The sequence below is a fragment of the Catharus ustulatus genome, chromosome 6 (genome assembly GCF_009819885.2).
Source record: "Catharus ustulatus isolate bCatUst1 chromosome 6, bCatUst1.pri.v2, whole genome shotgun sequence".
Taxonomy (NCBI): Eukaryota; Metazoa; Chordata; class Aves; order Passeriformes; family Turdidae; genus Catharus; species Catharus ustulatus.
Genome location: NC_046226.1, coordinates 533,139 through 605,227, shown reverse-complemented (window position 1 = coordinate 605,227; position 72,089 = coordinate 533,139). Strand labels below are relative to the sequence as shown.

At 51.1% G+C, this 72,089-nt stretch overlaps 1 long non-coding RNA gene across 1 annotated transcript; it reads right to left on the bottom strand.

Moving 5' to 3' along the window:
- Positions 1 to 49,549: 49,549 nt before the first annotated feature.
- LOC116997851 lies at positions 49,550 to 50,294 on the bottom strand. Its single transcript, XR_004418253.1, has 4 exons — positions 50,241 to 50,294; positions 49,798 to 49,960; positions 49,627 to 49,696; positions 49,550 to 49,564 (listed from the first exon to the last, which is right to left on the bottom strand). It is a non-coding gene; the product is annotated as an uncharacterized LOC116997851 (long non-coding RNA).
- Positions 50,295 to 72,089: the final 21,795 nt, after the last annotated feature.

The window sequence follows — 72,089 nt, the reverse complement described above, 5'->3', positions numbered from 1 at the left end:
CAATCTGCAATCTGCAGTCTGCAGTCTGCAATCTGCAACCTGCAGTCTGCAATCCGCAATCTGCAATCTGAAATCTGCAGTCTGCAATCTGCAGTCTGCAATCTGCAGTCTGCAATCTGCAGTCCGCAATCTGCAATCTGCAGTCTGCAATCTGCAGTCTGCAGTCTGCAATCTGCAATCTGCAGTCTGCAATCTGCAATCTGCAATCTGCAATCTGCAATCTGCAATCTGCAGTCTGCAATCTGCAGTGGTAATTTGGAGTTTCTCCTGGCCTTGAAGGGGATGAGGGGATGGAGCACTGGGGATGAAGGAGTTGAGCTCCAGGGGACACTGGGGCTTGGAGCAGCCTGGGACAGTGGCTGGGAGGTGTCCCTCGGTGTCCCTGGGTGACCCTGCCTGTCCCTGGCTGTCCCTGTGCTGTCCCTGGGGTGTCCCTGGCTGTCCCTGGCTGTCCCTGGCTGTCCCTGGGGTGTCCCTGGCTGTCCCTGTGCTGCCCCTGGGTGTCCCTGGGCTGTCCCTGGCTGTCCCTGGAGTGTCCCTGGCTGTCCCTGGGGTGTCCCTGTGTGTCCCTGGCTGTCCCTGTGCTATCCCTGCCTGTCCCTGGGGTGTCCCTGTGTGTCCCTGGCTGTCCCTGGCTGTCCCTGTGCTATCCCTGGCTGTCCCTGGGGTGTCCCTGTGTGTCCCTGGCTGTCCCTGGCTGTCCCTGTGCTGTCCCTGTGTGTCCCTGGCTGTCCCTGTGCTGTCCCTGGGTGTCCCTGTGCTGTCCCTGGGTGTCCCTGTGCTGTCCCTGTGCTGTCCCTGTGCTGTCCCTGGCTGTCCCTGGCTGTCCCTGGGTGTCCCTGGCTGTCCCTGTGCTGTCCCTGGCTGTCCCTGGGGTGTCCCTGGCTGTCCCTGGCTGTCCCTGGCTGTCCCTGGTGTCCCTGAGGTCCCCTCCAGCTGAAAGCATTCCCCGAGTTTGTGATGCTGTGGACCCAAACATGAACTCCTGTGGTTCCCGTGGTTTCCCCAGCTCAGCTGCAGCAGTCCAGGCTCTGGGCACTGCAGGATGTCAGCTCAGCTGTCTGGGAGCACCCAGGGACAGCATCAGTGCCATTTGTCCCGTGCCAGTCACAGCAGTGCACTCCTGGGAGGGCACGGGAGGCAACCCAGGGATTGAAACCCTGTGTCATCCTCTCAGCCTCTTTCCTGCAGCAGAATAAATAAATTAAAGGATAAAGAACAAGGCCACATGCCCTGTAAAAAGCAAAATCTGGTTTTGCTTTCTGGGTGAAGGATTCTCCATTTCCCACTCACTGCCTCTGAGTTAATGAGATGGTTTGTGAGATGTTTTCTCAGATGGTTTGTGAGATGGTTTGTGAGATGGTTTGTGAGATGGTTTGTGAGATGGTTTGTGAGATGGTTTGTGAGATGGTTTGTGAGATGGGTTGTGAGATGGGTTGTGAGATGTTTTCTCAGATGGTTTGTGAGATGGTTTGTGAGATGGTTTGTGAGATGGGTTGTGAGATGGGTTGTGAGATGTTTTGTGAGATGGTTGTGAGATGGTTTGTGAGATGGTTTGTGAGATGGGTTGTGAGATGTTGTGTGAGATGGTTTGTGAGATGGGTTGTGAGATGGGTTGTGAGATGTTTTGTGAGATGGTTGTGAGATGGTTTGTGAGATGGTTTGTGAGATGGTTTGTGAGATGGTTTGTGAGATGGGTTGTGAGATGGGTTGTGAGATGTTGTGTGAGATGTGTGAGATGGGTTGTGAGATGGGTTGTGAGATGGGTTGTGAGATGGGTTGTGAGATGGTTTGTGAGATGGTTTGTGAGATGGGTTGTGAGATGGGTTGTGAGATGGGTTGTGAGATGGGTTGTGAGATGGTTTGTGAGATGGTTTGTGAGATGGGTTGTGAGATGTTTTCTGAGATGTTTTCTGAGATGTTTTCTGAGATGTTTTGTGAGATGTTTTGTGAGGCTCAGCCCTGCCACCATCCCTGTGCTCAGGAGCTCTGGGCTCTCAGACTCCTGGAGCCCTGAACCCTAAACTGGGAGTTTTTGGCTTTCTGTGCAGCCAGGCACTGACCCCCAGGAGAACACTGCCTGTGATCTGACACCTTACAGAAGCTTCCAGAGCTGAGTGACAGAACTGGGATCTGTGTGGTTTGAATGGGAGTGTGCAATGTCACACGGTGCAGAATTTGGGATTTGGGGTTTGGAATACAGTGATAGGTGTGGGACAAGGTGGAGGTTTGGGGCAGAGGTTTTTCTTCCTTTTTGTCCCTCTTCTTTTTGTTCTTGGTGGTATTTTTGTGATTGGATAGAAAATGTCTCACTGTGGGTCACAGGTGCTTGGTCATTGGGTCAAAAGTAAAAATAATTGAGGTGTTAGCTTTTAATTGGAAATTAAACCTTAAAAGACCTTGTAAGGAGCGAGCTCCATCTCCATTTCACCATTTTTATCTGGTTAGCTACAAGTGCTGCAGCACCCACTGAACATGGATGAGAATTAATAAACACCTGAGTCTGAACAGAAAATTCTGTCTCTGGTGCTTTCAATCCTGAGCCTGGCAAGAAGAAAAACACCTAAAAGTAAGACCTGAAGTAATATCAGAGTGGGCTGCTGGATCAACACTTGGCATCCCCCCCTGATCATCCCTGCACTGAAAATCCCATTCCCTGCTTTCCCCAGGGGAGAAATGAGATAAATCCAGGATTGTTGGGGACTCTGGAAATTGGAATGTTGGGAAGGCCCTGTTTGGGAGCTGGGACCTAAAGGAATCCACTTGATTTAAGGGCTCAAGGCACAGCTTAACAAAGTTTGACCAAATGTCATCAAAGTCACTCTGTTTGCCTCACCACTGGCTCCACTCAGATTGTAAAATATTTGCAGGAAATATCTCTTCAGTTTATGTGTGCACTCATAAATTTCATGGTACCACAAGCCCAAATCTGGCCTGGCACTTTCAGCTGCTGCCATAACCCAGCCCATAAATCAGAATTATTTAAATCCCCCCTTGCTGCCTCTCCTGGGCTCCTCCTCTCCTGCAGCTGCACCTGTGGATGCAGAGAGCCCCAAAATAGATTTTTTCAATTATGACTCATGCTGTTGGCTTGATGGATCCGAAATAGGGTCCTGATAATAGATCAGAATACTAATAATTCCTTTTGCTTAATTGAAAAGGTTATTTTAATGAGAATGGAGCGCTCCCAAGGGCTGTCCCGTGGGGATATTCAGCCTGGAATTGTTTCCCTGCAAGGCAGGAGCCAGGGGCTCCTCCTCCTCCCTTTCACACCAGCTGGGGCTGGTTTTTGTGCATTTTAGAGGAGAATGAGTTCAGTGCTGGCTCCTGAGGGGGACCCAGCTAAAACCTGACTTTCCTCACCCTTCCCCTGGGCTGAAGCTCAGAACATCCCATCCAGGGGCTGGGGGTTTGATCCATGGGCAGGATTTAATAACAATAACTGGGATGTTCCACAGCCTAAAACCTGCCCAGACAAGGCACAGCTCAGCCCTGGGTCAGTACAAAACCCATCTTGTGAATATTGGCAGAAATTCTGTTTATTGGTGAGGATTCTTCAGCTCCTGGACCAGCGCTGAATGAAGCTGATTGCTGATTGAGGCAGCACAGATCGTTGGGAATGTAAATTAATGACAAACTATTAAAATTAAGAAGCAAAGATATGATAATGCCTGGTAAAAATACTGGGAGGTGGAATGGCATAGCAATATAAGGAAATTATCATCTTCAGGAGCGAAAAAGAAATACAATGGGATAAAAATCTTAGCAGATGGCGAAGTTTAGCATCACTTACTGGAGGTATTCAGAAAAGGAATGTTTTGTGAGCATGAAGAGAGTGAAGAAGAATTTTAGTTGATGCTTGATGAGGTTTTTATGAGAAGACATTATGTCCCTGACTTGGGAAGCAGCAGAAGTTTCAGTGAAAATGTAAATGTAAACAGAAGCTGATTCAATTTGTTGGGGGAAAAAGAAAAGACCAATTCAGGTTTCAGCCTAAATTAGACTAAAACCCTAAAATGTAAAAATAATTCCTGCGTGCCAGGCTTTTCTAGAGGGGCAAAGCTGCGTGAGAATGAGGAGCAGGAGCTGCAGGGGCTGTGCAGGCACTGCCTGGGCTGCTCTGCCCCTCTCAAAATCCAGATCTGCCCCTGCAGGAGAACAGGAATCCCAGCCTGGAAAGCTCTGCCAGGACCCACGGAGCACATCAGGCTGGAGCTGGGCTGCACTGAGGGATCCCCTGCAGCCACAGGAATTTAGGACAATAATTTGGATCCAGGCACTGCCAGATTTGGGGTTTTGGCTGCTCTCAGCTGCAGGCAGGGATTCCTGAGCTCGTTCTCTTGGGGTGGTCACTGCAGTGGGGACATCAGGAGCTTTGAAATCCTGAGTTGTGAGGCTTCAAGGCTCTAAGACTTGCCCAAAACAAGACATTGAGTCCCTGCAGTGGGCCAGAACAGTGAGAGGGGAGGGCAAAGACATGAACCACAGCAGCAAGAAAATCCAATTTTTTATGGGTTTTTTTTTGTATTTTTGTTTTTGGGTTTTTTTTGGGTTTTTTTTTTTTTTTTTTTTTTCTGAATTTGCACAGGCAGCAGTTGAGCCTCTGGCAGAAGTGAAGCATCTTCTACGTTCACCTCAGAAACAGAAGAGTGAAAATGTTCCTGCCCATGTGCTCCTGATCCTGAGGTCCAGGGGACTCTGAGGCAGGGACAGGGGGCAGGAAGGAAGGAATATTTCCATATTTCCATAGCAAGGACTGGGAATCAACAGCCAGCCAAGAGCTGAAAATGAAAGAAAATTTTGTTGCAGTAAAAATTTTCAGAGCAGGAAGCAAACACCAGGATCCATTTCCCCAATATCAAACCTAAACCTCCCCTGCTGCAATCTGAGACTGTTTCCTCCTGTCCTGGCCCTTTATTGTGCTGGAAGCTCAGTCAGGGCAGAAATTCTTCTGTGGCCAAGTTCTTAAGGCTCAAACAGCTGCAAGAGAAGAGCCCTGTGCACTGCAGATGTCAGATTGCAGCCCAGCAATGAAATGTTGTGTTTGCAGGCCAGAACTGGAGATGTTGTGTTTGCAGTCCAGAACTGGAGATTTTATATTTGCAGCCCAGAACTGGAGATGTTGTGTTTGCAGCCCAGAACTGGAGATGTAATATTTGCAGTACATCAATGAAACGTTGTGTTTGCAGCCCAGCCCTGTCCCACTTCAGTCAGGAGCACTGAATGTCACGGTGCTCCCAGCTCTGCAGCAGCTGGATCAGGGGCTGGCTCCAGGGTCAGGGGCTGGCTCCAGGGTCAGGGGCTGGCTCCAGGATCGGGGGCTGGCTCCAGGATCGGGGGCTGGCTCCAGGATCAGGGGCTGGCTCCAGGGTCAGGGGCTGGCTGGCATTTTTCTGCAAATTCTGGGCAGCTGCTGTTGTCCTGTCATCTTCTTCTGTCCGTCCTGTTCCGTCCATCCTGCCTTGTCCATCCCATCCTGTCCATCCTGTCCATCCTGTCCTGTCCATCTTCTCCTGTCCATGCTGTCCATCTTCACCTGTCCATCCCATCCTGTCCATCTTGTCCATGGTCTCCTGTCCATCCCATGCTGTCCATCCTGCCCTGTCCATCCCATCCTGTCCATCCTCTCCTGTCCATCCCATCCCATCCTGTCCATCCTGTCCTGTCCATCCCATCCTGTCCATCCCATCCTGTCCATCCCATCCCATCCTGTCCTGTCCGTCCCATCCTGTCCATCCCATCCTGTCCATCCCATCCCATCCTGTCCTGTCCGTCCCATCCTGTCCATCCCATCCTGCCCTGTCCTGTCCATCCCATCCTGTCCATCCCATCCTGTCCATCCCATCCCATCCTGTCCTGTCCATCCCATCCTGTCCATCCCATCCTGTCCATCCCATCCCATCCTGCCCTGTCCATCCCATCCTGTCCATCCCATCCTGCCCTGTCCTTCCCATCCTGTCCATCCCATCCTGTCCTGTCCATCCCATGCTGTCCATCCCACCCTGTCCATCCTGTCCTGTCCATCCCATCCCATCCTGTCCATCCCATCCTGTCCATCCCATCCTGCCCTGTCCATCCCATCCTGTCCATCCCATCCTGTCCATACTGTCCTGTCCATCCCATCCTGTCCTGTCCATCCTGTCCTGTCCATCCTCTCCTGTCCATCCCATCCTGTCCATCCTGCCCTGTCCATCCTGCCCTGTCCATCCTGCCCTGTCCATCCTCTCCTGTCCATGCTGTCCGTGCTGTCCATCCCATCCTGTCCATCCTCTCCTGTCCATCCTCTCCTGTCCATCCCATCCTGTCCATCCCATCCTGTCCTGTCCATCCTGTCCGTGCTGCCCTTGCTGTGGCAGAGCTCTCAGGGTCAGAGCCCCGCCTGTGCCAAGCCCAGGTGCTGCCTCTGTCACCAGGACAGATGGGATGCCCCCAGTGCCACCCCTCATTCCTGACTGGAATGTGGCTCTGGGAGAGCCCTGCTTCCCTCAGGCCATCCCTTCCATCCATCCCCAGGGTCTGAATGCTCCCTGGGAAAAGGAGATGAGTTTTTCCCAATTCTCCAGACACAGCTGGGCTGTGCTGAACAACTGGACGTGGTGCATCCAGCAGGGAAAGCAGGCTCTGTCTGGAGCGTTCATTTCCAAGGGAAAGGGAAAGGTTAATTTAAAAGAATCTAAAAAAAATAGGGCTCATTGTCAAGCTGAAAACAGAAAGGGAACAGGAAGAATTTTGGCATTTATGACTCTTGTTGTCATAGAAACTGAACCTGGTATTTCCATGGAGCAGTTCAGAGCAGTAACAAATGCTGGGTTTTATAGCAGGGATGAATTAAGATCAAGTTAAGATTTCCAATACGTTGTCAGGCAGATCAAATATTGGTTTGTTTTGTATTGCCAAGTTGTTATCAGAGCCCTTAAAAACACTGGTGATAAATGTAAACGGACCTGATGTGGCTCTGAGGGGATGTTATCAGGGTTTGGAGTGCCTGGGACAGAGATGTTACAATAACCCAGGGGACAGGAGGTGTCCGTGGGGCAATGCCCTGCCTGCCCCACACTGCCCAGAACCAGAACCAGAACCAGCCCTGGGCAGCTCTGGGTCTGGGGCAGCTCCTGGGGCTGAGTGGGAGGGGAAGGCAGCAGGAGAGGCAGGAGGGGTCTCTGCACAGCCCAGCTCAGAGCCCAGCACTGCCTGGGCTCCCCACATCCCACTGGGCAATGTTAAAGTGCTGCCCTGGCAGGATCTGCCATTTCCAGCTGGTTTAGCTCATCCCAGAGTGGCCACTGTGCATCTGGGACCACCAAGATGGATAAAGGGTCCTTTTGACCCTTTTGATCATGAGCCATTATCCTCCATCTAGGAAGATGTGGAGGGCCCCAGGTAGTTATGGCTGGAGGGCTTCTCTGAAGGAGGTTCTGCTTCAAAGTGAGCACTTCTTTAAAAAGAAATCACATTTTATTTAAAAAATTCCAGGAATGGGTTTCTTACCAGAGCTGTACATTGCTCCTCATTTTTTTCATACACAAGGAAGGAAACAACCTTTATCCTGCATCCCCCAAACCAGCTTTAATGTGAGTTTATTTAGCTTCCTTTCCAACCTGGATATTTTTTTGCCTTTCACGGAGTAGGTTGGAGGATCCTTTGTCAAAGTCACCTGGCTTCTGTTGTTGAAAGCTGGAAATTGTGTCAAGATAGACCTTTGCCTTTGGTGTGAAGCTGGGTGGCTCAGGATGGATTTTGGGAAAGGTTCTTTTCTGCCCCAGAGGTGCTGGCACTGCCCAGGCCCCCCAGGGAATGGTGACATTCCCAGAGCTCCAGGAGAGTTTGGGCACCAGGGATGCCAGGGTGGGATTGTTGGGGGTCTGGGATGATCCCTGGGGGTCCCAGCTCAGGGTATTCCATGACAATACTGAGGCAGTTTTTCATCTCAGCAGTATTTTTCTGTCTTTTTCTGTTGCTGCTCCTCTCATGACTCCCAGAACCTTCTGCCATCACGTATTTAAATGCTCATTTCAGCCCTGGGCAGCACAATTTCCATGGATTTACACAGAGCAGGGGGATGAGGGGTGCCTGAGGCCTGCAGTGTGTGTTTGAAATGATGGAGTTACTGCTGGCCAGCCCTGGGGCAGGGGGCTGCACAGTGCCCTGTCCATCATCCCATTCCTCACCCCTCAGGATGTGCCCTGAGCTGCTGCTGCCTTTCCTCCTGTTGGGAGCTGCCCCTGTCGTGGATCAGCGATCCCTGGCTGTAGGAGCAGAGCTGGGACCCAGCCCCTGTGCCCTGGGGCAGCAGCCCTGGCACAGCTGGATGTGGCTGTGGCACTGCTGGATGTGGCTGTGGCACAGCTGGATGTGGCTGTGACCCCATTGAGCAGCCAGGGGAAGGGACAGGAGCACAGCTGGATGTGGCTGTGACACCCTGAGCAGCCAGGGGACGGGACAGGAGCACAGCTGGATGTGGCTGTGACACAGCTGGATGTGGCTGTGACACCCTGAGCAGCCAGGGGAAGGGACAGGAGCACAGCTGGATGTGGCTGTGACACAGCTGGATGTGGCTGTAACCCCATTGAGCAGCCAGGGGAAGGGACAGGAGCACAGCTGGATGTGGCTGTGACACCCTGAGCAGCCAGGGGAAGGGACAGGAGCACAGCTGGATGTGGTTGTGGCAGAGCTGGATGTGGCTGTGACACCCTGAGCAGCCAGAGGAAGGGACAGGAGCACAGCTGGATGTGGCTGTGGCACCCCTGAGCAGCCAGGGGAAGGGACAGGAGCACAGCTGGATGTGGCTGTGGCACAGCTGGATGTGGCTGTGGCACAGTTGGATGTGGCTGTGACACAGCTGGATGTGGCTGTGACACCCTGACCAGCCAGAGGAAGGGACAGGAGCACAGCTGGATGTGGCTGTGGCACCCCTGAGCAGCCAGGGGAAGGGACAGGAGCACAGCTGGATGTGGCTGTGGCACAGCTGGATGTGGCTGTGACACCCTGAGCAGCCAGGGGAAGGGACAGGAGCACAGCTGGATGTGACTGTGACACCCCTGAGCAGCCAGGGGAAGGGACAGGAGCACAGCTGGATGTGGCTGTGACACAGCTGGATGTGGCTGTGGCACAGTTGGATGTGGCTGTGACACAGCTGGATGTGGCTGTGACACCCTGAGCAGCCAGGGGAAGGGACAGGAGCACAGCTGGATGTGGCTGTGACACAGCTGGATGTGGCTGTGACACCCTGACCAGCCAGGGGAAGGGACAGGGGCTGCCCCAGCTGCAGGGACAGCAGCCTGTGCCTGTCCTGCCTCACCCAGAGCAGCTGAGTTCCACACTGAGATGACTCCAGGCTTCCCTGACTCTCTTCTTGATATGGGATATAAAAGGCTGGAAAAAAAAAATATGTGGGACTGGTGGAAGGAAAAGGAGCCAAGCAGGGAATGTGAAACGGCTCGGGGGTGTTGTGTGGTATCACATCCTTCTCAGGAAGGACCATGCCCTGTTCCAGGCAAGGTCAGCCTTTGTTCCAAACTCACACTGTGCGTTCCCTTCCTCCTTCCAAGGAGGAATCACAGAACTCCAGAATGGTTTGGGCTGAAGGGACCTCAAATCCCACCCAAATCCCACCCCACAAACAATTCTGGCAAAGAATATCCTTTAAAATCCAGATTTCTTGGAGGAGGTCTGAGGCCCCAGCACTGCCCCAGGGTTTTGGGAAGGGGTTGGCAGTGTCCCCATGGCTGGGGACCCTGGGGGCACCCCATGGAATCCCAGAATGGTTCAGGATGGAAGAGACCCTAAATCCCACCCAGAGCCCCCCCAGCCATGGCAGGGACCCCTCCCACTGTCCCCACTGTCCAACCTGGCTTTGGGCACTGCCAGGGATCCAGGGGCAGCCACAACTGCTCTGGGAATCCATCCCAGCCAGGAATTCCCAATTCCCAACATCCCACCCATCCCTGCCCCTCCAATGGAAATCCATTCCCATGAATGTGAATGAACTGGCTGAGTCTGGGAAGTAAATCCTGAAAATTCTTCTCTTTGCCACTGTGAAATGATTCCAGCAGGGGCACACCTGTGGGAATGGGACACAGCTTTGGGAATGGGAACACACCTTTGGGAGAGGGAACACAGCTTTGGGAATGGGAACACACCTTTGGGAATGGGAATACACCTTTGGGAATGGGAACACACCTTTGGGAATGGGACACAGCTTTGGGAATGGGAACACACCTTTGGGAATGGGAACACACCTTTGGGAATGGGAACACAGCTTTGGGAATGGGACACAGCTTTGGGAATGGGAACACACCTGTGGGAATGGGAACACAGCTTTGGGAGAGGGAACACAGCTTTGGGAATGGGAACACACCTTTGGGAATGGGAACACAGCTTTGGGAGAGGGAACACAGCTTTGGGAATGGGGGCACACCTTTGGGAATGGGAACACAGCTTTGGGAATGGGAACACAGCTTTGGGAATGGGGACACAGCTTTGGGAATGGGGACACACCTTTGGGAATGGGAACACAGCTTTGGGAGGGGGAACACAGCTTTGGGGATGGGAACACAGCTTTGGGAATGGGAACACACCTTTGGGAGAGGGAACACACCTTTGGGAATGGGAACACACCTTTGGGAGAGGGAACACAGCTTTGGGAAAGGGAACACAGCTTTGGGAATGGGAACACAGCTTTGGAAATGGGAACACAGCTTTGGGAATGGGAACACGCCTTTGGGAGAGGGAACACACCTTTGGGAATGGGAACACACCTTTGGGAATGGGAACACACCTTTGGGAATGGGAACACAGCTTTGGGAATGGGGACACAGCTTTGGGAATGGGAACACAGCTTTGGAAATGCAAGGAACACACCTTTGGGAATGGGAACACACCTTTGGGAATGGGACACACCTTTGGGGGTGGGAACACACCTTTGGGAATGGGAACACAGCTTTGGGAGAGGGAACACACCTTTGGGAATGGGAACACAGCTTTGGGAATGGGAACACAGCTTTGGGAATGGGAACACACCTTTGGGAATGGGAACACAGCTTTGGGAATGGGAACACAGCTTTGGGAATGGGAACACACCTTTGCAAAGAGGGAACACACCTTTGGGAATGGGAACACAGCTTTGGGAGAGGGAACACAGCTTTGGGAATGGGAACACACCTTTGGAGATGGGAACACAGCTTTGGGAATGGGAACACACCTTTGGGAATGGGAACATAGCTTTGGGAATGGGAACACAGCTTTGGAAATGCAAGGAACACACTCCTTTGGAATTCCTGGTGCCTTTATTTTTCCCTCTCACTTGGTGGAGCTTTAGCAGTGCTTGCTCACAGCTCAGCACTGCACACAGCCCTCTGGCAGATGAGCTGAATTCTCAATATTCTCATTTATTTTTGCTAAAGCTTCAGAAGAGTGTGAGAAACTTGTCAAAGATTTTACCAGAAATTCCTGAAGTCAGACCAGGATCAGACCCTCCTTTCCTGGAAAGCCAGAGCTGCTCCCTGGAATTCTGTGCTCACGGCTCAGCCCCTCAAGAGGGAAAGCAGAGAAGAGACACTGCAGGGTGGTGTGGGCACGTCAGTGCCTGTGAGATATCCCCACAGCCTGCAGAGGCTGCAGTGGATGTTCCTGGAGAGCTGCAGGCAGTCAAACTCCGGCCCACGTCCAGAGGAGCTCTGATAGCTCTATCGATCCGGCTGCTGCTGAGCCCTGCCTGGGGCACACGGCTCCTGCAGCCCAGGAATTCACCCTGCTGCCACCCTCAGCAGCCCCAGGGGCACCTCAGCTCCCTCCTCATCCTCGCAGAGCCTCATCCTCACAGAGCCTCATCCTCACAGAGCCTCATCCTCCCGTGGAACCATCCCTGCGTTTGCACAGAGCGCGACCCGCGGAGCTGACGGGAAATCCGAGATGCTGGAGTGTTAATACATCCCCGTGTCTGGCGTTTAGGAGTGCATTTCCCCCAGAATACAGAAGCAATTGTTAATGTCATGTCTGATTTCCTTCCTGGAGACGGGAGATGGACAAAGATTTACTGGAAGTGTTCTTCTCCGTGGCGAGAGAACGGATGCGCATTAGGCAGCTGACAGCAGAGATGAATCCTCTGGTGCCACTGCTGCTGTCCAGTGCCCAATCTGCCTCTATAATTAATGAGCTGTCAGAGCTGCTCAGAGCCCAGGAACGCATGGCAGGGACGCCAGGCGGATCGGCCCTGAAATGAGGAGTCAACTCGGAGCCGCTCTCTTCCTGACCTTGCGACTCTCATTATTGATTCCGGGTAATTTCCACCTGCTTAGGAAAACCAAGAGTAAAGGCAGAGCAACAAAGGAGCTTTTCAAGCCTCTCTGTCAGGTTTTCCATCATTTCAAATATTTGGTCCCTGTGCCTCCAAGGAGCCTTCAATGCATGAGCTGCTCCAAAATATTTCCTGCTGATCCAGTTCTGAGCTTCAAAGGGGAAGTGGGGACCCAGAGCTCCTGTTTGTCACCACAATCATTCATAGAGTAAAATAGCATTTCAGTAGCTGAACTGCATTAATAAAACTCCTCATTGCATCCATTCCCAAGGGCTCATTAAAACCAAAGGTACCTATGGAAAAGAACCCCTCAGGTTTCAGTGCAGGGCTGCAGGAACTGCATCGTGCCCTTTATTACCAGACAAAATGCTTTGGTAATGCTGCATTTATTGAATCCATCCCTATGGGTCTCTGGGTCGCTGCCTTCGAGGGATTGTGAGGGTCCCACAGCCCCTGTGGCACTTTGAGCTGTGCTTTTTCCAGGAGAAACATTCCAGGGAAGGGAACTTCTGTGCCTGGGGCAGCTGGGGGGACACGGGGCACCTGTGCAGTCACCTGTGCTGGGCACTCCTCACTCTGCACCCCCTGACTGCCGGGCTGGCCACGGTGTCAGTGCAGAAACAGAGTCTCAGGGTGAGTGTGTGCAGGGCTGTCACTGCAGAGCTCTGGGAATCAGGGGCACAAACCCAAATCTGACTCCACATGGATCCCACAGGGACAGGTTTTTATTCCCTTTTCCTTATGGAACTATAGAATCATTATTAAACCCAGATTGTTCTGTTGTACACACTGATCTTATCCAAGCAGGGATTCCTGTGATTTCCATCAGCTCCCCAAACATCCTTTCTCATAGATCTTGTCACCATTGCATCGCTTCTCATGGCTCTTGTTACCATTAAACAATAATATATTCAATTACCAAACAATTATCACATTTAACAACCACATTATTGATCCCATGATGATTGCACAGGTGCAGTTTCACCTGATCCAATAAAGACAAAGCCCAACATTCGTTCCCAGGCCTGGTTCCCTTTCCCAGACCCAACCTTTCTTTGCACCCTGAATCCATTGTGCACAATTCCATGATTTCAGAAACATTTTTAACCTTATGCTATCAATGGCACCTCCTAGGGTGACAGAAAATCCAGAATTTCCTAGAGACAGCAGCTCCACTGATGGCAAACCAAGGGCCAGGTGCTCACAGAGCTCCCTGGCTGCAGCAGGGGTGGATCCTGACGGGAGCTGGGATGGCTCCAGCATTCCCTCGGCTGCAGAGCTCTGCTGGAACACCCCCTGGGAGAGGCTGTGCTTCACAGCACTGCTTCTGTGGGCTTGCAAAGCATCAGGAATAAACCTGGAGCTGGGCAAAGTGTCCAGAATGTTTTAAGTGTGTGATATACTGTTGGCTTTTGGGATAAATGCTATATGTATAATGTTAAAATAGCTTTCTGTATGAATATAGGCTTTTTTCTAATAGCAAAAGACATAAGTATTTAAAAGATAGTATGCTTAAACTACCCACTTAGTTAAAATAACAGCCCATAAATGTGTAATAAAAACCCTGCAGCTGACACAACAATTATCAACACTCACCAACTGCAAAGGGCTGGGACCACCACCCAAATTAAAAAATAATTTAAAAAAATTAAAACCACAAGCCAAGAAAGCTCTAAAAAACTCTAAAAAGGTGGACCCCAGGAGTAACCATGCTAAACAGTTCTCAGAAAAAGTTAAACTAGTCAGACTATGCATAAAGGACTATGAATATGCAACAGGTTGATGTATTGTAAAACGTAATTTAAAAAGCATTCCCAAAACAACCGTGTGCTCTTAGCAGCTCGCCAAGCACCCGACCGTTTTAACCCTTTGCTTCATGTGTGTCCCCTATTGTCTTTTTATTAAACCTTTTAAATCTCACCAGGACAGTAAAACGTGTTTTTCACAAGAATGCACCGTGGTTAACGAGGAGTAACAGAACTCTGTGCCTGCAGCTGCCGTCCCTGAGCGAGCCAGGCACTGCTGGCACTGTGTGAGCTGTCAGTGCCCCAGAGAGCCTCCAGCAGCCCCATTGCCACTGGAACTGGCCTCACTGGGAGCTCGGGTCCTGCTGCGGCAGCACAGCCCACAGAGATTTGTCTGATCTGCTGAGGGGCTGAACGTGCCCTGTGAAACACCCTGGCTGTGCAGATGTGTGCTGTCAAACACCCTGGCTGTGCAGATGTGCTGTGTAACACCCAGGCTGTGCAGATGTGTGCTGTAAATAACCCTGCAGATGTGTGCTGTGTAACACCCTGCAGATGTGCAGATGTGTGCTATGAAACACCCTGGCTGTGCAGATGTGCTGTGTAACACCCAGGCTGTGCAGATGTGTGCTGTAACACCCTGGCTGTGCAGATGTGCCCTGTGTAACACCCAGGCTGTGCAGATGTGTGCTGTAACACCCTGGCTGTGCAGATGTGCCCTGTGTAACACCCAGGCTGTGCAGATGTGTGCTGTAACACCCTGGCTGTGCAGATGTGTGCTGTGTAACACCCTGGCTGTGCAGATGTGTGCTGTGTAACACCCTGGCTGTGCAGATGTGCCCTGTGTAACACCCTGGCTGTGCAGATGTGCTGTGTAACACCCAGGCTGTGCAGATGTGCCCTCTGTAACACCCTGGCTGTGCAGATGTGCTGTGTAACACCCTGGCTGTGCAGATGTGTGCTGTGTAACACCCTGGCTGTGCAGATGTGCCCTGTGTAACACCCTGGCTGTGCAGATGTGCTCTGTAACACCCTGGCTGTGCAGATGTGTGCTGTGTAACACCCTGGCTGTGCAGAAGGGAATGAGATCACTGACCAAGGACGGAATGGGATAATTTTGTGACTGGGGAAAGGAATGGGATCATTTTATGACCAGGGAAAGGAATGGATTTTTTTGTGACCAGGGAAAGAATTTTGTGACCAGGGAAAGGATTTTGTGACCAGGGAGGGAACGGATCTTTTATGACCAAGGAAGGGAATGGGATCATTTTATGACCAGGGAAAGGAAAGGATACTTTTGTGACCAGGGAAAGGAAAGGATAATTTTGTGACTAGGGAAAGGAATGGATCATTTTGTGACCAGGGAAAGGAATGGATCATTTTGTGATCAGGGAAAGGAATTAATCATTTTGTGACCAGGGAAAGGATTTTGTGACCAGGGAGGGAATGGGATCAGTTTGTGACCAGGGAAAGGAATGGATCATTTTATGACCAGGGAAGGGAATGGATAATTTTGTGACCAGGGAGGGAATGAGATCATTTTATGACCAGGGAAAGGGATGGATCAATTTGTGATCAGGGAGGAAATGAGATCATTTTGTGACCAGCTCTCAGAGCTCAGTGCTTTACAGAGGTGCATCCTGATGTGATGGAAAGCAAGTGTGGCACTGCAGGGCAGGAGGAGATGGCATTCCATGAATAAATGAAATAGAAAAGTGATGCTGCCTTAAAAGAAGAGATAAAAGCAGGATCTGGATGTAAAGCTGGAGGCAGGAAGCTCTCAGGCTCGGGAGATGTGTCCTGGCGGAGCGAACAGATTGGGATTCTGCTCAGGATCATCTGCACAGCCATCCCTGCAGGTCAGAGAATTTATTCTCACGGGAGGAGGGGGAAAGAAAGGATCCTGAGTTAACAGAGTGGGAAATGCCCAGGGGGAACAAGCGCAGCTGCAGGGAGGGGCAGTGCACTTCTCTCCTTTATTCACCTCACAGGACACCCATATTGAAATCACAACAGTCTGTTACAACTCTTTTCCCTATTTAGAGTAGCTATAAATACATTCATTATTTCCCCTTTTGACTGTTTTCTATCTTGTCTCATATTTGACTGCTTTCCCAGCTGGATCCCACCTGTCCCTGATGGATTCTCATCTCCCTGGCCTTTTCCCACAGGAATGTCCCTCAGGAGCTGCCTCAGCCCGGGCACTGCTGGCTGCCTCTGCCACTGTCCCTGCCAGGCTCACACCTCCCACCCCTCCGTGTCCGGGATCTCTGCTTTGCCTCAGATCCAGGGAAGGCAGGAAAATACCACAGAGAAACCATTTCAGATGAGAGTGCTGGGGAATGTTTTCAAAGAATTGATCCCAGCCAAAGACAAACCCTCATCTGAAAGTTTGGGATGGGAGGGACCTCAGATCCCACCCCTGGATGGGCAGGGACCCCTCCCACTGTCCCCAATGTCCAACCTGGCCTTGGGCACTGCCAGGGATCCAGGACAGCCCCAGCTGCTCTGGGAACCCATCCCAGCCCCTCCCCACCCTCCCAGGCAGGAATTTTTTCCCAGTATCCCACTGAAAAGCTGTGGAGCAGTGGCAGGTGTAAATCTCCGAGTTTGAGTGGGTTTGAGCCCCGGGGAGCTCTCAGAGCTCTCCATGAGCTGGAGCTGACTGCCAGGACTGGCTCAGGCTGTGTTTGCTGTCAGCACATTTTGGGATCCCCCCATTTCCCATTTCCCATTTCCCAGCTCCAGGACAGGCTCAGGCTGTGTTTGCTGTCAGCACATTTTGGGATCCCCCCATTTCCCATTTCCCATTTCCCAGCTCCAGGACAGGCTCAGGCTGTGTTTGCTGTCAGCACATTTTGGGATCCCCCCATTTCCCATTTCCCATTTCCCAGCTCCAGGACAGGCTCAGGCTGTGTTTGCTGTCAGCACATTTTGGGATCCCCCCATTTCCCATTTCCCATTTCCCATTTCCCATTTCCCATTTCCCAGCTCCAGGACCGAGCTCAGGCTGTGTTTGCTGTCAGCACATTTTGGGATCCCCCCATTTCCCATTTCCCAGCTCCAGGACTGGCTCAGGCTCAGCTCCCAGTGCTCGGGAGGGCTCGGTGGAAATGGATCACTGAGAAAACCCAACATAAAACACTAATAACTTCTTGGTGCTTCCATTCAGGGCTTTTTATGGCCCCACAAATCTCAGCAGAGTCCGTGACACAGCAGCAGAGTCAGGGATGGGCAGAGGGCTGGGACGTGGAGTGGGAGGGAGGAGAGGACACAAAACCAGCTCTGCCCCTGGGGAAATATTTGTAAAACAGCTGCTGGAAAGGGTGACCTGTCTATTCCAATGACTAATTACAGACTTGCATATAAAATTGAATATATTATTGTCTAACTGAGGCACTCCCTCCTTGCAGGCTCACACTGAAGGATTTCTTTCAGAAAACAGAGAGTGAATTCTGCCTTCCCTGGGATGGAAATCCCTCTTTGCCTCCCCCTGCATCCCTGAGCTCAGGTGGAGCCCGAGCTCCCCGAGCTCTGCTTGAGGATATTAACTTTACATCTGCAATAAACTAGAGCAGCATTTGAGGTGTGTTGTTCTCTCGGGTTTTATGGCATTGCAATGACCATGGCCTGACTCTTCTCTGTGCCATGAGTGACACATTTACCACCTGCACTTTAATATTTTATTAAATACATCAGGGTCACCATTCCAGTAACTGCTGCTTGCATTTTTCCTCCTTTAAAGTAACATAAAAGAAAATAGGATTGAAATTAAAACAATACAGAAGTTATAAAAGCTCTATAAATATATTCTATGTTTCTATGGCTATTACCTCATTTTCCACTTCAGACTTATCTTTGGGTGACAGGAAGCCAAAATCCTGAAATGGTTTAATTAGGCTGAAAATCTTATTTAATAAAGTTCTGCTGGAGAAACACAAGCAAGTGCTATTAACTTCAGTCAGTCGAAGGCAGTGGTGACTTTTCCTCTGCAAATGACACCATAAATCAGAACAGAACTGAGCAAGCAGCAGGAACCGTGACTGGTTTGCCATCATTGCTGAGGCTGCTCTGAAGAGCCCCTCCTTCCCAAAAATTTACTTTTTGCAAGGAAATCCATTTATTCACCTCTTCCAGGCTAAGCATAACAAAGAGCAGCCTTTTCCTGGAGAACTTGTGCATGGAACAGGAACCCAGGCACCCTCTGGGACTGCCCTGCCTGGGGAGAGGGAAATCCGGGATCCACAGATCCAGGATTCACAGATCTGGGATCCAAAAATCTGAGATTCACAAATCTGGGATCCACAAATCTGGGATCCACAAATCCGGGATTCACAAATCTGGGATTCACAAATCTGGGATTCACAAATCTGGGATCCACAGATCTGGGATCCACAAATCTGAGATTCACAAATCTGGGATCCACAGATCTGGGATCCAAAAATCTGGGATTCACAAATCCGGGATCCACAGATCTGGGATCCACAAATCTGGGATCCACAGATCTGGGATCCACAGATCCGGGATCCAAAAATCTGGGATTCACAAATCTGGGATCCACAAATCTGGGATCCACAAATCCGGGATTCACAAATCCGGGATTTACAAATCCGAGATTCACAGATCCGGGATTCACAAATCTACCTGGAATAGCATGAAGGAAATCCAGGGAAAATGCCAGCCCTTGGGAAAGAACAACCCCAAGCCCCCAGACTTCAGTGGATTCAACAGCTTTTGAAGAGGCTGCCAGCAGCAGGGGCTGTGCACAGCGTGGAGCAGAATGGGATGAGCTTTAAAGGAATTCCTCACCCCAAAACTTCACAGAGCAGGATGGGATGGGCTTTAAAGGAATTCCTCATCCCAAAACTTCACAGAGCAGGATGGGATGGGCTTTAAAGGAATTCCTCATCCCAAAATTTCACAGGGGCTGTGCACAGTGTGGAGCAGGATGGGATGGGCTTTAAAGGAATTCCTCACCCCAGAAATCACAGAGCAGGATGGGATATGCTTGAAAGAAATTTCTCATCCCAAAATTTCACAGGGGCTGTGCACAGCATGGAGAAGGACTGGGTTGGGCTTTAAAGGAATTCCTCACCCCAAAAATTCACAGAGCAGGACTGGGTTGGGATTTAAAGGAATTCCTCACCCCAAAACTTCACAGAGAAAGACTGGGATGTGCTTTAAAGGAATTCACAGGGGCTGTGCACAGTGTGGAGCAGAATGGGATGGGCTTTAAAGGAATTCCTCACCCCAAAAATTCACAGAACAGGAGTGGGTTGGGATTTAAAGGAATTCCTCACCCCAGCAGTGCACAGAGCTGGAACAGGAGGGGGCAGCCTAAATCCAGTGGGATGTACAATCCTGGGATGGGCAATCCAGGAATGGTCATCCAGGGGCCAGAGAAGAGCCACAGGACAAGTGACCAGTGAAAAATTCCTGTCATTGTTTCCTTCATTCCTTTCATTCCTTTCCATTCTGGAAAGAGAATGTACTGAATGATTTTGTACATTTTACAAATGGAAATCTATATTTCAAATGCTTTTCTGGAGGTGTGCTCCCTCACAAGGATTTCTGCCAGAGCTCATTTCCAGCCTTTCCCCTCACACTGGGCTTGGCTTGGGGAGCTTGTTCTGCAGATCTTGGCCACTGGGGCCGCCCCCAAGTACCCCCAGAAAGTTCAGAATTGCTTGAAAAGTCAGTAAAAACTACATGAATTAGGCTCAAAGTACAATAAAATCCCAAAGTCATTAGAGTTGGAAAAGTTCCCCAGGATCATCCAGTCCCAGCTGGCTGCAGGGACACATCTGGGGGGTGCCTGCTCTGCACAGGCAAATCAGCTTCCCAAGAGAGCAAACTGGCCAGGAATTAACACAGGCTGGGAACTGGGAGAGGATTTCTGTCCTTAGAGCAGCGAGGATGTGGGATCACCTGAAATGGGCTCAGAGATTGCTCAGTTCTTGACCCCACAGCTGGGTGGGTGCTGCTGCACTCTGTGCCTGGAATTTGGGGAATATGTCCCTGGATCCTGACAGTGCCCAAGGCCAGCTTGGACACTGGGACAGGGGAGGTGTCCCTGCCATGGCAGGGGTGGCACTGGGTGGGCTCTGAGGTCCTTCCAGCCCAAACCATGCTGGGATTTTTATGGCAAAGTAAAAGCTCTCCTCTAAAGCAAATGATTTTAAAATAAGCTTGTTCTAGAGGAAAGTGTTCAGCTTAAAGGCATCTTGCTGGGTAACTCCTGGCTAAGCACATCCAGAAAATGTCAGTCCAGCAGGAAACTTGGAGGTTTAGACCGGGGACTACCAGGGGAGAGGAATTCTCAGGAATTTGTTACCCCTCAGGGAATCACAGCATTAACCATAAAAATCCGATCACTTCCACAGAAGATTCTGAGCACAAAGTCGCTCCCTGGCTCTTGTGGCTGATGCTCACAGATATTTTTTCTTCCCACTCTGTTATTGCTCCATCCCAGCACAAAACTCGGGATGAGTTTCAACTGCTGAAAACAGGGAATGTCTCACACAGAGCCAAACACCAAAGAGGAAATAAAAGAAGCTCCCAGGGCCAGGCAGGATGGCGAGGAAGAAGCAGAGCAGAGGGTTTATTCCCTTTGTTTTGGGCTGCATCAGGTGACTGGGGCTGGCATTTAATTGCAGCGCCGTGCAGGAGCTCAGGAAATGCTGAGGAGCAGTATCAATTCCACGGGAAACAGATGGAAATCGGCTGGGAAAAAACACTGAGCAGAGCAGACAAATGGCTCACAAAGTGTGAAAAACCCCTCAGAAACAGCACATTTGGAAGTTTCTCATATTGTTTGATTTATTTACTCCACAGTTTATAAAGTGCAATGCTGGAATGGCTCTAAGGGGTGTTGATGGCTCCTGACAGCCTTGAAATAATTGACTGATATCAGTTTTATGCTGGAGGAAGCAGCAGTTTGGGCATTCTGTAGAGCTCAGAGTCGCCAGGATGAGGGAGCTGCTGCCTGTGGTTTCCCCCTCTTTAATTCAGAGCTGTGTTTGGTGTGTGAGGTTCTGACCCAAACACAGAGCTCATTAATAAACCTGGGCATTAATTCTGCTCCTTCCCAGTGCCAGGCACTTGTGCAGCTCATTTAGGGCAGCAGAGCTTATTCTGTGGGTGCATAGCCACAAAAAAAATAATATATATATATTCTATTCTATTCTATTCTATTCTATTCTATTCTATTCTATTCTATTCTATTCTATTCTCCTATTCTATTCTATTCTATTCTATTCTATTCTATTCTATTCTATTCTATTCTATTCTATTCTATTCTATTCTATTCTATTCTATTCTATTCTATTCTATTTCTATTTCTATTTCTATTTCTATTCTATTCCACTCCACTATGGATATTCTGCATACCCATTTTAAAATAAGATACCGGCACATGTATTTTAAAATAATAACTAGTCCACACCCAAGGGTACAAGCAGCATTTCAAACAAACCCAAGGTCCCAGGGCAGCAGGAGAGGAGGAGCAGAGAGCCCTGAGTGACCTCAACACAACACCAGAGAAACGGTCAAATTGTTTTCAGGGAAACGGGGGGAGGTGGATCCAGTGGGAGGTGGATTCCATCGAAGGTGGATCCCATGGAAGGAGGATCCAGTGGGATGTGGATTCCAGATCCCATGGAAGGAGGATCCAGTGGGATGTGGATTCCAGATCCCATGGAAGGAGGATCCAGTGGGATGTGGATCCCATGGAAGGAGGATCCAGAGAAAAGTTGATCCCATGGAAGGTGGATCCCAAATCCCATAGAAAGTTGATCCCAGATCCCATGCGAGGAGGATCCCAAATCCCATGGAAGAGGATACCATGGGAGGAGGATCCCAGATCCCACGGGAGGAGGATCCCAGATCCCATGGGAGAAGGATGCCATGGAAGGAGGATTCCAAATCCCATGGGAGGAGGATCCCAAATCCTATGGAAGGAGGATCCCAAATCCCGTGGGAGGACGATCCCAGATCCCATGGAAGTAGGATCCCAAATCCCATGGAAGGAGGATCCCATGGGAGGAGGGTCCCAGATCCCATGGAAGGAGGATCCCATGGAAGGAGGATCCCAAATCCCATGGGAGGACGATCCCAGATCCCATGGGAGGAGGATCCCATGGGAGGAGGGTCCCAAATCCCATGGAAGGAGGATCCCAAATCCCATGGGAGGAGGATCCCAGATCCCATGGGAGGAGGACCCCACGGAAGCTGTCCCCACGGCAGGGGTGCAATGGGGTGAGCACTGAGCTCCCTCCCACCCTTCCAGCCCCGCTGGGATTCTGTGCCTCAGAGGAAGCTGTGTCTTTATTCCAAGGCTGCTCCCATGAATGTGGACAATTAAAGTGACGCTGTTGCTCTCCCGTCGGAATTCCAGGAGTGTCTACTCTGTTCCGTGCCCAGCTCGGAGGATGAATCAGCTGAGCCCTCCCTCATTAACACCCAGCACTAATTGTGCCGCCCTGGGGAGGGATCCCGAGGCAGGGGTAGCTCTCGGGGTGCTGGGAGCTGTCAGTTTATTTCTCCCTGGATTTTATTAATTCCGAGTATTTCTCCATCCCCGCAGCAACAGCAAGAGTTCAACCTCCCCATAGATATTTTATGGGCAATATTTTTAATGCTTTTTAATAAAGCAAGAAAACAAGGCTCCCGTCTAAAACGTCCTTCATTAAGAATCAAAGTAGATGAGCAGAAGGCTCCAGTGGAATGTGAAGAGTTTTCCGTTAGGATGGAACTAAACTCATAAGTTTCTGTTAACTGGCTCGTTAAAAGGCGCCGTTCCCTCAGTGAGAGCAGCACGGCAGCGCCAGGAGGGAAGGGATGGATGGCACTGGCACAAAAGGGATGTCCCCTCTGTCCTAACTGGGAACCCCTGTGCTGGGGGAACTGGGACCAGAGCGGGCACAGGACAGCCAGAGCCAGCCCTGCCTGGGGAGGGGACATCTCCTTTGGAGAGGCCACAGAGCAGGAGCAGCTCCTTGGCTGGGAAGGACCTGGGGGTGCTGCTGGGTGGGAGCTGGACATGAAAAATGAACCCCTGAGGCCTGGGCTGAGCCCAGCAGGGACAGCAGGGAGGGGACCCTGCCCCTGTGCCCTGTGCTCAGGTGAGACCTCACCTGCAGAGCTGCCCCAGCCCTGGGGACACAGCAGCACCTGGAGCTGCTGGAGAGAGCCCAGAGGAGACACGGAGCTGCTGCAGGGCTGGAGCCAGGCTGGGAGAGATGGGAATGTTCCCTGGAGAGCTGGGAGTGTTCCCCTGGAGAGATGGGAATGCTCACCTGGAGAGGAGAAGGATCCAGGAGGGCTGAGGGCACCTGAAGGGGCTCCAGGAGAGCTGGAGAGGGACTGGGGACAGGGATGGAGGGACAGGACACAGGGAATGGCTTCACTGCCAGAGGGCAGGGATGGGTGGGATGTTGGGAATTGGGAATTCCTGGCTGGGCTGGAATTGCCAGAGCAGTTGTGGCTGCCCCTGGATCCCTGGAATGTCCAAAGCCAGGCTGGACACTGGGGACAGTGGGAGGGGTCCCTGCCATGGCAGGGCTGGGAATGGATGGGATGTCATGTCCCTTCCATCCCATTATTCTGTGATTCTTCCCAATAGCATCTCCATCCCAGCACTGGTCATACTGGGAGCTGAGGAGCTCTTTCTCGAGCCAGCAGAGGTGGGAAAAGCCTTTGGGTGGCTCCTGCTTGCTCAGAATCCCACGCCAGATTGCCAGGGCTCCAGGCACTGCGGGACCATAAAGAAAACATATGGGCAGCTCTTCATCTGCTTCTCAGTCCTGCTCTTGATATAGCTCAGCACATGTGCACAGGAGGGAAAATACAATTTGCATGAAAAACACTTCCTTTGCAGGAAAATGCGTGTGAGTGGAGGAAGTGCATAAAAATATGTTCCTGCAGCACTGTTATTGATAGAGCTGAGCGTGATGGATCGTTATGGATTGCAAATGCTGACAGAAATAAGCTCCAATAACTCTTCAGTGCAGTGTGAGTGACAGGGAGTGGAGTGTGTCACTCATGTCCCAGCAATGTCCCTCTGCAGTGCAGACTCAAATCCCTGACCCCAGGGTTTCCTTCCAGCCTTAGGCTGGGCTGGTCTCCTGGCTTAGCTGGGCTGGACTCCTGGCTTAGCTAGGCCAGACTCCTGGCTTAGCTGGGCCCCAGCCTGGATCTGCATTGGCCGAGGAAAGGCACTCAGACTGGAATCTCAGGTTGGTTTGGGTGGGAAGGGACCTCAAATCCCACCCATCCCACCCTGCCAGGGCAGGGACCCCTCCCACTGTCCCCAGCCCCAGTGTCCAGCCTGGCCTGGGCAGAATTCCAGCAGCTAACAGTGAAGGAGCAGGGTCCCCTCCCTCCCTGGCTGTCCCACCTGAGCTGTCCCTGAGGCTGGTGGCCCTTTGCCATCAGACACTGGGAGCAGTTTGGTGCCACAGCTCCCCCAGCCTGTTCCAGCCCAGCAGTGCCCACACCCCAGTATCACAGTATGGGCAGGTTGGAAAAGCCCCCCAGCCCATGGAGTCCAGCCCAGCCCAACCCCTCACTAACCCAGGGCACCCAGTGCCACATCCAGGCTTTTGTAAACACACCCAGGGCTGCTGACTCCAGCCCCTCCCTGGGCAGACCATCCCAGTATTTATTATTCTTTACATAAAAAAAACTTTTTCCTAATTTCCAGCCTCATTTTCCCTTGGCACAGCTCGAGGCTGTGGTTCAGGCTCTGTCAGTGCTGCCATCCCCAGCTCAGACCAAGCCCAGCTGGGCACAGGCACCTTGCAGGGGATGTGGAGAGAGCTGAGGTCACCCCTGAGTCTCCTTCTCTGCAGGATGAACAGCCCCAGCTCCCTCAGGAGGGGGGAACCTCCGCTTTTCTCACAGCTGTTCCAAGCCTCTCACCAGCCCTCTGGGTGTATTCCAGCATCTCAACGTCCTCCCCAAACTGAGGAAGGACACACACCTGCTCCATGCCAGGATTCCCAGGGACAGCACTCCCCCAGGCACAGGGATGGGACAGCACTGCCCTGCACTGTGTGTGACTCTGAGCTCCATCCCAAGTGCTCCAGGCTCTGCCCTGCACTGTGTGTGACTCTGAGCTCCATCCCAAGTGCTCCAGGCTCTGCCCTGCCCTGTGTGTGACTCTGAGCTCCATCCCAAGTGCTCCAGGCTCTGCCCTGCACTGTGTGTGACTCTCAGCTCCATCCCAAGTGCTCCAGGCTCTCTCCCAGCTCAGGCACACACAACAATCCTTTCCCAGCCCAGAACCAAGGACAGGCTGCAGCTCCAGCCCCACAAAGTGCAACCAGGGAATGGAGGAGAGAATCTGGGAGGGTGGGACTGCAGAGCTGGGGCTGGGATTGGACAATGAACCCAAGGTGGGGATGGAACAGAACTGATCAAAGTGTGAAACTCCTGAGCCAGGGCCCGCCTTGGGTGCAGCCACGGCCGGGCTCTGGCACTGCCCAAGGTGAGTCCTGGGAAGGGTTTGAATAAATCCCAGCTTTATTCCTTTAGCTCTGCCAGCCCCTGCTCAGGGAGCCTCTCCAGGCAGCAGTGCAGCCTTTGACCACCTGAGCTGAGGAGGGGCAGTCCCAGCTGCTCGAGTCCCCACGGAACTGCAGGTGACAGATGTGGGACAGACCCCAGGGGCTGCTCCTCAGCCCCCTAGAAACATCCCAGAGCTGAGCCCAGGATCACACCCCAGAGCTGAGCCCAGGAACATCCCAGAGCTGAGCCCAGGATCACACCCCAGAGCTGAGCCCAGGATCACACTCCAGAGCTGAGCCCAGGAACATCCCAGAGCTGAGCCCAGGATCACACCCCAGAGCTGAGCCCAGGATCACACCCCAGAACTGAGCCCAGGAACATCCCAGAGCTGAGCCCAGGATCACACCCCAGAGCTGAGCCCAGGATCACACCCCAGAGCTGAGCCCAGGAACATCCCAGAGCTGAGCCCAGGATCCCACCCCAGAGCTGAGCCCAGGATCCCACCCCAGAGCTGAGCCCAGGAACATCCCAGAGCTGAGCCCAGGATCACACCCCAGAGCTGAGCCCAGGATCACATCCCAGACCTGGGACAGGGACAGGGAAGGGCTGGAGCTGGGCCAGAGGGGTCAGGCTGGATTTTGGGAAAGGTTCTTCCCTCCCCCAGAGGTGCTGGCACTGCCCAGGCTCCCCAGGGAATGGTGACATTCCCAGAGCTCCAGGAGGATTTGGACACCAGGGATCCCAGGGTGGGATTGTTGGGGGTCTGGGCAGGGACAGGGCTGGGATGATCCCTGGGGATCCCTTCCCACTCAGGATATTCCCGATTCTGTGATTTCTGGGGCACTGCCGGGTGTCTCAGGACTCTGCAGAGCTCTTGGCACACACAGAGGGCACTGGACGTGTGACACTGCTGTGTCCCTGCAGCCATGGCAGTGCCAGCCCCACGGGGGGAAAACGACAACAAATGGACCCCGAGAGCAAAAACCAAAATCTCCACAATATCCTGAAGTATCTCACATCAAATCTCTAATTTACTGGCGGTAGAAAATGTCCTCAGGGAGCGAGGTGAGCTCATCTGCCCCACTGGCCTCTGCAGGAGAAGCAATTCCAGGCTCTGAGCTCTGGCAGCTGCCCCAGGGAACAGCAAGGGGTGAAAGCTTGCAATTAATGCAATTAATCTGCAGTGGCCAAATTCTGTGGGAATGGAGCCTGCTGGACGAGGAGATTTTCTCTCAGTAGCCAAGTCCTCCTCTCCTGCAGGAAAGATGTGTTATTTTTTTCCCTGACAAAAAGCCAGCCCACATTACACAAGCAGAGAAGGCATCCACTCCTGCTTTCTCTCTCACCTCCTTACTGGAGCTTTTCCCCACTTCTAACAGGAATTTTAAAAATTACAGGCTTTTATTCTCGTTTTTAAAAACCATAATACATCAGCCATGCTCACTTCTCCCCATCCTTTTTAATTAAAAAATAATAGAAACAGCAAAACCTAAATCTTCCCCCACCAAACTTCGCTTTTATTTTTATAAAAAAATTGAGAAAAACAATGAAACCCCAAACCTCATAAATCACAACTTTTCCATTACAAATATTTTGACAGATCTACTCATCACCTCTGAGTTCTTCAGAACTGCAGGTAAAGGTGATTTTCAGGCTACATTTTATTACTTCATTCTCCACTGGCCTTTTCCAATATATCTTGTTCTTTTTTCATCTCTCTCCCACCAGAAGCTGCTTTGCTGTTGTAGCTCTAATGTGGTTTCTTTGAGGAGCTGCCCTGCTCTGCTCTCCCTCCCCACGCTGTTCCCGAGGTTTTCCAGCCTCCTGCTCCTGCTGAAACCACAGGGGCTGACTTGGGGAAGCCCAAATTCATTTTCTGGGTCTCTCATTGCACCCCTCAATAGGAAAAGGAACTGAAGCAGCACACGAGGGGCTGCTCTGCTTAGAGCCCCTTCGGATCATCCCAGAGTTCCAGCCAGGTTTGGGTTAAAGGGACCTTTAAAACCACCCAGAGCCACCCCTGGATGGGCAGGGACCCCTCCCACTGTCCCAGTGTCCAACCTGGCCTGGGACATTCCAGGGATCCAGGGGCAGCCACAGCTGCTCTGGGAATCCATCCCAGCCAGGAATTCCCAATTCCCAACATCCCACCCATCCCTGCCCTCTGGCAGTGAAGCCATTCCCTGTGTCCTGTCCCTCCATCCCTGTCCCCAGTCCCTCTCCAGCTCTCCTGGAGCCCCTTCAGGTGCCCTCAGCTCTCCTGGATCCTTCTCTCCAGGTGAGCATTCCCAGCTCTCCAGGTGAGCACTCCCAGCTCTCCAGGTGAACATTCCCAGCTCTCCAGGTGAGCACTCCCAGCTCTCCAGGTGAGCACTCCCAGCTCTCCAGGGAACATTCCCAGCTCTCCAGGTGAGCATTCCCAGCTCCGTGGAGCTGTGACAGGTCTGTGACAGGTCTGTGCTCTTTGTGAGCTCCTGAGGTCACAATTCCAGCTGGGAGCCTTCACCTCACCCCTCTAACAGCTGGGCATGAACCTCCCCCTCCTGCATGGAAAACACATCCCTGGCACTCCCCAAGAGCAGAGGAATTCCTGCTGCTGGAATTCCTGCTGTTGGAATTCCTGCTGCTGGAATTTCTGCTGTTGGGAGCTCCTGTTGTTGGAATTCCTTCTGCTGGAATTCCTGCTGTTGGGAGCTCCTGTTGTTGGAATTCCTGCTATTGGAATTCCTGCTGCTGGAATTCCTGCTGCTGGCTCTGGACAGGTGCAGTTCGGTGTCACCACCAGGTTCTGTTCCCATGGACCTGAGACGCCCACCCAAAGCTCTCCTGGCTGCAGATTCACTGATCATTGTTTAGGATAATTTAGGATTGGGTTATTTAGGATGGGTGTGGGGGTGTTGATGTCCTGGATTCTCTCTTTGGGCAGCACAGCTGTGCACAGGTGACTGCTGACACCCAGGTGCAGGAGCTGAGCCTCTCCTTTCCCTGCTGCTGCTGCAGGGGTGTGACCCAGGGCAGGATCCCCAAAGCCCCTGGCAGCAGAGCAAAATGGGATTAACTCACTGCAGGCAGCTCCAGGACAGCAACCTGTGCACAGCAGCAGCAATCCCGGGTGACAGAGCAGGATAAAGGAGGAATTAGGCTGCTTTGTATTGATTTCTGCTTTAGGAGAGGTTTTCAGGTGTTTAAGTTCTGATTTCTCACACAGTTATTTGGAGTGCTTTGTGCCAAATCAGAGCATGACACTTCTGCCTGAGGTTTTTGTGTGCTTGGTTTAGCAGAGCCTCCAACCATAAACGCCCAGAGCAGCCTCGTTAGGAGCCACAGGCTGGAGATTGCACTGCTGCATCCCAGAGCTGGCACAGGCTCAGCTTCCCCTGCTGGAAAGCCAGCAGCCCCTGCCCTGCACGAAATCTGCCTGGTTGGGTGGCAGCAGCCAGTGCCCCTGGCCTGAACGGTGCCAGGATGGGCTCAGCTCAGCGGGACGGGGCAGAGCAGCCCCTGCAGGAGGGGAAATCCAGCTGTGCAGGTGTGATCCCAAAGGCAGGATGTGACAAACGCTGGCAGGAGCTGGTGTGGCACGGAGGGGCTGTCGGGATGGGGTGGCAGAGCAAGGACGTGGCAGTACAGAGGAGTGTCACCTGCAGGGCACGGGGAGGGGACAGTCACGAGGACAAGGCTGGAGTGGGAATCATCACCTGGCTCAGAGTTAACTCCTAATTGGATATCAGACTTAATGTAATTCCTGGGATGTGTAAAGATGTTTTATTTCCAAAAATAAAAGCAGTGGCTCAGGGAGTTGTGCAAGCACCTGAGGACAGAAATCCAGACATTTCTGGACATGTCCCATGAATTCCAGTTCAGGCTGTCTGTGACCCTGAGATCCTCTCCCCTGCTGGCAGAGGGGCTGGTGGCCTCGTGTGTCCCTTTGGAACCTTCCCCAGAGCTGGGGCTGCAAAGGGAATGTGGCCTTGATTTAAGGCAGGGGTAAATGTGACTGCAGGCCAGCTCAGAGATGGAGCTGTGATGTCCTGACTCGCAGCAATGTGACCTTTTTGGAAAGCATTTGTTCTGGGGGTTGGAATTAATACATCTTCCTGCTCCGTGCTGGAACAGCTCCCACAAAGTGCCTGAAAATCCCCAGCAGAGAGTGTCAAGCTCATCACTGACTAACAAATGCCCTCCGTAGGATTTCTCCAAGCAAGAAAGAAAACCATTACACCCAGAGACATTTATAAAACAAGCAACACTTGAGAGGACCTTGAAAACACTGAGCTGCTTTGGTGTGACCCTTTAGGAAAAAGCTCTTTTTTCCCAGTGGGTTGAGGTGAGGGGAGGGGGCTGCAGTGGGGGATTTGTGACATACAAATGTCAGGGAGGGTGGAGAGTGAGACACAGGCCCAGCAGTGCTCAGGCACAGCTCCTGGCATCTGTGGGAAGGGAAGGAAAGGAAAACCTCTCTGTGGGTACTGGGGGAGCTCCTCAAACTGAGCTCTTACCCAGAGACACTCCAGAAAGAAAGTCCTTCCCTTTTCTCCCCACAGCTCTCATTTTCCTCTCCAGAAAAGGGGAGGTGGTGAAGGCAGCAGTGGGTCAGAAATGGCACGGTACAGACACCATTCCCAAACTATTTCCAATAAACACACCATTCCCATACACACCATTCCCACACACGCACCATTCCCACACACACACACACACCATTCCCACACACACACCATTCCCACACACACACACCATTCCCATTCCCACACACCATTCCCACACACACACACACACCATTCCCACACACACACCATTCCCACACACACACACCATTCCCACACCATTTCCCGTAAACACACCATTCCCATACACACCATTCCCATACACACACACACCATTCCCACACACACCATTCCCATACACACCATTCCCATTCCCACACACACCATTCCCACACACACCATTCCCACACACACCATTCCCATACACACCATTCCCATTCCCACACACACACCATTCCCATTCCCATACACACCATTCCCACACACACACCATTCCCATACACACACACCATTCCCACACACACACCATTCCCACACACACACCATTCCCATACACACACACACCATTCCCACACACACACACCATTCCCATACACACACACCATTCCCACACACACACACACCATTCCCACACACACACACCATTCCCACACACACACACACCATTCCCATACACACACACCATTCCCATACACACACACACCATTCCCACACACACACACCATTCCCATACACACACACCATTCCCACACACACACACACCATTCCCACACACACACACCATTCCCACACACACACACACCATTCCCATACACACACACCATTCCCATACACACACACACCATTCCCACACACACACACCATTCCCATACACACACACCATTCCCATACACACACACACCATTCCTACACACACACACCATTCCCATTCCCATACACACACCATTCCCACACACACACACCATTCCCATACACACACACACCATTCCCACACACACACACCATTCCCATTCCCACACACACACACCATTCCCATACACACACACACACACCATTCCCACACACACCATTCCCATACACACACACCATTCCCATTCCCACACACACACCATTCCCACACACACCATTCCCATTCCCACACACACACCATTCCCACACACACACCATTCCCACACACACACCATTCCCACACACACCATTCCCATTCCCACACACACACCATTCCCATACACACACACCATTCCCATACACACACACCATTCCCACACACACACACCATTCCCACACACACCATTCCCATTCCCACACACACACCATTCCCACACACACACCATTCCCATACACACCATTCCCATTCCCACACACACACCATTCCCACACACACACCATTCCCATACACACACACCATTCCCATACACACACACCATTCCCATACACACACCATTCCCACACACACACACCATTCCCACACACACCATTCCCACACACACCATTCCCACACACACACACACACCATTCCCATACACACCATTCCCACACACACCATTCCCATTCCCATACACACACACACACCATTCCCATACACACACACCATTCCCATACACACACCATTCCCACACACACACCATTCCCATACACACACCATTCCCACACACACCATTCCCATACACACACACCATTCCCATACACACCATTCCCACACACACCATTCCCATTCCCATACACACACACACACCATTCCCACACACACACCATTCCCATACACACCATTCCCACACACACCATTCCCATTCCCATACACACACACACACCAGTCCCACACACACACACCATTCCCATACACACACCATTCCCACACACACCATTCCCATACACACCATTCCCATTCACACCATTCCCCCCCACACACACCATTCCCATACACACACCATTCCCACACACACACACCATTCCCACACACACACACCATTCCCATACACACACACACCATTCCCACACACACACACCATTCCCATACACACACACACCAATCCCACACACACCATTCCCACACACACCATTCCCACACACACACACCATTCCCATACACACACACCATTCCCATGCACACCATTCCCCCACTCCAGGTCCCAGAAATGCAGATTTGGGATGGGGTCAGTTGTGGGAATGTCAGGGCTGCAGATGACCAAGGGAATCTGTAATTTCCTGGTTCTGCTCTGCAGTGAGTGCTGGGATGGAGTCACTCACTCCCTGTGACATTCCTCAGCCAGGCCCCTGTGCCAGCCCTGCCCCTGCCCCTTCCAATTAACGGGATTTGTTCATTAATCATTCCCTGGACTCAGCTCCGGCTGCAAGTGACTCCTTCTGTTTTCATCCTTCTTAGGGACCTGTCAGGGATGGAGTGTCAGCCTCTTCTTTAGAAAGAATTCCTAAATCCCAATATCCTACTGCACGGCTTTGACATGGCAGGACAGAAAATTGAATGTGTTTGTGGATGCCCAGGAGCATCCACTGCAGAGAGTGACTGGGTGCAGCACAGAGTGGGTGCTGTGCCCCCTCAGCTGTGCCTCAGTGCCACCCCAGGGCTGGGACAGCCTTTGGTCCTGCCTGGGACAGCGGTGACAAGGAGCTGCTTCAGGTTTGCTTCAGTTTGCTTGGGCTTTTCTCAAAAAAATCATAAAAAATACAAACAATCCCAGAAAAAAATCCTCAGAAGTTCAACTTGGAGTGTGTCCCTTTCTGTAACATGAGCATTTATTTAGGCTTTGTCAAGAGACATTGTTTGGTGCTTTGGCTTGGAAAGCCAAAGCTGGGTGTTTCAGTGAGCTGGGCTGTGATCTCCAGAGGGAAAAGGCTGCTCCAGCACTGGGACATCCGGGGCTGCTGGGGGCTTTTGGGAATGTTGATTTCCCCAAAAGATCCAACTCACTTTCCTGTCACAGCTCATCCCAGAGGACATGAGAATTTATCCCTGTGCTGGCCCCAAGGCAGCCAGAGCTCATGGAGTGTTCGGTCAGGGTGGGGTTGTTGGGGTGTCCTGTCCCCTGTTCCCTGGAGCTGTGCTCACAGGGAGGGGTTGTTGGGGTGTCCTGTCCCCTGTTCCTGGAGCTGTGCTCACAGGGTGGGGTTGTTGGGGTGTCCTGTCCCTGTCCCCTGGAGCTGTGCTCACAGGGTGGGGTTGTTGGGGTGTCCTGTCCCCTGGAGCTGTGCTCACAGGGTGGGGTTGTTGGGATGTCCTGTCCCCTGTTCCCTGTCATTGTGCTCACAGGGTGGGGTTGTTGGGGTGTCCTGCCCCTGTCCCCTGGAGCTGTGCTCACAGGGTGGGGTTGTTGGGGTGTCCTGTCCCTGTTCCCTGGAGCTGTGCTCACAGGGTGGGGTTGTTGGGGTGTCCTGTCCCTGTCCCCTGGAGCTGTGCTCACAGGGTGGGGTTGTTGGGCTGTCCTGTCCCTGTCCCCTGGAGCTGTGCTCACAGGGTGGGGTTGTTGGGGTGTCCTGTCCCTGTTCCTGGAGCTGTGCTCACAGGGTGGGGTTGTTGGGGTGTCCTGTCCCCATTCCCTGGAGCTGTGCTCACAGGGTGGGGTTGTTGGGGTGTCCTGTCCCCTGTCCCCTGGAGCTGTGCTCACAGGGAGGGGTTGTTGGGGTGTCCTGTCCCTGTTCCCTGGAGCTGTGCTCACAGGGTGGGGTTGTTGGGGTGTCCTGTCCCCTGTCCCCTGGAGCTGTGCTCACAGGGTGGGGTTGTTGGGGTGTCCTGTCCCCTGGAGCTGTGCTCACAGGGTGGGGTTGTTGGGATGTCCTGTCCCCTGTCCCCTGGAGCTGTGCTCACAGGGTGGGGTTGTTGGGGTGTCCTGTCCCCTGTCCCCTGGAGCTGTGCTCACAGGGTGGGGTTGTTGGGGTGTCCTGTCCCCTGGAGCTGTGCTCACAGGGTGGGGTTGTTGGGGTGTCCTGTCCTCACTCCCCTGGAGCTGTGCTCACAGGGTGGGGTTGTTGGGGTGTCCCCATTCCCCTGTCCCCTGGAGCTGTGCTCACAGGGTGGGGCTGTTGGGGTGTCCTGTCCCTGTCCCCTGGAGCTGTGCTCACAGGGTGGGGTTGTTGGGATGTCCTGTCCCTGTCCCCTGGAGTTGTGCTCACAGGGTGGGATTGTTGGGGTGTCCTGTCCCCATTCCCTGGAGCTGTGCTCACAGGGTGGGGTTGTTGGGGTGTCCTGTCCCCCCTTCCCCAGCATTGTGCTCACAGGCACAGCCTCTCAAGAGCTGCTGCTCATGCCAGCTCAAACAGAGCTGGAAACTCACTCCTGAACCATAACAAGGCTTTTTCCAGCACTTTGTTTTGCTGGGTCCCCGTTTGTCCCTGGCTCCTGATTGCAGCACTCAGGGCCCGAGCAGGAGCGTTCTCACACCACACAAAGTTGGGTTTAATGCTGCCCAGGACTTTGAAACTTCTGATTGCAGTGCCATGCTCAGGACCCTGCCCTGCAACACCTGTGCCTGCTGCTCCCTGCACGGACACATGGCTGGGAACCAGCAGCTGGCACTGGGAATGCCAGGAAACGAGCTGCAGACTTATTAAGTTAATTATTCTCTGGAACTGGCTCTTCCCCCGTGAATTCCATTTAATCCTCACTGCACAATTTCCTTCAGAAAACACAATGATCGTAATGAGTCAAGTCTGAAGTGTTCTGTTCTCTGCAGGTGAGCAGGTTAATTTTCTCTGTAATTAGTTACTTGCCAAAACTCAAGCTATTGATAGCAAGGTAGAGGGAAATCAGTACAACACCTTGTCCGTGTCTCTCCGGGTAAATCATGGCAGAGGAGGTTGGCACTGAAAAGATTACGGGACTTTTGAAGTTCTTTGTAAAATATTTGGTCTTGAGAAATTCAAAATGAGGAGCTCATGCTCAGCACTGAGCTGATTTATTCCTCAGTGCTCTTCTCTTCTTCTCTTTGCTTTTTTGAGTCCTGACACTTGGCTGTTTTTTCCTTTCTTTCTCCATGGTGAGTTCCAGATTCCCCTCCAAGCTCTGTGTGCCTTTCCCTTGGGGATCTGCTCCCCTGGTTTCAAACCTCAAGTGCCAACACCTCAGTTCTAAAGGATTCCTGCTTGGTTTGGTCCATCACAGCCCACATTTGCTGTTTTCCTTTTCCCAGCCTCCCATGGGAGCAGCTTCTTCCCAGCTTCCCTGTGGTTGTGCCAGCCCTTCCTGCAGCTCCTGCACTGGGAGCACTGGAAATCACAAAACCCCACGGAGGGCTGGGCTGGAAGGAGCTTCAAGGGCCTTTGGGTTCCACCCCCTGCCGTGGGCAGGGGAGAGAACATCCTGAGAACATTCCCTGAGAACATTCCAGAACATTCCAGAACATTCCCTGAGAACATTCCCTGAGAACATTCCAGAGAACATTCCAGAACATACCCTGAGAACATCCCTGAGAACATTCCAGAGAACATTCCAGAGCATTCCCTGAGACCATCCCTGAGAATATTCCAGAACATTCCCTGAGAACATTCCAGAGAATATTCCAGAACATTCCCTGAGAACATCCCTGAGAACATTCCAGAGAACATTCCAGAGCATTCCCTGAGAACATCCCTGAGAACATTCCAGAGAACATTCCAGAGCATTCCCTGAGAACATCCCTGAGAATATTCCAGAACATTCCCTGAGAACATTCCCTGAGAACATTCCCTGAGAGCATTCCCTGGGAACATCCCTGAGAATATTCCAGAACATTCCCTGAGCACATTCCAGAACATTCCTGAGAGCGTTCCCAGAGAACATTCCCTGTAATTCCACACAAACATTCCAACGATAAGCAGCGCTTCTCAGTGCCTTGATTTAATAAAAGCCACAGCACCAACCTCCCCTACAGCCACTTCCAGCCCTGAAAAATCCGTCATTACTGATTTGAGCCTCCTCCCCAATTAATGTGGGTCATCATTCCATTCATTTCCTTTCCCAGCTCGGTATGAGGAAAAACCCAAATGGAAATTGTGCCCAGGAGATGCCACCCAGGTTTATTGGCTTTGTGGGTTTTAAGTGTGGGTTTATTGTTTTAGGTTAGATTTTTAAAGTGTGGGTTTATTATTTTTATGTTATATTTTTAAGTGTGGGTTTATTGTTTTCATGGCACATTTTTTAAGTGTGGGTTTATTATTTTTATGTTATATTTTTAAAGTGTGGGTTTATTGTTTTATATTTTTAAAATGGGACTTTATTGTTTTTATGTTATATTTTTAAGTGTGGGTTTATTGCTTTCACGATATTTTTTAGTGGGGATTTTTTTTTTTTTAATGAAGTGGAGATGGAACTTTTGAGTTGCTTCAGAAATTTTGGTTTGTTTTTTATAGAAAACCTGAGTTCTTGTTACAAGTGTTGAGAGTATGGCTACAAAGTCACAAGACTTATGGTTACAAGGTTTTGTAAAGGATTTATTAACCAATAGAATATTGTTAATAGAAATATTTCTGTTATTTAATACTAAGAAATTTTGTTTGATAATGGTGTGACCTTTTTCAGTTAATTCTGTTTTGACACACAGACCTATTCTAAGAGTTCTTGTTAATTCTGTAATTACTTTAATTTTTTATGTATTTTAAACTTTAAACTTTTTTATATTTAATTGAACATATTTCTGTGTTAAATTTTAAATTTACATTCTTTTTCCAGCACCTAAGCTTGGAAGCTTTTCCCAAGGCCTCAGGTCAAATCCTGCAGGTTTTTTGTAAACTTTGGCTTACAGGCCCAATATTTTGAATTCCAAAGTTGCCCAACATTAAAAGGGAATTGTTCCAACCAAGCCCTGCTCAGTCCCACTGGCTGAGCAATGTTAAATTAATAAATCAAAGCACCCCCGGGCCTGGCACAGAATTTTTATTTGAATTTATTTAATTGCATTTGTCATTTTTTTCTGAAAATAATCTTTACACAGGATGCTCTCCAAATAAAAATTATGTATTCCAACTGCTCAGAAGTGTTCTGCTCCGTTCAGCTGAGCAGAAAGGAAAGGATCAGGGACCTCCATGTGGGAACAGCTGGGAATCAGGAATTGTCCTTTTCCTGGCAGGGACAGCTGGGGGCTCCTCCTGGAAATTGGGAATTGTCCTTTTCCTGTCAGGTACAGCTGGGGGCTCCTCCTGGAAATTGGGAATTGTCCTTTTCCTGCTCAGGGACAGCTGGGGGCTCCTCCTGGAAATTGGGAATCGTCCTTTTCCTGTCAGGGACAGCTGGGGGCTCCTCCTGGAAATTGGGAATTGTCCTTTTCCTGTCAGGGACAGCTGGGGGCTCCTCCTGGAAATTGGGAATTGTCCTTTTCCTGTTAAAGACAGCTGGGGGCTCCTCCTGGAAATTGGGAATTGTCCTTTTCCTGCTGCACTCACACAGGGCTGTGCCTGCTGCCCTGGCCATGGAGGGGCCTCTCCACAATTCCTCTCCTAAAGCAGGAATTAGTGTCCTAATTCCTCTCCTAAAGCAGGAATTCGTGTCCTAATTCCTCTCTTAAAGCAGGAATTCCTGTCCATGACTCCTCTCCTAAAGCAGGAATTCCTGTCCTAATTCCTCTCCTAAGGAATTCTTGTCCATGACTCCTCTCCTAAGGAATTCCTGTCCTAATTCCTCTCCTAAAGCAGGAATTCCTGTCCATGACTCCTCTCCTAAAGCAGGAATTCCTGTCCTAATTCCTCTCTTAAAGCAGGAATTCCTGTCCTAATTCCTCTCCTAAAGCAGGAATTCCTGTCCATGATTCCTCTCCTAAAGCAGTAATTCCTGTCCTAATTCCTCTCCTAAAGCAGGAATTCCTGTCCTGATTCCTCTCCTAAAGCAGGAATTCCTGTCCATGATTTCTGTCCTAAGGAATTCCTGTCTTGGTTCCTCTCCTAAAGCAGGAATTCCTATCCTGACTCCTCTCCTAAGGAATTCCTGTCCACAATTCCTCTCCTAAAGCAGGAATTCCTGCCCATGATTCCTCTCCTGAGGAATTCCTGCCCATGATTCCTCTCCTGAGGAATTCCTGTCCATGATTCCTCTCCTCTCCTAAGGAATTCCTGTCCTGGTTCCTCTCCTAAGGAATTCCTGTCCTGGTTCCTCTCCTAAGGAATTCCTGTCCTGGTTCCTCTCCTAAGGAATTCCTGTCCTGATTCCTCTCCTAAGGAATTCCTGCCCATGACTTCTCTCCTAAGGAATTCCTGCCCATGACTCCTCTCCTAAGGAATTCCTATCCTGACTCCTCTCCTAAAGCAGGAATTCCTGTCCTGGTTCCTCTCCTAAAGCAGGAATTCCTGCCCATGATTCCTCTCCTAAGGAATTCCTGTCCATGACTTCTCTCCTAAGGAATTCCTGCCCATGATTCCTCTCCTAAGGAATTCCTGCCCATGACTCCTCTCCTGAGGAATTCCTGTCCTGACTCCTCTCCTGAGGGAGGAATTCTGCTCCATCCCAGCACCAGAACCTTCCCCTGGTGCCTCCAGCCCGGGTTTGCCTTTGCTGGAGCTGCCCTGTGTGTGAGGAGCACAGAAAATGTCTCTTTAATGTTCCTTGTCAGCCTTTAATGCTGCTCAGCATCATTAGCCACGTCCTCTGGAACTCCTGGCACTCATCCTTCCAAGCCTCTCCCTCAAGGTGAGATTTCCAGACTTTCACCTTTTCTGGGGAGGTTTTTGGCTGTCTCAGAGTGTTTGATCTCCCTCCCTTTCTGCAGCACCAGCAGCACCCAGGGAGGGCACCGAGCTCCCCAGGGAGGGACTGGCCCTGCTGGGGCCACTTCTGGGTCACTCTGGGCCAGCAAAACCTGGGTGCAAATGTCAGCTCCTTCTGCTGCAATCCCAACCTTCCCAGCCCCTCTGCCCAGCCTGGGCCCTTCCCTGGGTGTGGGAATCCAGAGGAACCCACGGAGCTGCTGCAGGGCTGGAGCCGAGCTGGGAGAGCTGGGAATGTTCACCTGGGAACTGGGAGTGCTCACCTGGAGAGCTGGGAATGTTCCCTTGGAGAGCTGGGAATGTTCACCTGGAGAGCTGGGAATGCTCACCTGGAGAGCTGGGAATGCTCACCTGGAGAGCTGGGAATGTTCACTTGGAGAGCTGGGAATGTTCACCTGGAGAGCTGGGAATGCTCACTTGGAAAGGAGCTGGGAATGTTCCCCTGGAGAGTTGGGAATGCTCACCTGGAGAGCTGGGAATGCTCACCTGGAGAGCTGGGAATGCTCACCTGGAGAGCTGGGAGTGCTCACCTGGAGAGCTGGGAATGTTCCCTGGAGAGCTGGGAATGTTCCCTGGAGAGCTGGGAATGTTCACCTGGAGAGCTGGGAGTGCTCACCTGGAGAGCTGGGAATGTTCACCTGGAGAGCTGGGAGTGCTCACCTGGAGAGCTGGGAATGTTCCCTGGAGAGGAGAAGGATCCAGGAGAGCTGAGGGCACCTGGAGGGGCTCCAGGAGAGCTGGAGAGGGGCTGGGGACAGGGATGGAGGGACAGGACACAGGGAATGGCTTCACTGCCAGAGGGCAGGGATGGGTGGGATGTTGGGAATTGGGAATTCCTGGCTGGGCTGGAATTGCCAGAGCAGCTGTGGCTGCCCCTGGATCCCTGGAATGTCCAAGGCCAGGCTGGACATTGGGACAGTGGGAGGGGTCCCTGCCCATCCAGGGGTGGCTCTGGGTGTATTTTAAGGTCCCTTCCCTTTTTAAGGATTCTCCCCTCAGTGCCCTGTCCCTGTCCTGTCCCTGTCCTGTCCCTGTCCCCATCCTGGTGGCTCTGGGTCCCTCTGTCCCTCCCCAGAGCAGATCCAGGCTGCCCAGGCTCTGCCCCAGGCTGGTACCGAGGGCTCTGACCCTGCTGAGGGCACAGCCCAGAGGGGTTTGCAGAGGAGGCAGCAGCAATTCCATCCTCAGAGCCCCAATTCCATCCTCAGAGCCTCAAATTCCATCCTCAGAGCCCCAACTCCATCCTCAGAGCCTCAACTCCATCCTCAGAGCCCCAATTCCATCCTCAGAGCCCCAATTCCATCCCCAATTCCATCCTCAGAGCCCCAATTCCATCCTCAGAGCCCCAATTCCATCCTCAGAGCCCCAATTCCATCCCCAATTCCATCCTCAGAGCCCCAATTCCATCCCCAGAGCCCCAATTCCATCCTCAGAGCCCCAATTCCCGCACAGATCCTGCCTGCTCTCCTCCCTGCAGTCCCTGCACTGCACACAAAATGTGAATTGTGTCCTGAACAGCTCACTCTTCCAGAACCAGGAGAAAAATTAAACTCCAAAAGTTAATTATGTAGCGAGAAGCTGAGTGGGAAAGGAGCTGAGAGGGGGGAGGAGGGAAGGAGGGCACCATGGAAGACAGAGCGAGAGGGTAAACCGGTATTTATTCATCTAGCAAAACAGATTTTTAACTACATGGCTTCTTCCAGCTCCTGTCTGCAAGTTCTAATAACAGATTTTTAATTTACCAGACACACTTTGCATGTTCCCTTGTTACATTTTGCTTGCTATGAAAAGGAATTCATATTTTGACACTGCAAAAGCCAATTCAGATTTTCTTCAGATAATGATTTGTTATTAAGGTTAGGAGCCTTTTTTTCATAATTAAATTAGAATTGTTCTGGGCATGTTAGGATTTGTGCTATTGGGTTTGGACAGCAAATATATATATATATTTTATTTCCTCTCTTGCCATGAAAATATTGGCTCTGTAAGAGATGAGATGAGATTATTTCTGGGTTTACATGAATATATTCATTTCTCATGTGGTTCTCCCTGCACTCAGCTTGAACCCATGGTGATACCTTGGGAAGGAGATGAAGAACCCCAGGAAATGAAGGGAGCACCAGGACCCAGGTGTTTGGGACAGCAGCTCAGGGGGTTTGGGGTACCTGGGTTATTCCAGAAGCTCAAGTCCCACGGGAAATAATTGCAATTCCCTGAAGTGTTTGATGAAGGGCTGAGCTCGAGTGCTGGCTTTGGGTGAGCTCCTGACACCTCCTGCAATGTGGAATAATGCTCTCCCCCAACACGGGAAATTGGTGCCAGATTCTGCATTTCTGTGTGCACTGCTCTCTGGGAAACTGAGACTCATTTCTGCTCCTTCACAGCTGAAATATTGGGTGAGTTCTCTGCCTTGCTCTGCCTCTGACTGGTGGGAAAGGGTTTCTTTTTGCAATGGAAGCCAGGAAATATGTGAAGAGTGCAGAATCAACCTGGAATCCCATCCAGGATGGGCAGGGCTGCACGTCCTGCTCCTTGCAGTTATGTAAAGGAGCTCCACACCATTCTCCCCAGTTCCTGCCTTCCCAGCCCCATTTCTGAGCCCTGGGTTTATGGCACAGGGTGCTGCTCCTCTCCCCTCATGGGCACAGAACCCTTGGGGCTGGAAAACACTTCAGGGCTCCAGGCCAAGCTGGGACTGAACAGCACCACGCCACTGCTGGTCTGCAGCAAGCTGGGTTCCAAGATTAATGGCAATTATTAGCGGTAATTGGAATAATTTCTGGCAAAAATCTGTAAATCCAAGTGTTTGGCAGTCACTGTGGTGTTCTCTTTGGGAGGGCTGCAGGAATGAGAGGAACAGAGACTCATGGAATCATGGAATGGGTTGGGAAGGACCTTAAATCACATCCCATGGATCCCATCCCCTTATCCCATCCCATTATCCCACCATCCCATCCCATTATCCCATCCTATCCCATCCCATTATCCCATTATCCCATCCCATTATCCCATCCCATTATCCCATCCCTGCCATGGCAGGGACACTCCCACTGTCCCCAGTGTCCAACCTGGCCTGGGACATTGCAGGGATCCAGGGGCAGCCACAGCTGCTCTGGCAATTCCAGCCCAGCCAGGAATTCCCAATTCCCAACATCCCACCCATCCCTGCCCTCTGGCAGCGAAGCCATTCCCTGTGTCCTGTCCCTCCATCCCTGTCCCCAGTCCCCATGGGAGCAGCATCCAGTGAATCCCCTCGGTCCCTGCAGGGCTCCTGGGGCAGCTCCTCGGGTTCATTCTCTGCAGGGATGTTTCCCCTCACATTTCCAGGCTGTGGGATCCCAGGATGGGGCTGAGGCACAGCTGAGGCCGGAGCCATCCACTCAGTGCAGCCCTGCAGATTTTGGGCACGCTGCTGTGCCAGAGCCCTGGGTGTGTTTGTGCTCCCTGGGCACAGCCCTGCTCCTCCATCCTCTGCCTGCCCACAGCTCTGGGAGTGCAGGAGAACAGTTGTGCCCTGTTCCAGGCTGGCTCTGCCCTCTCTCAGGGTGAGCAGCTCCATCAGAGTCCCCTGGTTCATCCCTGGGATGTGCAGCAGTGCTGGCTCCCCTCAGTGACAGCGCTGAGCCCTCGGCTCTCAGAAATCCCACAGCAATGGCATCACCACTGACTGCAGTGCATAAACCCCAGAGACTCTGGCTGCTCTGGGAGTGCAGGGAATAAACACACTCTGCACTTGTCCTGTGTCTCCAGAGGGCAGACCCTGTGATAAATTAACTCCCTTCCCATCCCCGTGCCAAAATCACAACTGCAGCCGCTCTGCACCAGGGGTTTGCCAAGCCAGCCTGATCTTCTCCATTTCCTGAAAGCCCCGAGGGTCCTTGTTAAAGATCAGCTTGCAGAAGGAAAGTGGCATTTAAAGGACACTGTCCAAGTGCTTTCCCAAGGGCTGGTTTAGCAAGGTAACAGAAATGGCAAATGAAAAATCCAACTTGTTTGGCTCAATGTGTGCAACAAAAGGGTTGGGCTGATTTGGGGGGGAGAAGGGTCTGGGCAGATCTTAGAGCCCCTTCCAGGGCCTGAAGGGGCTTAGAGTAAAGAACAGTGACTTTTAGATATGGGCAGAGAGCAACAGGACAAGGGCTAAGGGCTTCACACTGAAAAAGATTCAGATTTTAGTGAGAATCCTGCCCTGGGAGGGAGGGCAGGCCCTGGCACAGCTGGACACCTGGCAGTGCCTGAGGCCAGGCTGGACATTGGGTTTGGAGCAGCTTGGGATGGTGGGAGGGGTCCCTGGGATGGGATGGGATGGGATGGGATGGGATGATGGGATGGGATAATGGGATGGAATAATGGGATGGAATAATGGGATGGGATGGGATAATGGGATGGGATGGGATAATGGGATGGGATAATGGGATGGGATGGGATGGGATAATGGGATGGGATAATGGGATGGGATAATGGGATGGGATGGAATAATGGGATGGGATGGAATAATGGGATGGGATGGAATAATGGGATGGGATGGGATGGGATGGGATGGGATGGAATAATGGGATGGGATGGGATGGGATGGGATGGGATGGGATGGGATAATGGGATGGGATAATGGGATGGAATGGAATGGAATGGGATGGGATACAGGGATGGGATGGGATGGGGTGGGATGGGATGGGATGGGATAATGGGATGGGATAATGGGATTTGAGGTCCCTTCCCACACAAACACAGGAGCTGCTGCTGCTGCCTCAGCCTGTTCTGGGGAAAACCCACCCTGTACCCCAGGAGCTCTGGGATCCCTCCCTGCACCCCAGGAGGGGACAGCAGTGACATCCCTCAGGGCTGGAGTTGGTCTGAGCTTTACCCAGGGTTAAAGCTCCTGGTTTTCCCTGAGTTCTCCCAAAAATGGGGTTTCCTCTGGAAGGCACAGCTGGGGTCCTGGGCTTGCCCTGCGTAGGGCCAGGATTGGGTTTGATGATTTTGGTGATCAAATCCAAATTTGATGATCCCAGTGGGTTCTTTCAGCTCAGGACATTCTGTGTGCAGGGCACTGGGCAGAATTCCTGGGCTCCAAAACCCCAAATAAAGGAAGGGGCTGGAGCCCCCTGGGGTCTCAGGGGATGTGTGACAAGCACAGGGAGCACCTGGGCCACCCTGCTGGCGCCTCCTGCTCCCTGCAGGGACCCCCCACTCACAGCCAGTCCCCCTTTAGCTCCAGCTTTGGAAATCTGAACCTGGAACAAAGGGACCCTCGGGGTGGAATGTCACTTGTTCTGGGACAAACTGCCCCCTCTGCACGTCAAACCAACCCTCCTTTCCCAGAACCTCGTGAAGGGAGCTCTGTGGTGTTTGGGAAGTGCAATGCCAAATTCCAGTGAGCTCCACAACTCCAGATAATCGGGATTTTCACCACTAATACAACTCCAGATAATGGAGATTTTCACCATTAACACAACTCCAGATAATGGGGATTTTCACCATGAACACAACTCCAGATAATGGGGATTTTCACCATTAACACATCTCCAGATAATCAGAATTTTCACCATTAACACAACTCCAGATAATCAGAATTTTCACCATGAACACAACTCCAGGCAATCAGGATTTCACCATTAACACATCTCCAGATAATGGGGATTTTCACCATGAACACAACTCCAGATAATGGGGATTTTCACCATGAACACAACTCCAGATAATGGGGATTTTCACCATTAATACATCTCCAGCTAATCGGGATTTTCACCATTAACAGGTCCCCAGATAATCAGAATTTTCACCATTAACACAACTCCAGCTAATCGGGATTTTCACCATTAACACAACTCCAGGTAATCAGGATTTTCACCATTAACAGATCCCTAGATAATCAAAATTTTCACCATTAACACATCTCCAGATAATCAAAATTTTCACCATTAACACATCTCCAGATAATCAGAATTTTTACCATTAATACAACTCCAGATAATCGGGATTTTTACTATTACACATCTCCAGGTAATCAGGATTTTCATCATTAAAACAAATCCAGCTAGTTAGGATTTCATCATTAACAGATCCCCACATAATCAGAATTTTCACTATGAACACACTCCAGGTAATCAGGATTTTCACCATTACACATCTCCAGATAATCAGGATTTCACCATTAACAGGTCCCCAGATAATCAGAATTTTCACCATGAACACATCTCCAGATAATCAGGATTTTTACCATTACACATCTCCAGGTAATCAGAATTTTTACCATTAATACAACTCCAGCTAATCAGGATTTCACCATTAACAGATCCCAAGATAATCAGAATTTCACCATTAACAGGTCCCCAGATAATTGGAATTTTCACCATGAACACAACTCCAGCTAATTGGGATTTTCACCATTAACAGATCCCAAGATAATCAGAATTTTCACCATGAACACAACTCCAGGTAATCAGAATTTTTACCATTAATACAACTCCAGCTAATCAGGATTTCACCATTAACAGGTCCCCAGATAATCGGAATTTTAACCATGAACACAACTCCAGCTAATTGGGATTTTCACCATTAACAGGTCCCCAGATAATCAGGATTTCACCATTAACAGGTCCCCAGATAATCAGAATTTTCACCATGAACACATCTCCAGGTAATCAGGATTTTTACCATTACACATCTTCAGATAATCAGGATTTTTACCATTGCACATCTCCAGATAATCAGGATTTTCATCATTAACACAAATCCAGCTAATCAGGATTTCATCATTAACACATCTCCAGATAATCAGAATTTTTACCATTAATACAACTCCAGATAATCGGGATTTTCACCATTAACAGGTCCCCAGATAATCAGAATTTTCACCATTAACACAACTCCAGCTAATCAGGATTTCACCATTAACAGGTCCCCAGATAATCAGGATTTTCACCATGAACACATCTCCAGGTAACCAGGATTTCACCATTAACACAACTCCAGCTAATCAGGATTTCACCATGAACAGGTCCCCAGATAATCAGAATTTTCACCATGAACACAACTTCAGGTAATCAGGATTTCACCATGAACACAACTCCAGGCAATCAGGATTTCACCATTAACAGGTCCCCAGATAATCAGGATTTTCACCATTAACAGGTCCCCAGATAATCAGAATTTTCACTATTAACACAACTCCAGATAATCAGAATTTTCACCATGAACACATCTCCAGATACTCAGGATTTTTACTATTACACATCTCTAGGTAATCAGGATTTTCATCATTAACACAAATCCAGCTAATCAGGATTTCATCATTAACAGATCCCCAGATAATCAGGATTTTCACCATGAACACACCTCCAGGTAATCAGGATTTCACCATTAACACATCTCCATATAATCAGAATTTTCACCATGAACACAACTCCAGCTAATCGGGATTTTCACCATTAACAGGTCCCCAGATAATCAGGATTTTCACCATTAACAAGTCCCCAGATAATCGGAATTTTCACCATGAACACAACTCCAGCTAATCGGGATTTTCACCATTAACAGGTCCCCAGATAATCAGGATTTCACCATTAACAGGTCCCCAGATAATCAGGATTTCACCATTAACAGGTCCCCAGATAATCAGAATTTCACCATGAACACAACTCCAGGCAGGCTCTGCTCCCAAGCACCGGGGGTGCAATCTGGCATTTCCTCCTGCCAGACTCTTCCAACGCCCAGAGATTTCCATCCTTGTTCTGAGGTGTTTTATATTTAATCCTCAGCCATGCAGACATGAAAAGCTCCTGTTTCCTGTGGGATCAATGTTGCAGTACTTTGACACACGACATTTGACATCTGTCAAAACATTATAATCAAATCTAAGCCTAAATAGCATCAAATTAATATGACAGATCTCTGAGAAATTATGCACTTGAAGTAAAGGCAACAAGACATCTTTATTTCAGTGGAACAGAATTCTGTTTAAAAATTAACACAACCTGCACATTACCAGGAAAACCTTTTATTTTGGTGAAGCTGCAATGAAAATGTTCCAGTGGATGTGCTGCTGAAGTTGCTCCCTCGGTGCCTGCAGGCATTGCTGTGGCCTTTGATACAAACCCAACACGCCTGAACCTCCTCCTCGAGTTTAATTTTTCACACACTTATATATTTATTGATCTGGCTCCTGTGACACGCAATTTATCAAATCTCTCGGTGCCTGCCTTGTGATTATGACAGCAAGAAGCAGCAGCCCATCGTTTAGCAGGTAGAATAAATTAGTTTAGCTCGTTGGAATTAAAACAAGGCAGCAGGGAGAGCAAAAGGAAGCTGAAGTTGTGTCTTTAACTTCAAACACGTTGCAGTAAGAAAGGAAAAACCTGTGGCAGAGTTTTACCTTGCCATGGGGGACGTTTCCCCAATAAGTGGCAGAGATGGCTGGTGTTACAGACATGCATTTTTTTGTTTTCTGCACTCCAAACATGATTTTCTCTGCAGTGACTGTGCAGCAGTGCCAGGGCTGCTGGCAGGGATGGAGGATCAGAGAGCCAGGGGGGTTTGGGGAAGGTCCCAGAGCTCATCCCAGGCTGGGGTGAGGGTCAGGCACCGGCCTGGCCACGGGGACCAGCTCCTGTGGGGGACCAAAGGGCTGGGGACAAACTGGGGGAGCCCCAGGGCTGGTCAGGGGCTGTGGGACCCCTGGGCAATGAGAGGGCTGGGCTGGGGGGCACGGGGACAGGGGACATCAGGGACACCTTAATGGGACACAGGGACAGCACAGCAGGGACAGGGGACAGCAGGGACACCTTAATGGGACACAGGGACAGCACAGCTGGGACAGGGGACATCAGGGACACCTTAATGGGACACAGGGACAGGGGGACATCATGGACACCTTCATGGGACAGGGACAGCACAGCAGGGACAGGGGGACATCAGGGACACCTTAATGGGACACAGGGACAGCACAGCAGGGTCAGGGGACATCAGGGACACCTTAATGGGACACAGGGATAGCACAGCAGGGACAGGGGGACGTGAGGGACATCCCCATGGGACACAGGGACAGCACAGCAGGGACAGGGGGACATCATGGACACCTTAATGGGACTGGGACAGCACAGCAGGGACAGCACAGCAGGGACATGGGGACATCAGGGACACCTTAATGGGACAGGGACAGCACAGCAGGGACAGGGGACATCAGGGACACCTTAATGGGACACAGGGACAGGGGGACATCAGGGACACCTTCATGGGACACAGGGACAGGGGACATCAGGGACACCTCAATGGGACACAGGGACAGGGGACATCAGGGACATCCCCATGGGACACAGGGACACCACAGCAGGGACAGCACAGCAGGGACAGGGTGACATCAGGGACACCTTAATGGGACAGGGACAGGGGGACATCAGGGACATCACCATGGGACACAGGGACAGCACAGCAGGGACAGGGGACATCAGGGACAGCTTAATGGGACAGGGACAGAGGGACATCAGGGTTTTTTTGGGGTTTTTTGGTTTTTTTTTTGTTTTGTTTTGTTTTTTGGGGTTTTTTTCCTTGTTTTTGTTTTCTTGTTTTTGTTTTCTTGTTTTTGTTTTGTTTTGTTTTTTTTTCATCAGAACACCCAGAATACTGAGTTTGGAATGTATCACACTGATGAAAGAAGAAAAAGTCAAGCCTCCCTCCTCAAGGACAACATCAGTGAACTCCACCTCTAGATGGAGGTTGTTAATTTGATTTTTTTTCCTGACAAAAACCTCCAAACAATAAAAAAAACCCCAAGAAACTGGAGCCTGCATCTGATTGCAGGAAGAGCAAAGGAGAGACTTCTAAATGCAAATGGCAATTCCCAGGTGATGAAAGGAGCTCTTGGCAGGGCCAGCTGCTCTCAGAGGTGACTGCTGACTTCCCCCAGGGAAATTGCACACAAAGGCTTTGCCCATTTTTTTCATCTTCATTTCGTTTTCCCCATTAATTTCTCGTTTTTCATCTTCATTTTTCACCGTTCTTTGAACGAGGCAGTCATTTGATTCCCTCCCCAGTTTGCTGAGGGGTAGCCAGAGACACAGGGAGTGGCTGGGACCCTGTGCAGCCCTTCCCCAAAAATCCGAGTGGGTGCTGAGGAGGGGCTCACCTGGCAGGACAGGACTGCTCCAGACAAACACAGCTCACAGCTGCTCGTGGCTTTTGTCTGGGGTTACTGAATAGGGAATGGCTCTGCTAAGGGCTGGATTGCAGCGTTATTGTGTGTATATATGTAAAAAATAATGTCATTCCATCCCTGGAAGTGCTCCAGGATGGGCTGGAGCAGCCTGGGACAGTGGAGGTGTCCCTGCCATGGCTGGGGTGGGATGGCTGGGGTTGGAGGTCCCTCCTGTCCCAAACCCTGCTGGGATTCCAGGATTCTGTGATTTGCCCAGTGTTCAATGTACCTGTGCTGGGCACCTGAACATCTGAACACCTGAACACAGCTGTGCTGTGCTCCCAAACACCTGAGCATGGCTGTGTTCTGCTCCCAAACACCTGAGCATGGCTGTGCTCTGCTCCCAAACACCTGAACACCTGAGCATGGCTGTGCTGTGCTCCCAAACACCTGAACACCTGAACATGGCTGTGCTCTGCTCCCAAACACCTGAACATGGCTGTGCTCTGCTCTCAAACACCTGAACACTGCTGTGCTCTGCTCCCAAACACCTGAGCATGGCTGTGCTCTGCTCCACAACACCTGAACTCTGCTGTGCTCTGCTTCCAAACACCTGAACACAGCTGTGCTCTGCTTCCAAACACCTGAACACCTGAACTCTGCTGTGCAGTGCTCCCAAACACCTGAGCATGGCTGTGCAGTGCTCCCAAACACCTGAACATGGCTGTGCTCTGCTCCCAAACACCTGAACACCTGAGCATGGCTGTGCTCTGCTCCCAAACACCTGAACACTGCTGTGCTCTGCTCCCAAACACCTGAACACCTGAACACTGCTGTGCTCTGCTCCCAAACACCTGAACACTGCTGTGCTCTGCTCCCAAACACCTGAGCATGGCTGTGCTCTGCTCCCAAACACCTGAACATGGCTGTGCTCTGCTCCCAAACACCTGAACACCTGAGCATGGCTGTGCTCTGCTCCCAAACACCTGAGCATGGCTGTGCTCTGCTCCCAAACACCTGAGCATGGCTGTGCTCTGCTCCCAAACACCTGAGCACGGCTGTGCTCTGCTCCCAAACACCTGAGCATGGCTGTGCTGTGCTCCCAAACACCTGAACACCTGAGCATGGCTGTGCTGTGCTCCACAACACCTGAACTCTGCTGTGCTCTGCTCCCAAACACCTGAACACCTGAACACTGCTGTGCTCTGCTTCCAAACACCTGAACACCTGAACTCTGCTGTGCAGTGCTCCCAAACACCTGAGCATGGCTGTGCTCTGCTCCCAAACACCTGAACACCTGAGCATGGCTGTGCTGTGCTCCCAAACACCTGAGCATGGCTGTGCTGTGCTCCCAAACACCTGAACACCTGAGCATGGCTGTGCTGTGCTCCCAAACACCTGAACACTGCTGCTGGATGTGCTCCACAGCTCCTGAACACTGCTGCTGGCTGTGCTGTGCTCCCAAACACCTGAACACCTGAACACTGCTGCTGGCTGTGCTCCACAGCTCCTGGACTCTGCTGCTGGCTGTGCTGCTGGCTGTGGCTGTCTCTGGGCTCCAGATTTCTGCTGGAATTATTTCTGTTCCTGGCTGCAAGAGGCTCTGTTCAGCCCCAGCCGTCTCTGCCTTTCCCCTCCTGGTTTTATTTTGCAGACAAAAATCTCGTGTGGAAGCCAAAAAATCTCGTGTGGAAGCCAAAAATCTCATCTGCCCCTGTGCAGGGGAGTGCCAGGCCTGGAGGAGCTGAGCACCAGCACTGCTCGTGTCCCTTGTGTCCCTCACATCCCTCGTGTCCCTGGTGTCCCTCATTTCCCCTGTGTTGCCTATGTCCCCAATGTCCTCCATGTCCCCCATTCCTCTCATTTCCCCCATGTCCCTCACATTCCCCATGTCCCCCATGTGCCTCCTGTCCCCAATGTCCCCCATGTCCCTCCTGTTCCCTGTGTCCCTCACATCCCCTTGTCCCTTACATCCCTCACATTCCCCATGCCCCCTGTGTCCCTCACATCCCCGTGTCCCTCACATCCCCATGTCCCCATTGCAGCAGGGCTGAGGCTCTGGTCCCCAGGCAGGCAGTGGCACAGCCCCAGGTTGGGGTTCAGTGAGCTCTGCCCTGTCAGTGCTCCCCTGGCCTGACCCCTGCTCCTCCCCAGGAGCTGCTGCAGAGCAGGGGAGGAAATGCAGCAGAGCTGCTCCAGCCCTTCCCCAGCACATTAACACTGCCTCCTTCCTTCCCAGTCCTCATTATTTATAACTGTGGCACAGAATCCCAAAGTTCTTGGGGTTTGGCGCTCATTAAAAACCCAAATTTCCATAAATCCATAAACAGAAAATACTGCAGAACAGTGGGAAGAGTGCTGTGTTTGAGTCATCGCCGAGCCTTCTGGGCTGCAGAACAGCAGCAGCTCTTCCAAAACCAGGGGCCTGATTCACCTTCCAGGACCTGGTTCACCTCCCAGGACCTGATTCACCTTCCAGGACCTGGTTCACCTCCCAGGGCACTCACTGCAGTCCAGGAGGGGCCTGGGCAGGTGGGAGCAGATCCTATGGCCAAACAGGCTCAGCTGGAACCAGGAATTCCATCATCCCCACCATCCCCACCATCCCCACCATCCCATCCCCACCATCCCACCATCCCATCCCCACCATCCCATTCCCACCATCCCATCCCCACCATCCCCACCATCCCACCATCCCATTCCCACCATCCCCACCATCCCCACCATCCCACCATCCCACCATCCCATCCCCACCATCCCTCCATCCCACCATCCCATCCCCACCATTCCATTCCCACCATCCCATCCCCACCATTCCATTCCCACCATCCCCACCATCCCACCATCCCATCCCCACCATCCCACTATCCCCACCATCCCACCATCCCACCATCCCATTCCCACCATCCCCACCATCCCACCATCCCACCATCCCATCCCCACCATCCCCACCATCCCATTCCCACCATCCCCACCATCCCACCATCCCCACCATCCCCACCATCCCCACCATCCCCACCATCCCCACCATCCCATCCCACCATCCCCACCATCCCATCCCACCATCCCACCATCCCCACCATCCCATTCCACCATCCCACCATCCCATCCCACCATCCCCACCATCCCATCCCCACCATCCCACCATCCCCACCATCCCCACCATCCCCACCATCCCCACCATCCCACCATCCCATCCCCACCATCCCACCATCCCATCCCACCATCCATCCCCACCATACCCACCATTCCAGGGGATGGATCTGGAACCAGAGGCAGAATTCAGGAACTTTCCCTGCTGTTCCCGGTTTCCATGGCGATGGAGAGCAGGGAATGGCGGTGCACAGACAAAGGCTGGCACAGAAAAGGGAGCAGAACAGATCCCAGAATCCCATCCTTGGCCAAAGAACTTGGAGTGAGCAGAGGAGCCACCACAGCTTCCAGAGGAACTGGGGAAGGATTAGGGAACAAATCCCACCCATTAACAGCCACAAGCCAGAAATAAATGAAAAGGGAGAGTAATGTGGGGGAAGAAAATGTAATTTCAGACATCTCCCACATCCTGATTTCTGTTAGGAATGGGGAAGGAACCCTTTGAAGATGGAATCAGCCAGGGCAGGTGACCTGCTGTCTGCGTTCCTGCAGGGTCATTCCAGGACATCCATCACCCTGCTGCAGTCGGCTTTCCCTGCCTTTCCTCCCTCCCCGTGGTGAGAGCAGAGCTCAGACCCCAGCAGGCTGCTGGGTGATTTTTAAACCTGGCTCATTTCTTCTCACCTGATGCTCTGCCTCCAGGCAAACGTGGGATGAGAGGACAAATAAAAATTGCAGTGGAAGTTGAAGCACACAGAGGAAAACTTGTGCGACTCCTGTGCCACAGGCAGTGGCTTTAGGAGCAGACGTGGGGCACAACAGGGCAGAGCCAGAATTTCCAGTGCCCCCCGTGCCTCTGCTGCTCTGCCTGGGAGCCCTTCCCTGTTATCACCTGCTCCAGGCTCCATTTCCATTCCAGATACTGCCAACATTTCCATTAAAAGGAAAAATTGGATTTCCAGATGCATCCAAAGCAGATAAAAATAAGAGGGCAGAAATGTACATTAAATTAAAACAGAGTTTTCTAAAGGGATCTGGTTAAAAAAAAAAAGATTCTGTAATTGCAATTGCTGTTAATTTTCATTCAGATTGGGTCACTTTAACCATTAAAGCCTCTCTGTTTGTAAATGTGTGTTAATTTTAATATGAAAAGTGTAATTTCTACATAAAAAGGGATTTATTGAAGACTGAGATGAAGCACTTTCAGAAATCAAAGTCTGGAACATTTCATTCTGATAATGTTCAAATCCAATGTTTGGAAATTAGATGATTTCTTGGGTTTTTTTTTACTAATCTCTTTGCTGATTTCAACCTACTTTAGCAGATCTTCCATTCTGTGAAATTTCATAGTTCAATCAATTATGAATTAAGAACAAAGGAATTCAATTTTTCACCCATCAGATCCAGAGCAGGAATGAGCTGCACACCCTCAGTGCCTGCCCCAGCCAGGACCTTCCTCTGCACTCCTCCTCCTCCTCCTTCTCCTCCTCCTCCTCCCCACCTCGTTCTCTCCTGCTCCCAGAACTCCAATTCGGGTGGATTCTTTTGGACAGAAATGGGAAAGGGGGGTGGAACTGGGGGGGATTTAAGCTCCCTCCAACCCCAAACCATTCCATGAGTTTATGATTTAATGATGATCAGGACTGTTACAATTTCAAACCTGATGTTGGCAAACATCTATATTATCCAAGCATTTTTCAACCAAAAAAACCGACAATTTTTCCTGGGGTTTCAATATTTCCTCCCTTCATCCAGAGTATCCCAGTTCAGTCTCCATCCTACTGACACAAAATTGAAGGAATAAACAGAAATCACTATTTTGCAGGACTCTGAAGTCTCCAAATGATGAAGGAATGCATTTAGAAGGGTTGTTCCATGAAGGCTCATGCACAGAGCTCGTGGCCATCACCCTCACTCTGAGTGTGCAGCACCAATTCTGTCTGGGGAAAGAATAAACCAGAGAGGAAAGGTTGTTTGTTACTGTTTGTTCCATCTCCTGATGTCCCAGCCACATTCCTGTTGGAATTGCTCTCCAATTGCAGAATGCAGATCTCAGTATTTCAGTCTCACTTTGACTGGAATTGTTCTGCAGATCTCAGTCTCACTTTGAGCTGGAATTGTTCTGCAGATCTCAGTCTCTGAGCTGGAATTGTTCTGCAGATCTCAGTCTGAGCTGGAATTGTTCTGCAGATCTCAGTCTGAGCTGGAATTGTTCTGCAGATCTCAGTCTCTGAGCTGGAATTGTTCTGCAGATCTCAGTCTGAGCTGGAATTGTTGTGCAGATCTCAGTCTCACTTTGACTGGAATTGTTCTGCAGATCTCAGTCTGAGCTGGAATTGTTCTGCAGATCTCAGTCTGAGCTGGAATTGTTCTGCACATCTCAGTCTCTGAGCTGGAATTGTTCTGCAGATCTCAGTGTCTGAGCTGGAATTGTTCTGCAGATCTCAGTCTCTGAGCTGGAATTGTTCTGCAGATCTCAGTCTCACTCTGAGCTGGAATTGTTCTGCAGATCTCAGTCTCTGAGCTGGAATTGTTCTGCAGATCTCAGTCTCTGAGCTGGAATTGTTCTGCAGATCTCAGTCTCACTCTGAGCTGGAATTGTTCTGCAGATCTCAGTCTCTGAGCTGGAATTGTTCTGCAGATCTCAGTCTCACTCTGAGCTGGAATTGTTCTGCAGATCTCAGTCTCACTTTGAGCTGGAATTGTTCTGCAGATCTCAGTCTCTGAGCTGGAATTGTTCTGCAGATCTCAGTCTCTGAGCTGGAATTGTTCTGCAGATCTCAGTCTCACTCTGAGCTGGAATTGTTCTGCAGATCTCAGTCTCATTTTGAGCTGAAATTGTTCTGCAGATCTCAGTCTCACTTTGAGCTGGAATTGTTCTGCAGATCTCAGTCTCTGAGCTGGAATTGTTCTGCAGATCTCAGTCTCACTTTGACTGGAATTGTTCTGCAGATCTCAGTCTCATTTTGAGCTGAAATTGTTCTGCAGATCTCAGTCTCACTTTGAGCTGGAATTGTTCTGCAGATCTCAGTCTGAGCTGGAATTGTTCTGCAGATCTCAGTCTCTCTTTGGGCTGGAATTGTTCTGCAGATCTCAGTCTCACTGTGAGCTGGAATTGTTCTGCAGATCTCAGTCTCACTCTGAGCTGGAATTGTTCTGCAGATCTCAGTCTCTGAGCTGGAATTGTTCTGCAGATCTCAGTCTCTGAGCTGGAATTGTTCTGCAGATCTCAGTCTCTGAGCTGGAATTGTTCTGCAGGTCTCAGTCTCTGAGCTGGAATTGTTCTGCAGATCTCAGTCTGAGCTGGAATTGTTCTGCAGATCTCACTCTGAGCTGGAATTGTTCTGCAGATCTCAGTCTCTGAGCTGGAATTGTTCTGCAGATCTCAGTCTCTGAGCTGGAATTGTTCTGCAGATCTCAGTGTCTGAGCTGGAATTGTTCTGCAGATCTCAGTCTCACTTTTTGCTGCTGAGGAAGCTCCCCACTCCCCTTTTGCCCTGGGAACTCTCCTTGCCCTGCAGAGGAGTGACTCCTGGGCTGCTCAGTCTCTGCAGAGGCAGAAGAGGGTTTGAGCAGGGCTCTGCTCCTCCCTGGACTCCAAATGCTCAGTCAGTTTTATATTGCTGAACACAGTAAGGGCAGTTTTAATTGAGACCCTCTGCTGGGCTGAACAAACACAATTAGGAGAATTAAGAAAATTCAACCAAATTGAGACTGACCTACTTCATATTGGCAAGGGCTCAGTGTGAGCCAGCAAAAAGCTTACTTTTAACTCCTAAAATTTGTATTGTGCAAACTTTTAAAAAATGACTGAGAGACTGGGAGACAAAAAAAGCAGCTAATGAGAGAAAATGTGCTTGGTCTGGTATCACATGAAATGTCATAAGCAAGGAGCTCTGTGGAGGCATTTCATAGACAAAAGTGAGAAAAAAAAATGATGTGTTAGGCAGAAAATTAATTATGCAGAGCTCTTGGCTTGCCTGAGTCTGTTTGAACGAGGTGCAGCTCCCCCAGCTCACGGGGGTGGGGACAGGGGAGGGGACAGGGCTGGCTCCCCTGGGGGACTGGGGAACGTGGATCCATCCCAGATATGGAGATCGCTGAGCAAAGCCTGTACCTGCTGGACTCACCTGTCAGCATCCCCAGGGAGGACAGGAGCAGGACAGGAGCAGGACAGGAGCAGGACAGGAGCAGGACAGGAGCAGGACAGGAGCAGGACAGGAGCAGGACAGGGACAGGGACAGGGACAGATTTGGGATAGCTGCTGCAGGGAGCACTGGGGACAGGACAGGGACAGGGCTGGGACAGGGACAGGGATGGGACAGGGATGGGACAGGGACAGGGACAGGGACAGGGACAGGGACAGGGATGGGACAGGGATGGGACAAGGACAGGGACGGGACAGGGACAAGGACAGGGACAGGGATGGGACAGGGATGGGACAGGGACAGGGACGGGACAGGGACAGGGATGGGACAGGGACAGGGACAGGGACGGGACAGGGACAAGGACAGGGACAGGGATGGGGACAGGGATGGGACAGGGACAGGGACAGGGACAGGGACAGGGATGGGACAGGGATGGGACAAGGATGGGACAAGGACAGGGCTGGAATTGCTGCTGCAGGGAGCACTGGGGACAGGGACAGGGCTGGGACAGGGACAGGGACAGGGATGGGACAGGGACAGAGCTGGGATTGCCCCTGCAGGGAGCACTGGGGACAGGGACAGGGATGGGACAGGGATGGGGACAGGGCTGGGATTGCCCCTGCAGGGAACGCTGTGGGACAGGGACAAGGACAGGGCTGGGATTGTGCCTGCAGGGAGCACTGGGGACAGGGACAGGGACAGGGCTGGGACAGGGACAGGGACAGGGATGGGACAGGGATGGGAGAGGGACAGAGCTGGGATTGCCCCTGCAGGGAGCACTGGGGACAGGGACTGTTGCAGTTCCAGGATGGGCTGGAAATCCCCCAGTGATTCCCTCCTGCCCCATGCAGGCAGGGCCCAGATGTGCCCCTGTTAAAACTGCACAGCCCAGCCCTGAGGGCTGCCCCTGGTGAGCTGGGTGAGCAGTGAGTGCTGAGTTATGCTCCAAAAGTGTCCTCTGGGAAGAGTAAATAAAAGGAAACAAGTTCTAAGATCTGTAATCCTTGGAGCTTTAACGCTTAAGCAGACATGGTCCTTGCTGCTCTGTGCTCTTCTGGGGTCAGAAAACAGCCAGCAGAGTCTGGGGACAGCAGGGACAGCATCTGCCACCCTCGGGTCTGAACTGAACCCCACAGGAGCATTTTAACTTCTTGTGCCTTCATCTCTCTGCAAAGTGTTCTGCCAGAGCCTGCAGCCTCTCCCTGCGTCTCTGCACTGGAGCTGGGGACAGCAGGGGACAGGGAAGGGACAGGGGGACAGCAGGGGACAGGGAACGGGACAGGGGCACAGAAGGGGTCAGGGAAGGGACAGGGACACAGCAGGGGACAGGGAAGGGACAGGGGCACAGCAGGGGACGGGGAAGGGACAGGGGCACAGCAGGGGACAGGGAAGGGACAGGGGCACAGAAGGGGACAGGGAATGGGACAGGGGCACAGAAGGGGACAGGGAAGGGACAGGGGCACAGCAGGGGACAGGGAAGGGACAGGGGCACAGAAGGGGACAGGGAATGGGACAGGGGCACAGAAGGGGACAGGGAAGGGACAGGGGCACAGAAGGGGACAGGGAAGGGACAGGGGCACAGAAGGGGACAGGGAATGGGACAGGGGGACCTCAGGAGACAGGGAAAGGGACAGGGGCACAGAAGGGGACAGGGAAGGGACAGGGGGACAGCAGGGGACAGGGAATGGGACAGGGGGACAGCAGGGGACAGGGAAAGGGACAGGGGCACAGCAGGGGACAGGGAACAGAACGAGGGCACAGCAGGGGACAGGGAATGGGATAAAGGCACAGAAAAGGACAGGGAAGGGACAATGGCCCAGAGCTGGGACAGGTGGCTGAAATGGAACGGGCAGGGGCACAGCAGTTCCAGCTCTGCTCCAGGCAGGGGCTGATCCCAGGAATTGGCGGCTCAGGAGCAGAACTTGTGCCCTGGGCAGTGCCCAGCCCTGAGCAGAGCCCAGAGAGGGGCTGGAGTCTCCTCCTGGGATATTCCAGAGCCACATGGACACCCTGCTGTGCCCTGAGCTCTGGGATGGCCCTGCTGGAGCAGGGAGGTGACACCAGTGCCCCTCTGGGGTCCCCTCCAGCCTGTCCCTGCTGGGGCTCTGTGACTCAATGACATTGTGACATTTCCAAGCCCAGGATGCTCGAAGGCAGCCCCTCCCCACATTGTGACATTTCCAAGCCCAGGATGCTCGAAGGCAGACCCTCCCCACAGCCTGTCCCTCTCAGGGGCACAGGGAGCCCTTGGCACAACCACCCTGGTGCTGCTGCTCCCCAGCCAGGCTGGGTGGGCTCCCAGAGCACCTGGGGACCAGCAATCATCCCCAGTTGTTGGTCCCTGGTGTGTCCCTGCTGCCTGCAGTCAGTTCATCCCCTGAGCTCTCTGCTCTGCCTTTTCCAGGCTCTGCAAAAGGCACTGAAGGACATTCTGGCAAAGAATTCATTCTAAGCAGAAATTTTGCGACTTCCCAGCCTGCAGGGGATCCAGAGCTGAGGGGAGGTGGATTCAGGCTGTGCACAAGAGCAGCTGATGCCCCCCCATCCAGGTGTGGTTTAATCAGCCCACATTTCATCTGACCACCAGCTGGGAGATGTTCACAGCCATCCCGAGGCTCTCTCCAATTCAGGGACTGATGAAAGGCAGGCTGGCTCCCTGGGAAAAGCTGCCAGGATGAGATCAGTTCCATCCAAGCCCTGCTGAAGCAGCTGCTCCCTTCCCCTGGCAGCTCTGATCCCCAGCCCTGGAGCCCTCTGGCCACTCCAAACCCCACAGCCTGCTCTTGGGCGCTGTGCACAGCAGAGTTCAGCATCCCTGGGGAGAAGCAGCGCCCTGGAGCAGTGCCAGCTCCATCCTGCTGCACAGGGCTCCATGGGATGGGTTTTCACTCCCAGCTTCTCTGGGATCCGAATCCCTGAGCTGAGCTGCTTGCTCCAGTCACTTCTCCACACTGCTGCCATTCCAGGACACATTCCAGTCCTCCATCTCCCTGCCAGGAGCCGAGTCCTCACCCCCATTCCCTGGGATAACCTGAGTGAGAACTCTTGGAACGGTGACAGGAGCATCCTGCTGCGAGTGGCACAGCGCGCCAGGACGTTCAGCTGAAACCCCGAAAAAAGCTCCCGACAAAAAGCACAGCCATTCCCGAGGAAATGTGTTTTCCCGAGCTTCCCACGAGCACACAGCTCCCACTGGTGTTCCCACAGGGCTCCCAAAAGGGAACAGCTCCGGGAGCCACAGCCAGCCCTGCAGGCACAGAGCTGGAGGGGCCAGCAGAGCTCCTGGGCACGAGCCACAGAGCCACGGAATTCTGGAACCATGGAATTCCAGGGACACACAGAATTCCAGGGACACACAGAATTCCATGGGCACACAGAATTCCATGGGCACAAAGAATTCCATGGGCACACAGAATTCCATGGGCACACAGAATTCCATGGGCACACCGAATTCCATGGACACACCGAATTCCATGGAGCTACAGAATTCCATGGACACACAGAATTCCATGGAGCCACAGATTTGCCTCTGCTCCTGTCCCTGTTCCTGGAGCAGATCCCAAATCCCCCCGGTGTCCCCTCCTGGCAGGGACTTGTGCAGAGCCACAAGGGCCCCCTGAGCCTCCTTTTCTCCAGGCTGAGCCCTCCCAGCTCCCTCAGGGATTCTCCAGCCCCTTCCCAGCTCCCTCAGGGATTCCCCAGCCCTTTCCCAGCTCCCTCAGTCTCTCCTGGGGCTCCATTCCCTTCCCTGGATGCCCTCCAGCCCCTCAGTGCCTGAAATTGTCCCCAAGGACTGGAGGTGTGGGACAGGCACATCCACAGTGCCAAAGGTGGGAGGGGACAGGACAGGAGAGGTGACACACTCACCCTGCAGGGACAGGGCTCTCACCTTCAGCACCGTGGCCCTGCACTGTCCCCTGGAATATCACCCTGCAATGTCCCCTGGGATGTCCCCTGGAATGTCCCCTGCAATGTCACCCTGGAATGTCCCCTGGAATGTCCCCCTGGAATGTCCCCTGCAATGTCCCCAGTCACCCAATCCCCCACCCACACAGCTCTCCCTGGTTTATCTAAAGACACCCAACCCCAAGAGGCAGAGCTGCCACCCTGGCTGTCCCCTGTGTCCCTGGGGAGCCTGGACTGGAAGGGACCCACATCTGGCCCCACATCTGGATGCTCTGCAGGGACCAAAGGCAGAGCAGCTCCACCAGGTCAGAGCCCCCCACCAGGTCTGAGCCCCCCACCAGGTCTGAGCCCCCACCAGGTCTGAGCCCCCACCAGGTCAGAGCAGCCCCCCCAGGTCAGAGCCCCCCACCAGGTCAGAGCCCCCCACCAGGTCAGATCCCCCCACCAGGTCAGAGCAGCCCCACCATGTCAGAGCCCCCCCCCAGGTCAGAGCCCCCCACCAGGTCAGAGCCCTCCCCAAGGTCAGAGCCCCCCACCAGGTCAGAGCCTCCCACCAGGTCAGAGCCCCCCCCCCAGGTCAGAGCCCCCCACCAGGTCAGAGCCCTCCCCAAGGTCAGAGCCCCCCACCAGGTCAGAGCCCCCATCAGGTCAGAGCCTCCTCCAGGTCAGAGCCCTCCCTGAGGTCAGAGCCTCCTCCAGGTCAGAGCCCCCTCCAGCCCCTTGTGCTGCCCAGGAAAATGCAAACCAAGGAATAATCCCACGGGGTTTGAGATCAGCTACATTTTATGCAAAAGGAATTAACCTTTGTGCCCCAGAGCTCCATCCCATCAGTCCCATCCCTGATGTCATCTTCCAGAGCCTTCTTGCTCAGGAGGCTTGAATATGTTTAAAAAATTCCTGCATAAGCAAAAATTTAGCAAAGCACAAAGCTGCAGGTGAGGATGAGAGAAGTGATGGCCAACTTCAGTGTGAAAACATCCAAGCAATCCAGAAATCTCAGTGTAAAAATATCCAGGCATCTGTGTTTCCTGCAGAAATACACCCATGAATCCAGAAAATTCCATGTATAAACATCCAGGTATTTGTGTTCCCTGCAAAAATACAGCTGTGAATCCAAAAAATTCACTGTAAAAATATCCAGGCATTTGTGTTCCCTGCAGAAATACACCCACAAATCCAGAAAATTCAGTGTAAAAACATCCAGGTATTTGTGTTTCCTGCAGAAATACAGCTGTGAATCCAGAATATTCACTGTGAAAACATCCAGGTATTTGTGTTCCCTGCAGAAATACAGCTGTGAATCCAGAGAATTCACTGTAAAAACATCCAGGCATTTGTGTTCCCTGCAGAAACACAAATCCAGAATATTCAGTGTGAAAACATCCAGGTATTTGTGTTCCCTGCAAAAAAACAGCTGTGAATCCAGAAATTCAATGTAGAAATATCCATGCATTTGTGTTCCCTGCTGAAAAAATAGCTGTGGATCCAGAAAATTCCATGTATAAACATCCAGGTATTTGTGTTCCCTACAGAAAAACAGCTGTGAATCCAGAAAATGCAGTGTAAAAACATCCAGGTATTTGTGTTCCCTGCAGAAACACACTCACAAATCCAGAATATTCAGTGTGAAAACATCCAGGTATTTGTGTTCCCTACAGAAATACACCCATGAATCCAGAATATTCAGTGTAAAAACATCCAGGTATTTGTGTTCCCTACAGAAACACAGCTGTGAATCCAGAAATTCACTGTAAAAATATCCAGGCATTTGTATTCCCTGCAAAAATACACCCATGAATCCAGAAAATTCCATGTATAAACATCCAGGCATTTGTGTTCCCTACACAAAAACAGCTGTGAATCCAGAAATTGAGTGTAAAAATATCCAGGCATCTGTGTTCCCTGCAGAAACACAAATCCAGAATATTCAGTGTGAAAACATTCAGGTATTTGTGTTCCCTGCAGAAAAACAGCTGTGAATCCAGAAATTCACTCTAAAAATATCCAGGCATTTGTGTTCCCTGCAAAAATACACCCATGAATCCAGAAATTTCCATGTATAAACATCCAGGTATTTGTGTTTCCTGCAGTAACACACCCCCAAATCCAGAAAATCCCGCTGGTTTCTGAATCCCAACGACCATCATTAGTGACCTGATTTCCCTCACATGCAGCTGGGATTTATTCTGGATTCCAGGTGATTTAACAGCTTTTCTGAGATGACAGAGAGCAGGATAATTCTCCTTCTGCTCCAGGAGTTTTCTAAATCCATGGGATGTGAATTCCAGCCAGCCATGGGACCCCCAGTGCCCCCAGCCCTCCTGCTGCAGGTGCTGGCATGGACTGAGGGATCATAAATAATGTGATGGGCCTCTAATCACCAATAAAATCGATGGTGCTGGGCAAAATTATCCAAGAGATTCCATCTGCAATCGATTAAAAAAATGTGAGTGAAGTCCAAGGACATTTATCCCTTTTTTTTCTGGGCTTTCTTGTAGGATTAAACTGAGTTTGGAGGGGCCAATCTTCCCTTTGACTGCTCGATGGCACAGGCAGGGATGGGTGGGATGTTGGGAATTGGGAATTCCTGGCTGGGCTGGAATTGCCAGAGCAGCTGTGGCTGCCCCTGGATCCCTGGAATGTCCCAGGCCAGGTTGGACACTGGGGCTGGACACTGGGACAGTGGGAGGGGTCCCTGCCATGGCAGGGTGGGATGGGTGGGATTCACATTCTGTATTCTTTGTTCCTTCTGCCAGAGTCGGGATTAAAAGCTCTAGAGATGGAATTTAATTAAAAGCTCTAGAGATGAAATTTGATTAAAAGCTCTAGAGATGGAATTTTCTGTTCAGACCCAGGTGTTTATTAATTCTCATCCATGTTCAGTGGGTGCTGCAGCACTTTTGCTAATAAGCTAAAAATGAAGGAATGGAGATGGAGCTCACTCCTTACAAGGTCTTTTAAACTGTCCAATTAAGAACTAACACCTAAATTATTTTTGCTCTTAACCCAATAACCAACCACCTGTGACCTGCAGAGTGACATTTTCTATCCAATTAAACAAGATCTCACCTAGACACAAGAAGAAGAAGGTGAAGAAAAAAGAATCCTCCACCCTAAAACATCCATCTTGCTTTATACCCATTGCTGTATCCCAAATCCCCAAATTCCAAATTCTGCACCCTGTGGCATTGCACACTTCTATTCAAACCACACACCAGTGATTCCAGTTCTGTCATTCAATTTTGGAAGCTTGTCCACAGCCTCAGGTCAAAATCTTGTGGGTCAGAGCCTGTCAGCACAGAAAGTCTGAAATTCTCAGGGTTCCCCCAGCTGGGATTTGGGGTCACTCCCAGCAGAGCCATTCCAGGATTCCCTGATTCTCTGGCAGACTGATGCTGGAAGCTGTGTCCCAGATAAATCCCAGCAGAGAAACCTGTCAGGAATTCAGTGTAAAATCAGAAATTCAGTGTAAAATCAGAAATTCAGTGTAAAATCAGAAATTCAGTCTGCAGTCATAAATTCAGTGTGCAGTCAGACATTCAGTTTGCAGTCAGAAATTCAGTGTAAAATCAGAAATTCAGTGTGCAGTCAGACATTCAGTGCACAGTCACACTGACAGTGTGCAGTCAGACATTCAGTGTGCAATCACAAATTCAGTGTGCAGTCAGGAATTCAGTGTGCAGTCAGAAATTCCATCTGCAATCTGAAATTCAGTGTAAAATCAGAAATTCAGTCTGCAGCCAGAAATTCAGTGTGCAGTCAGACATTCAGTGTGCAGAAATTCAGTGTGCAGTCAGAAATTCAGTGTAAAATCAGAAATTCAGTCTGCAGACATTCAGTGTGCAATCACAAATTCAGTGTGCAGGCACACTGACAGTGTGCAGTCAAAAATTCACTGTAAAATCAGAAATTCCATGTGCAATCAGAAATTTCGTGTGCAGTCAGGAATTCAGTGTAAAATCAGAAATTCAGTGTGCAATCACAAATTCAGTGTGCAGTCAGAAATTCCATCTGCAATCAGAAATTCACTGTGCAATCAGAAATTCCATCTGCAGAAATTCAGTTTGCAGTCAGAGATTCAGTGCAAAATCATAAATTCAGTGTGCAATCAGAAATTCTGTGTGCAGTCAGGAATTCAGTGTGCCATCAGAAATTCCATGTGTAGTCAGAAATTCAGTGTGCAATCAGGAATTCAGTGTAAAATCAGAAATTCAGTGTGCAATCAGAAATTCTGTGTGCAGTCAGGAATTCCATGTGCAGTCAGAAATTCAGTGTGCAGTCAGAAATTCAGTGTTTAATCTGAAATTCAGTGTGCAGTCAGACATTTAGTGTGCAATCAGGAATTTAGTGTTCTATCAGAAATTCCATCTGCAGTCACAAATTCAGTGTTCAATCACAAATTCAGTGTTCAATCACAAATTCCACCTGCAGTCACAAATTCAGAGTTCAATCACAAATTCAGAGTTCAATCACAAATTCCATCTGCAGTCACAAATTCAGAGTTCAATCACAAATCCAGTGTTCAATCACAATTTCCACCTGCAGTCAGGAATTCAGTGTTCAATCACAAATTCCATCTGCAGTCACAAATTCAGTGTTCAATCAGAATTTCCACCTGCAGTCACAAATTCAGAGTTCAATCACAATTTCCACCTGCAGTCAGGAATTCAGCAGCCCCAGAGCTGGCCTGGCTTTCTCTGCTCTCTCTGTGACCCTTCCCAGCCCTGGATTCAGTCCCTGCCTCTGAGCAGAGGCTTCACCTTCCAAAATAACAATTCCTAATCATCATCTGGGTTTAACCGTGAATGTGTCAGTTCTGAATGCCTCGTGATGGAAAGACTTAATGCCTATTAATTAGGATCAGCATTACTATTTTTGTGTGAAGTCTCCATGGTAATCACTCTGTTCTGGAAGGTGCCAGGGGGAAATTGGGGCTGATTTTGCTGTGAAGAGCTCAGACCATTGCCACAAGGCTCTCAGCCTCTCAGCAGGGTCACTGTGAAAGACAAGATGCAGATTTTGTCCCTTTTCATCAGTTCCTGAGAGGATAATTTTTAGAGAAGCAGCCACTCCTAATTTCAGGAGTTCAAGCACAGGAGTGTCTGTACATGTAATTACATCTCCCTTACCACGCTGATTCCTTGGCAGATTGCTTTCTAGTGTGCAGAATTTCTTGTTTGAAATTCCACCAAGCAGAGCTCAGAATTGCCTTGCCTGATACATTAAAAAACCTTTTTCTTCTTAAGAGAAAAATGGATCAATCCCCTCACACCGTGAGAGAGGCAGCTCTTGACTTTCCCTGCGTTCAAATATTTGGGCTGCACTCCATAGTTTTCTTTATTTTCAGGCTTTTTTCTCCAAAACTTATTTATTCTTGCTTTTGTTGTGTTGTCATCTGAACACTCCTCACTTTTCCCCATGGCAGGGACCCCTCCCACTGTCCCCAATGTCCAACCTGGCCTGGGACATTCCAGGGATCCAGGGGCAGCCACAGCTGCTCTGGCAATTCCAGCCCAGCCAGGAATTCCCAATTCCCAATATATAAATATATAAATATATAAATATATAAATATATAAATATATAAATATATAAATATATAAATATATAAATATATAAATATATAAATATGTATTATATAAGTATATAAATATATTTATACATAAATACATAAATATAGAAATCTAGGAATATAGAAATATAGAAATACACTTATCTCTCAATAAATGTATTTTTATCTCCTGTGTCTGTCCCGTGATTTATGCCACAGTCAATATTTCACCTTGGCCTTGCCCAAACAGATGCAGCTGCACTCAGGGCAAGTGTTTGCTCCTCAGAGCTTTTTGTTAGGGCAGTTTGGGGCTTTTCTGTCTCTGAAGATGTCTGCTGCTCTTTCCAAAATGGGATGGCACACTGAGATGTAGTAAAGGTAAAACAGAAATTCAGATCAAAAAATCTGAAGGGTTTTGGCTGAATTCTCCAAATTGAGTCTAATTTGCAAAAGACTGTGCTCAATACCAAACTGAAGTTTTTGGTGTAATTAAGGCATTCCCCTGTTTTGGGTGATTATTGCCTGCTCTGCATTACTGACATTATTCTCAATTACATTTTTACACGTGGAGACTGATGGCAAAGGGAATGGGGGCACAAACAGATTTAAGAATAAGCTCATTTGGGGTTTCCTATGAGCAGATCTCATTTTTGTTCTGGCCTCAAGGCGTGCCAGGGCAGGTTTGGGTTGGATATTGGAAACTCCTTGCTGGAAGGGGTTGGGAAGCACTGGAATGGGCTGCCCAGGGGGGATGTAAAGCCCTGGGGATGTGGCACTTGGGGACAGGGGTCAGTGGTGGCAGTGCTGGGGCTCCATGGGCTCATGGGGGTTTCCCAGCTCCCAATTCCCAATTCCCAGTTCCCAATTCCCAATTCCCAGTTCCCAATTCCCAGTTCCCAGTTCCCAATTCCCAATTCTCAATTCCCAGTTCCCAATTCCCAGTTCCCAGTTCCCAGTTCCCAATTCCCAATTCCCAGTCCCCAATTCCCAATTCCCAATTCCCAGTTCCCAGTTCCCAATTCCCAGTTCCCAATTCCCAATTCTCAATTCCCAGTTCCCAATTCCCAGTTCCCAGTTCCCAGTTCCCAGTTCCCAATTCCCAGTTCCCAATTCCCAGTTCCCACTTCCCAATTCCCAGTTCCCAATTCCCAGTTCCCAGTTCCCAGTCCCCAATTCCCAGTTCCCAGTTCCCAATTCCCAGTTCCCAGTTCCCAGTTCCCAATTCCCAGTTCCCAGTTCCCAGTCCCCAATTCCCAGTTCCCAGTTCCCAATTCCCAGTTCCCAATTCCCAGTTCCCAGTTCCCAGTTCCCAGTTCCCAATTCCCAGTTCCCAATTCCCAGTTCCCACTTCCCAATTCCCAGTTCCCAATTCCCAGTTCCCAGTTCCCAGTCCCCAATTCCCAGTTCCCAGTTCCCAATTCCCAGTTCCCAGTTCCCAGTTCCCAATTCCCAGTTCCCAGTTCCCAGTCCCCAATTCCCAGTTCCCAGTTCCCAATTCCCAGTTCCCAATTCCCAGTTCCCAGTCCCCAGTCCCCAATTCCCAGTCCCCAATTCCCACTTCCCAATTCCCACTTCCCAATTCCCAGTCCCCAATTCCCAGACAATTCTGGGATTCCTGGCTGCTCCATAACTGGAACATCCCTGGGATGTGGTCAGGAGGCCCCTGGGGGGTCAGGGTGAGGGGTCAGGGTCAGGGTGAGGATGGCTCTGAGCAGCCCTGGGGATGCTGTGAGAGGCAGGAGCTCCAGAAATGTCATTTCCTGAGCAGGACAGCAGCAGGACCAGGCTGGATTAACCCTGAGCTGTGTTTGCTGAGCTCACAGCAGGACCCATCCTGGAGCTAACCCTGAGCTGTGTTTGCTGAGCTCACAGCAGGACCAGGCTGGATTAACCCTGAGCTGGGTTTGCTGAGCTCACAGCAGCAGGACCAGGCTGGATTAACCCTGAGCTGTGTTTGCTGAGCTCACAGCAGGACCCATCCTGGAGCTAACCCTGAGCTGTGTTTGCTGGATTAACCCTGAGCTGTGTTTGCTGAGCTCACAGCAGCAGGACCAGGCTGGAGCTAACCCTGAGCTGGGTTTGCTGAGCAGGACTAGGCTGGATTAACCCTGAGCTGTGTTTGCTGGAGCTAACCCTGAGCTGTGTTTGCTGGATTAACCCTGAGCTGTGTTTGCTGGATTAACCCTGAGCTGTGTTTGCTGAGCTCACAGCATCAGGACCAGGCTGGATTAACCCTGAGCTGTGTTTGCTGAGCTCACAGCAGCAGGACCAGGCTGGATTAACCCTGAGCTGTGTTTGCTGAGCTCACAGCAGGACCAGGCTGGATTAACCCTGAGCTGTGTTTGCTGAGCTCACAGCAGCAGGACCAGGCTGGATTAACCCTGAGCTGTGTTTGCTGAGCTCACAGCAGGACCAGGCTGGATTAACCCTGAGCTGTGTTTGCTGAGCTCACAGCAGCAGGACCAGGCTGGATTAACCCTGAGCTGTGTTTGCTGAGCTCACAGCAGCAGGACCAGGCTGGATTAACCCTGAGCTGTGTTTGCTGAGCTCACAGCAGCAGGACCAGGCTGGATTAACCCTGAGCTGTGTTTGCTGAGCTCACAGCAGGACCAGGCTGGATTAACCCTGAGCTGTGTTTGCTGAGCTCACAGCAGCAGGACCAGGCTGGATTAACCCTGAGCTGTGTTTGCTGAGCTCACAGCAGCAGGACCAGGCTGGATTAACCCTGAGCTGTGTTTGCTGAGCTCACAGCAGCAGACCCAGGCTGGATTAACCCTGAGCTGTGTTTGCTGAGCTCACAGCATCAGACCCAGGCTGGATTAACCCTGAGCTGTGTTTGCTGAGCTCACAGCAGCAGACCCAGGCTGGATTAACCCTGAGCTGGGTTTGCTGAGCTCACAGCAGCAGACCCAGGCTGGATTAACCCTGAGCTGTGTTTGCTGAGCTCACAGCATCAGAACCCATCCTGGAGCTAACCCTGAGCTGGGTTTGCTGAGCAGGACCAGGCTGGATTAACCCTGAGCTGTGTTTGCTGAGCTCACAGCAGCAGGACCAGGCTGGATTAACCCTGAGCTGTGTTTGCCCTGGCTGGGTCTGACACCAGATCCCCCCTGCACAGCCCTGGGCCAGGACCCCTCTGCTCTCACTGGCCCTGGTCCCTGCCATGTGCACTCTGAGCTCTAAAGTCACAGCAACAGGAAAAAAAATAAAAATAAAAGTAATTTTCCAGTCATTTTCCACCCCCCTCAGTGGCAGTCCAGGACAGAGCCTCTCTGAGAGCTGAGCACTTATGTGAAAAATTTACGTGAGATATAAAATAGCTCAGCTCAGATATTGATTAGGGGCTGCAACAGGAGTAGTTACCAGTAATTTATTCTTTATACCCTGACATAATACAGGAATTATTTAATTAGGAACAGAATTATTTACAGAAGGTGCATTTGTGGCGAGTTGGAATCAATAGGTTTAGTTAATAAGCAAAAATATAAATCTAGGTGGAGTTTAATTAAGTGCAGGTCTGTCAGCAGCTCTGTGAGAGCATCCTGCTGGCAGCAGCTCTGGGTAATTTTTATGGATAGCTCACCTTTAAATGAATGTGTTTGTGCCAGTTCAGGCTCTTTTTGAGGCACTTTCCTGTTTTTGAGGGGGGCAGGGGGAGCTGGGGCAGGCTCAGTCCATCACCAGGAGCAGCAGGAAAATGTGCCAGGGCTCCAGGAGGGCTGGGAGGGGACAGGGAGGGAGGGACAGGGATGGGAGGGATGTTGGAATTGAGAATCCTCAGATGCCCCTGCCTCCCTCCAGCCCCCAGGGCAGAACTCTGCTCAGTTCAAAATGCAGCCCCTCGCTGAGGGAAGTCTGCTGCAAAGCTGAAAATTATTAAGGAAAGTCAGAGTTTTGGAGTTCTGGAAGAAAATCCTGCAGTTCTTAGGCAAATCTGTGATTTCCAAGGGAGTTTCTGCTTGGATGACAAGCCTCTGGCTGTTTTTCTTTCTTTTATATCAGTAGAAATGGAAATATGGATTCACTTAGAGCTGGATCAGTCCAGAGGTTACAGAATTTATCCTCAGTACTTTAAAAACAGAGTGCTTTTTGGAAGAGGAATAATTTTCTCTTTTCTCCAGAGGCAGCAGGAAGGATGGAGAACATGTTTCCTGTTTCACTGCAATATTTTTCAGTGAAGGAAGGCCCAGATCCTCCTGATCTGTGTGATAACATCCCTGTTCCATGGCACCGGCAGAAAAATGAGGGTGAGCAAAATAAAGAACAATTTATTGGTCTCCTTGCCATTGTTTACCATAACAGAGATTTATCTGAGCAAGGCAGGAATCCCCTCCTCCTCCATGCCAAGCACTTGAACTGGGATTGAAGCCACTGACTTGTTTTAATTAACACTAATGCTCAATTAAATCGAGTAAACATTCAAGATTCACGAATTACAACCTTCAATTATCAAATGATTTGAAGGCAGCTTGTCAGGCTGCAGCCACACAGAGCCCAGGGGAGGGATCCTTTGGGATGCTCAGGAGCTGTTCCAGGATCCCCTGTGGCTGTTCCAGGATCCCTTGGGATGCTCAGGAGCTGTTCCAGGATCCCCTGGGGATGCTCAGGAGCTGTTCCAGGATCCCCTGGGACACTCAGGAGCTGTTCCAGGATCCCATGGAGGCTCAGGAGCTGTTCCAGGATCCCTTGGGGCTGTTCCAGGATCCCATAGAGGGCTCAGGAGCTGTTCCAGGATCCCTTGGGATGCTCAAGAGCTGTTCCAGGATCCCTTGGGTACAATCAGGAGCTGTTCCAGGATCCCTTGGGGCTGTTCCAGGATCCCCTGTGGCTGTTCCAGGATCCCTTGGGGACACTCAGGAGCTGTCCCAGGGTTGTGTCACCTGCAGCTGGGGGTCACCAGGAGCAGCCCCAGCCCCAGCCCTGCAGAGCTGAGCTGGGATTGGTGTTCTGTCAAAGAGCTGAGCACTGCTCAGTGCTGTAAAGCTGTTTATTGGGAGGGCACACAGTGCCACAAGGCAGAGTCCCCCGTGCTCAAACTTTCAGCACAGATCCCAAATGGAAGGAAATTCCCAAATAGAAGAAAGTCCCAAACAGAAGGAAAGTCCCAAACAGAAGGAAAGTCCCAAACAGAAGGAAAGTCCCCATCAGAAGGAGAAGCTGCAGCTGGTGCAGAGCCTCGACATGCAGAAGCTCCCTGCTCTTTTCCTCTTGTTCTTCCTCTCCTCCACGTGGTGCTAGTGATGATGATGGTGGTGGAGGAAGAGTGAGAGAGCTCTCACTGCAATGCAGATTCTTATTTACAAATCACCCAGTGAGCTAAAAACACAAACCTGAAGCATTTCTTCTGAAGCTATCAGAATTCTGGTTCCATAATACAAAAGTTTACTTCTAGTCTGCACATGTGGGCTCTCTGTTCTACCTGAGAAATGTGAGCACTGTTCTTACTGTGTTTGTATTATGTCTAAAACTGGAGTTTTGAGCTGTCACTGAAGCTTCTTTTTAAGACTTGTTTTCTACACTGATGTCTAGGGCTTTTACTTTTTAAGGCACTTAAAACACATCCTTACTTAAACTTACTCACTTACTTAAACTCAATTTCAGCAGCTGCTCAAGGCTGGGATTCCCTCTCAACAGGGGTCACAACAGGAATATCCTGAGCTGGGACCCCCAGGATCATCCCAGACCCCCCAAAACCCCACCCTGGGATCCCTGGTGTCCAAACTCTCCTGGAGCTCTGGGAATGTCACCATTCCCTGGGGAGCTGTCCCAGTGCTCATCCCACCCTCTGGGGGAGGGAAGAACCTTTCCCAAAATCCAGCCTGACCCCCCTGGCCCAGCTCCAGCCCTTCCCTATCCCTGGGAGCAGCGATGGGAGCTGCTCCTCCCCTTCCCATCAAGAGGAAAATCGCCCTGATTGCATTGTGCATTCATTTATTCAACATCCAAGGAATCACCTGAACAATGCACCAGGGAGCAGAGAGCAGGGGCTGTGCAGGGCAGGTGCTGGCTCTGAGGGAACATTCCCAGAGAGCAGGGGCTGTGCAGGGCAGGTGCTGGCTCTCAGGGAACATTCCCCTGGAGCAGGGGCTGTGCAGGGCAGGTGCTGGCTCTCAGGGAACATTCCCAGGGAGCAGGGGCTGTGCAGGGCAGGTGCTGGCTCTCAGGGAACATTCCCAGGGAGCAGGGGCTGTGCAGGGCAGGTGCTGGCTCTCAGGGAACATTCCCAGGGAGCAGGGGCTGTGCAGGGCAGGTGCTGGCTCTCAGGGAACATTCCCAGGGAGCAGAGAGCAGGGGCTGTGCAGGGCAGGTGCTGGCTCTCAGGGAACATTCCCAGGGAGCAGGGGCTGTGCAGGGCAGGTGCTGGCTCTCTGGGAACATCCCCCTGGAGCAGAGACCCCTCCCTGCACCAGCTCTGCCCTTGGGGCAGCGTGACTCGAGGCACAGGATGCACTGATGTGCATCCTGAAAAATCAGGATTAAT